The following is a 72,089-nucleotide window of genomic DNA, read 5'->3' as shown; positions in this document are numbered from 1 at the left end:
ATTTGTTTTAAGTATGTCATTAAAATGGGAGCCCTATGTGCATGAAGAACATAGGAAGACTATGTCCTGCATGCAGCTTTCCCTGATCCATGGATAGAGGTAAGTATATGAATCCAAAAATGCTTCATGAATAATTACATCCAATGTCTGATAGGGAAAATGGAAAAAAAAAAAAACTTTCAACATGATAACCTTGAAGATGATTTTGAACTCCTATTAGATCAGAGAAACACACAGAAATGTATATTGTTTCATTTTGCCATTTTTAGACTGATGTTTCTTTAATTGATGGCTGCTGGACTCTAGTGATTATTATCACAGCAAAATGGTTTTGTTGGATCTGGGGAAGCAGTATGTCATGTTTTATTAAATTTTTTTATTCCCCCAAATGTAAAATTTGCTTTCAAGAACCTTCCAGATCAATCAAAACATTCCATGAGCATCTTAAGTAGACATTGTTTGGAGAATCAGAAGAATCATAGAATGCTTCATGTTAGATATGACATCTGATGTCTCTTTGCACATGTATTGAAATCCAAGACTATTGAGAAGTCAAAAGACATAGACTCAACTCATTTTACAAATGTAATATAGGCTCTTATTTAGATTCAGACATCTTTTGCTTTTTATATCCTGCTACTATATCCAACTTCTAAACTTGGTTTAAAAACTTCTCAATTAGCCGCAAAGTGCTGAAATATTCTGTTTCAGATTTGTTGGCAGGAATTTGACATACCTGGGAATAGAAGCCAGCCCATAGCTCTGACTTGGAGATGAAGGATGAGTTCCATCTTCAACTCAAAAACATAGGAACATGAGGGCCCCATTCAAGGTTTTCTCAGACCCAGAAGATGAGTGACTCCACTGTTCCTTGGAAGCATTATTCATATCTGGCAAACTCATTCACTGGTTGAAGGTCAAGCTAGTATTTTCAGAGTGCTGCAGTCACGAGCTCTTCTCAGCATGGGATGACTTTACACACCATGCTACTAAGATCACCTGAAATTTTGAGCTAACCTCTAGAAAATTTGCCTGGTGGTTTGGTATTACAGGAAATTCAACTGTATTGTTTAGGTTTTTTTTTTTTTTTCCCTAGCCTCATCATTACCTACTATGTTTCAACTTCTCTTAAATTCATTTGTTAGTTACAAAAATTAAAATTACATTTCTCAAACAACATCTTTCCCTTTTGCTTCCATTCTGCAGAGTTCCATACAGCTGGCCCCTTCCACATTTGCAGTGATTTGTATGTTGTTCTGTGACTGTGATATGATGAGTCTCTCAGAACACAACAGATACCAACTGAGGATGGCTTGTTCATGTATGTAAATATTACAGATGATAGCATTCCTTTCGGAAATTTGGAAAAAGTTCAATTTTGAAGGCTTGGAATTTCCCAAAATCACTGAAAATACTAAATATAATTAAAGCAGGTTTGATCCTTGGGTTGTGAAGATCCCCTGGAGAAGGGAAAGGCTATGCACTCCAGTATTTTGGCCTGGAGAATTCCATGGGCTGTATAGTCCGTGGGGTCGCAAAGAGTCAGATATGACTGAGCGACTTTCACTTTCACTTTTCCAAGATATTTAGGACATGTTGGAAAGGAAAAACCAGGGAAAGGTATGCAGTATGTTCCCTCATGTTTTCCAAGGACCATCTGCAACAAAATTAACTGAGGAGCTGTTTATGAAATTGCAAATTCTTAAATGTACTAAATCAGGCTCAGTGGGGTGAGGCTTCAAAATATGTACTTTTTGTCTCATTCTCAAGGTGATTCTCACACATCGTTTGAGAACTGCTAGCATAAGACACTTCCAACTTTTCAATTTTTCAGTCAACCTGAAACAGAAGCAAAAGAAAGATGTTAGTTTCTAGATGGGTTTCCCCAGTGGCTCAGTAGTAAAGAATCCACCTGCAATGACTTGGCTTTAATCCCTGAGACAGGAAGATCCCCTGGAAAAGGAAATCGTAACCTACTCCAATATTTTTGCCTGGAAAATTCCATGGACAGAAGAATTTGGTGGGCTACAGTCCACAGGGTCACAAAAGCGTCACACATGACTTAATGACTAAACAACAACAAGTTTGTAGATACTGTGCTGGTCATGGCTATCATTTAAAGCATCCTTGGATAGTGGATTTTTTTTTTCATTTATTTTTATTAGTTGGAGGCTAATTACTTTACAATATTGTAGTGGTTTTTGTCATACATTGACATGAAACAGCCATGGATTTACATGTATTCCCAGACTGGGGAAGCCAATAATACACCTTTTCTCAGATTAACATTTTCCAAAGCATTAAAAAAAAACACATTTGATTATAAAGAAAATAATTATGTCAATGTATAACTTTGTCTATGGACCCCCTTGGGGATCTGTGAACCCCAGGTTAATAGTCCTTGAGTGAAGAGACAAAGTAACCCAATCAGAAACGGCTAAATGGGAATGACAGATCAGATTTGGTTAGATGCTATCTGAGGCTTGCAGTCTAATTTAGGGTTAGTTTCAGCAGAATGATCTAAAATTACTTCAGAGAGAAGAGGCGCTGAAAATGGTAATAAAAGTGTTTAGAGACGGAATCTATAGCAAAAGGATAAAATACATACCCTTTCTTTTCTGTCTCCTATTTCTCCCTTTATGTTGGATACTTCCTCTAAGTCTGTTCCAACAAAAAATACTCTTTCACTTAAAAGTCAGTTTTTTAAAATTTATTTTTAATTGGAGGATAATTTTTTTTACAGTGTTTTGTGTTGGTCTGCTATACAACAACCTGAATCAGCTATAAATATACATATATCCCCTCCCTCGAGAGTGTCTCTCCTACTCCCACATCCCAGCCTTCAAGGTGATCACAGAACACTGTGGTCCTACAGTTCCCTCTGTATATCAAGCTACTTCTCTCCTTTTTTCCCTTAGTGAATTATCTAGAAAAAGTCATCTGTACTTCACTCTCCTCTCGTCTATGATCTACCTTCTATCCCCCTTTACTACGTTGTTGTTTCAGCTGAGTCACCAACATCTGACACTACTGACTACACCCTCTGTTTACAGTCTATTAATTTAAATTCCTAATTCTTTCCACTGCAGATGTTCCTTTTCAATCTCTTCTCCAGGGGCTCCTATTTCTCCATTGTTCCTAAAATGCATCTCATGACCAGTCTGCCCTCAATCCTCTTTCCTTCAAACTTTGTCACCACCACCACACACTGCCTTGCTTAGGTCTCCAGCTCTATTACTGCTTTATTGTAAAGGTTACCTAACTCGCCTCCCTAGCTTTTTCCCTGATCTCAAGGTGGAGGTATTCCTCTTCTTTGGGAGCTGACCCTTCTCTCCTTTCATACCATTGTTTGCCTATCTTTTCCTCCCAAATATCCTCTTGGAAGTCATTCCTGTTTAAGTGAAGTATCTTTCTGTGTGTCCCCGGAGTTCCTTAAACCTAAGTGAAGCTCTCAAAATTTCCCCATCAATGACCTCCCTTTCTAGCCTATGAGCTTCTGGAGATTAGGGTACTTAGCCTGAGTCTTTTCTGTCCATCCTCCCATCAGCCATATAGTGGGGCTCAAATATTCTTCATCAAATTAGGAAAATAGCCTTAAGAAAAGCCAAAGGACTGATTTAAAAAATGAAAGCATTAATCAATCTCTCAGTCTAGGATAACCATAAACTACTATCACTCATTCTCTGCCTTTTTAAAAAATAGATTCTGTGAGAATGTTTATACTATAATATAGAACAGAGAGAAGGAGAGGAAAAGAAATGGTAGAGAGAAAGAGATGGTCAGTTAATCAAGTCTTCCATTTAGACTCTGAAATAAAAAATTCCTGAATCCCCTGCCAGCTGCTAACTGCCATTCTATAATAGATTCATCTCACTCATTCACCTTTTAATTCATTCAACCTTAATTTTGAGTGCTGACCACATGTCAGTATGCAAGGCACTGGGGATTCAGTGGTGAGCAAATATTCAGAGTTCTATCCTCAGGAAAATAAGACTGTAATGAGAAAGGTAGACAATAAATAAATATATGCTTATACACTGTGATAAATGCATGAAGAAAATTTTTCTTGAAAGATCAATGGGACAAAGGACAAATACACATTCTATTTCTGCAAGGTCTCTGGGTCTTGGAGATTTAACCTGCCCTTGTCTGAGTCTTAAAGATTTCATTTGTCCTCTTTACTAAAGGCTTTTCATGGCTCAACCTTATTTCCATTCCCTTTACTCATCACTCTGAAAATGTTATCACCTCTTCAGGCCAGGTGTTCTCACTGGCTAAGCCTATGTGCCTTGAGATCCATGGCAAGCTCTTTTTCTTTGAGGTGGGCATGACAGCATGGGAGAAAGATCTGTGTTCCTCTAGTCATTCTCTGGAACAAACAGACAAACATTCAAGGACATTGTTCTTGTTCTTTTTTCTCCTTTCCTTCTGTGCATCTTACTTTTACCCCAACCTCCTGGAGTTAATATATATCACATCAAGGAAAGGAAAGAGAGAAAGAAGCAGAAATAACAAGAAAGAAAAGAATAAAAATTAAAATGGCAGAAAAGTAAGTAGAAATGATGATTTTTCCTTGGACTTCTCATGGAAAAGAATAAATTGAATCATTGTCATTAAGATGAATGCTATCCCTGGCCCACCTCACCCCTACCTACTACTCGACTGAATAAATGTTTGTTGAGCACCTGCTGTGAACCAGGCATTGTGTACAAGTGTTAATGCAATAAGCCCTAAGAATTCTGAAATTGTTACATTCTTGAGATTGAGAAGAGGTTATTGGCATATAAGCCCCATAATTTCTACCATGGATCTAGGCCAGTGGCTCTCAACCTTGGCAGTGTATTAAGTCACCAGAGGAGATTTTTTTAAACAGAAATGCCCAGGTCCCACCTTCAGTGATGCTGATTTATTGATCTTGGGTGGGCCTAAAGCAATAATAGTAATTTTTCAAGAGTTGATTTTAATGTGTAGTCAGGGCTGAGAGCCATTGGCCTAGGCAGTAGGTCAGACCATTCTGAAAGGTAACCAGTCCAATCTTCCAAAGCACAAGGCAGAACTTCTTTTCTTATACTCAACTCACATTCAGGAGAACACTCTTTGATACTCTGGAGGAACTGCTCTCCCTCCCAGGTTCTCTCCTCAAGAACTAATCTCATGTTCCAGCACCTCCATACGTTTAAGCACTACTGCAGAGTCTATGCACGGACAATGTTCTCTGTTCAGCAGTGGACCTCTCCACTGGCTGCATCCCCAATCAATATCCCCCTCTCCAAGTCCCTCCCTTCACAAATGGTGTATATCTAGGACAGGTTGAAACCTCAGTTTCTGTTGGTAATCTATGTAATTACATTACTCAGCTACCAAACCTACTCTGGTAAAAAAGACGTAAGAGATATTTTTTTTCTGAAGCAAAGAGGTAGGACAGGGACACTCCCTTGGCTGCAACTGTTTTTGGAAGGAGCGCTTATTTGCATGACAATGTCTCTGAAAATAATAGTCCCACCTCCTTGCTGGGCCTTCCTTCTTGGCTGAGCAGGTGTCATCAGGAAATAAAATCTCATCCTGGATGATGGAATTGGCACTGCCTTCTAAGTAGACCAAAGAATTTGGAGCTTGTCTAACCAGAAATTCTTACCCACTCCCAAAAAATGCATATCCTGTTCATCCAAAGGATGTTAATTAGCACCTGCTTCCACTACTAAACTCATGGGATCTAGTGTGTTGCTCTTGCAGTTCCTCTGATCTGTGTTGGCAACTGCTCCCTAATGAACCGCATCAGTCACATGATGTACCACCTGATCTATCAGAGAGGGTGTTGCAGGACTCCTTGAACTTAGGTGTGACTACCTCAACAAAACCATTAGACAGTGTGTAAGAAAAGATGCAGCTGGAACTTGGCCAGAAGTTTAATCCAATTAACTTGACAACCATAGTTGCCTTCCCAGAAAAATTACAGCATCAGAGAACAGTGAAGCTAGAGGAGACCTTAGAAATTACCTAATCCAGATGTTGTTTACATTTGGGGACTCACTGTGTCTGCTTAGAATATGTTGAAAGCAACAGACCTTCTTCCCAAAAAAAATGTGTGTACATGGTTTTTCCCAAGACTTTAGGAAGTTGGGTCATAGACTCCATCAGCTAGGCCCATAACCCACTGTTGAAGAACCCTGAAGTAGTCTTACCCCTGCACCCCTAACACAAACACACACACACACACACACACACACATTTTACAGATGAGGACTCTGAAGTCTAGAGAGGCATGTGATTCTTCAAAGGAGTCACAATTTAGTGGCAGAGACACAAGCTCCAAGTCTGAATTCTAGTCTCTCAGGATTTTCCCAAGATGAGGGGAAAGAGTCTTAACCCTTCTTAGAAGATGTTTTGAGGCTTACTTTTTCTGGGATCATTGTCCTTTGTCTTAGGATTCCTGTTCATGGACTTTCCTATGTCTTCAGGCTGTGCCTTACCGGCAGGATGGGAAACCATATCTCTTTGCGTGGCAGCCTCTTTCTCAAGAATACCCTCTTAACCTGCTCAAAATTCTTTCAGGCTTGAAGTCTTGAGGTTGAAGAGCTTCAGTAGTCATGTCTTCACTGGAGTGCCACCTGGTGGAGCACTGCAATAAATCCTACCTAAGCAAGCAGATGTCCATCAGGTAGGGAGCAACCTTCACTGTCTCTTCCACACTGGATGCCAAGAGAATAACTTTATCCACTTTGTTTGTTTCTTTGTTTTCCTTAAGAATTCTTTTAAACATCCCTCAGTCTGGTGAGGTTTACTTGCATCACCATTATCTAAAGGCAACGGGATTCTGTTTCTATCTCTGCCATCTAGGAGCTTCATGATCTCAGATGTGCATGCTCAGTCTCTCTGACTCTTTGAGATCCCATGGACTGTATCCTCGCAGGCTCCTCTGTCCGTGGAATTTTCCAGGCAAGAATATTTCAGTGGGTTGCCGTTTCCTCCTCTAGGAGATCTTCCCAACCTAGGGATCGAACTCATATCTCCTGTGTCTCTTGCCTTGGCAGGTGGATTCTTTACCACTGAGCTGCCTGGAAAGCCCATGAACTCAGGTAAATCACTTAATTGCTTTCATCTGGGACATGATCTGAGGCAATGACTATGGCACTTGCTTGCTGTGTGACCGTGACACATCATCGCTTAAACTTCCTGTAGCTGTTTCCTCTTCTCTAAGAGGAAGAAGGCAATAATATCACTCATCTCTTAAGACTGTTGTAAAGGTTTAATTATATACTTTGTTCAGTTTTGTGACATTTTATCCATGACACAATATTGACTTTGGAAGAAGATCTTATCAGGACTTAGAGACATCAGATGTGATCAGTACAATTTCCCAAAGACATTGATTACTGAGGAATGTATGAGATTATACATATCAAGCACTCAGTGTAGTTCCAGGTTCATAATACATACTTAGTGTTTTTGTTTATTAAAATTCAGTGAAATGAACTTAGTGATTAAAACATAACCTCACAAATTGCAATACCACATGTGAAACTGGCATATTAGTAAGACCTAGAAAATTCAGATGTTAGTTGAGGGAAAGGAAACAAGACACTCAAGTTCAACTCACTTTATTGATGATGAAAGCGAGGTTCAGTAGTACCAAGGAGTCATTCAAGCACACACAGCTATGGTAAGTAGTTCAGAACAAAAGTCCAGTATCCAAGCTTTCAGTTCTGTCTTTTAGCAAGGCAATAGGACAAATGAATAAAGGAAAGGTTTTGAGGAGCTAAACACACAGTGCAAGCCTTTTTATTAGTCAGTTTAAATGGGTCTCATCTTTAAACAGTGGACTTCATGCCTCAGGCTTTATTATTGGGCTGAAAAAACCGAACTCCCCAAACCCCATCAGTAGCCATCAGTCAGACTTCTACTATCTGGAAAGTCCAGGACCAATTCCTATCTCTGCGAGTGATCTGACCTAGCTACCTGGGAGCATCGAGGCTCCAGGACACATGACACCATCCCACCTGAGAGCTGGAACCTTCTCAGGGACTGGAAGCTTCCTTCACACGCCTAAGTGTGGAGAGCAGCAGACAGAACACCAAACCTAGCACTGGTATCATGAATAGTGGAAGATTTGCTAGGAAGTTTATGTGTCAAGGCCGTCACACCCTTCCAAGCCCCAGGACAGATATCAAAAATGGTTCATGTGGTCCCTTGAATTCTTTCATTTTTCCTGAGAAAAATATATTAATTATAATCAATGAAGACTTCCATCTCTTTTTGCCTTGATTTCTGCTCCAACACACTCCCTTTATGTTAGGTGATGTTGAGCAGGTGTGGGGATTTGGGGATCTACCTAAGGGAAGGTTGAATTGAGGAGACACTTAGTTTTAATTTAATGAGAAATAGTTAAGTGGGTTTCCAGTCACTTTAATGACGCACATACATTTTTACTTTCCTCCCCAGTGTAGGAAAGGCCCCCTGAATCATTTGTCAAGTATCATGACAAAGTGTGGGACCCAGGTCATGTCACAACATAAATGAGTCTGGTGGTGTATGGTACCAGATACAGGAGCTTTATGGGTGATGCATGAAAAATGAGGCTTTATAGGGAGCTGGAAGCTACTCCTTGGACTAGTGAAATTATAAATGGAGGATTCCATTCTCATTGAGAACTCATCAAAATGCAAGTTCTCTTCTATCAGAATATGCTGTTTTCCAGCAATCAATGATATAACACCTATCACATTTTTTCTTCTCTTTTGATAGGAAACAACTGAAACTGAATGTATCAGAATTTCTCTTTGTAGGGCACAGCATTGTGGCATTTCTAAAAAGAATGAGTATACATATGGTTGAAGTGGCATGTTTTATGCATTTCATCAAAAATGAAATTTTGACTAAGCGTGTTAGCCTAAAGACTAGGTTATCCTTCTGTTCTCTAACAAAAAAAAAAAAAAATTACCAAATCCATTGCCACATGAAGAGGCAATAAAGGGAATGAATCTAAATGTGTATGGAAGAAAAGTGTAAAACAAGTAAAAGAAATTATGTTTCTTTTTGTGATTGTATGAGACATTTTCAGCTTTCTCAATTGAGTTCACTAGCTCAGTCTGACTCTTTGTGACCACGGACTGCAGCACACCAGGATTACCTATCCATCACCAACTCCCAGAGCTTGCTCAAACTCATGTCCATTGAGTCAGTGATGCCATCCAAGCATCTTATCCTCTGTTGTCCTCTTCTCCTGCCTTCAATCTTTCCCAGCATCAGGGTCTTCGCCAGTGAGTCAGTTCTTCACATCAGGCGGCTAAAGTAACTGGAGCTGAAGCTTCAGCATCAGTCCTTCCAATGAATATTCAGGGTTGATTTCCTTTAGGAAATTTAGCAATTTCTGATGCTTTAGTTTTAATTTTGCGTAATGTTTACTTTGTAACTATTTTATGATTTTTTCTTCCTCTCCCTTGTCCCCAGAAGAAAACATTGTCTAAGCTTCAGTTCTACAAAGCTTCTATGTTTATTCTGGGCAGGGGTAAAGATAAGGATAGATATGAGGAAGGGAAGGGAAAAAGGAACAGACAAGGCAGTTAGAGGGAAAGGGGGGAAAGTCCGACAGGGAAGAGAATCAATCCTGATGGGATCAAGCACTTTGAATGTACTTGGGCCTCTGAGGATGTCAAGAGACAACGGACATGATGAATACACTTTCCCAAAGGAAGGAAAGGCAGGGAATCCTGGCTGTGAGTTCATTTCACCAATTGGAATACTTGAAGACATGGAATAGCATCCATTTTATTTGACTCATGGGTTGGATATTTCACTATTACTCTCCTGCAGGCATTTTCTTTGGTTGACTTTCTCAGGGTGAACAACCTCAAATGTTCCATTAACTAAAGTTAGAAACTGTTCCTGTTGCTGGGCAAGAGTCAGTAGGGTTACAAGGCATCCCATGAGAAGAGCTGCCAAAGGAGATTATGCTGGAAAATTAACAAGCAAATCTTCAAAACTATGGCTCTACAGAATATTACGAAAAGCCTGTAGTGGCAATATCATGCCTCAGTTTCTACTGGTTTTTGGGAGAAACAACCCATCTCTCAGATTTATTCTGAAGAATGATTTACTGTCTTTTTTTTATTTTTGAAATTATGAAATGTTTCCTTCCTGAATTCCCTTGTACTCTTTGAGATGTTATTACCAATGGGGAAAACAGGATGTTAGTTACATAATGAAAGTATGCACCACCCACACTATTCTACTCTTACCAAGCAAAATTATACATCTGAAAGTCCATGCCAAATAGAAGGAATCTTGCCTAAATCATACTGGCTTCACCTGATCCCTTATCTCAGCTCAAAATTCTCAACTGTTTAGGAAAAAATGAGAAAAATCATCTTGATTTTACATGCCACAAGCCTGGAAACATTGGCAAAGATGCAATAAATAGTTTGTTCCTATTATGTGAAAATGTATAGTAAAATAATATTGTCTTTCTCCCGAATTTATGGCTTTAGAATACTCCAAGAAAACTATTTTGCAGCTCCACACTGCATCATACAAAGTGTTATAACACATGGCATTGGGCTGATAGAAGATTGCAAAGCGTTAAGATTTTCAGATATGAGCAATCATAGAGTAAAGAAGTATGAAAGGAGAGAAGAACTGTCATCCTTTGGTCTGGTGCCAGGATCCAAGACAATTGCCATATGGAGCTCTGAATCCACTTAGCAAAATTCAGTGTTGCCCTGAAATTCACTGGATATGAAAGGAATGCCCCAGCTTGATGAGAGAAGGACAGGGAAGGCTCCCTCAGGGACTTCTTAGTCCATGCCTATGGTTTCTCTGGGAAGGACAGTTTCATCCTTCATTATCTTGCTTGATTGCAAGAAATGGAAATTCACTCAAACAAGCCAAAGCAATGGAGTGATATTCAGCAAAGAAAATGAATGGACTGTCTGTACACAACTACATGATGAATTCTGCATGCAGAATGTTAAGTAAGATTCCAGAGACAAACATTTTTTGTACTCTAGTATTCTGTTTACATAAAAATGCAATCTATAGTGTAACCACTGAGGTGAGGCCTTTGTAAGTGTCTGAATGACTTGGACAAGAGTGGAAGCAATAGAGGTGGAAATGCATTGATGATTTTGACACCTCTTAAAAGAGAGGTCATGGGCCAGAAAGGCAATGTAATGCTGTCCCTGCACTTCAGGTTTCCTTCCAGAGCTAAAGTAGGAAGTAGGGATGGTGGTAGCTTCTGGTGGTCTGGGGTGGAAGTCTTTATTATCAGCACTGACTTCTGCTACTCTTGCCCTGTCCTCTCATTTGTCAATCAAGTCATGGTCTCTGAAACAGCTACTTTGTCTACAGCCCACCAAATGCCAAGGGAGTGGAAGACCCTTAGGGAAACTCACAATCTTATTAGAGGAAACAGAACAACAACAACAAAAAAGGCAAGAAACAAAAGCAAAACAAGCATAATTTAATAACCTCTCCTGATTAGGAAAAAAATCAATTGGGGAAAGTTACACCACATTGAAGGAGGAGAAGGATACACTCTTAGAGAGAAAGATACAGGTAAATATGTATTAAAGCTCTAGCAAAGATGTTAATAATTCATAAACATTTAATACATTTTCACAGTAACTGTAAATCACTTACATAGTCATCTCTTCATACATAACTTAGAACTGGTGGGGAAGTAAAAAGACCCCATGAAGGTGAATAATGGAAAAGATAAAGGGATCCTGGGGGAGAAAGATGGTAGGCAAGGGGGTTCTAAAGCTATGGAAGTATCCGGTGGACCAGTCAATGACTGAAGGTGAAAGTTATACCAGTAACTTACACAGCCTTTGCTAATCAAGCTGTTAAGAATGTTCTGTTAATGGTGCACCAATGCACCTTCCCACCTATTATGACCATAAGTACTTAGTTATATTTGGGTGGAGAGTGGCAGGCCAGGGGTAAGAGTTGGAAGGTAGCGTTTACAATGGATTGTTAAATAGTGACTTAACAGTGGAGAAATGCAAATCAAAACCACAATGAGGTACCATTACACGCCAGTCAGGATGGCTGCTATCCAAAAGTCTACAAGCAATAAATGCTGGAGAGGGTGTGGAGAAAAGGGAACCCTCTTACACTGTTGGTGGGAATGCAAACTAGTACAGCCGCTATGGAAAACAGTGTGGAGATTTCTTAAAAAACTGGAAATAGAACTGCCATATGACCCAGCAATCCCACTTCTGGGCATACACACTGAGGAAACCAGATCTGAAAGAGACACGTGCACCCCAATGTTCATCGCAGCACTGTTTATAATAGCCAGGACATGGAAGCAACCTAGATGCCCATCAGCAGATGAATGGATAAGGAAGCTGTGGTACATATACACCATGGAATATTACTCAGCCATTAAAAAGAATTCATTTGAACCAGTCCTAATGAGATGGATGAAACTGGAGCCCCTTATACAGAGTGAAGTAAGCCAGAAAGATAAAGAACATTACAGCATACTAACACATATATATGGAATTTAGAAAGATGGTAATGATAACCCTATATGCAAAACAGAAAAAGAGACACAGAAATACAGAACAGACTTTTGAACTCTGTGGGAGAAGGTGAGGGTGGGATGTTTCGAAAAAACAGCATGTATACTATCTATGGTGAAACAGATCACCAGCCCAGGTGGGATGCATGAGACAAGTGCTCGGGCCTGGTGCACTGGGAAGACCCAGAGGAATCGGGTGGAGAGGGAGGTGGGAGCGGGGATCGGGATGGGGAATACGTGTAAATCCATGGCTGATTCATATCAATGTATGACAAAACCCACTGAAAAAAAAAACAAACAAACAGTGGATAAAAAACCAGATCAATGCTCTAGACCCAGTCCTGTGACATTCTGCATCTGGGTGTCTTTTAAATCACTAGCTGGAAGAGGCAACTCTTCAGAAGCAATAACGGCTTGGGGGAAGATAGTAGAAAGTGAAAACTTAAGAATGAATAACTAGAAAACTGGGTCATTTGCTTGCTTTCTTTTAAATCCTCTCCCTGTCCATTCTCTGTAAACTTCATTTCCTGGACTCTCTTGCCAACTGGCTTCTGGCTTGGTTTAGTCAATAAAAGGCACTGGGGAGATTGAAGATCAAGGATTAAGGGGAGCCAGGGTGTTTCTTGCTTTTCTCTCAGCTTCAGCCAGGGTCTCTGGCACGGGCTATATCTCCTCCTTGATCCCTGCAGGAATTTCCATGAGGCCTGGTTTCCCACAAATCCATTTGTTACCTTCTCCTTGATTTGCTCTTCATCTTGGAAGGAAGGGGTTTATCCTATCAAGCTGATGTTCTGTATCCGCAGCAGTTGTCTTCTAGATGGATTGGGGCAATGAGAGCCATCACTGGGAGGTTAGAGAGAGAGAGAAAGAGAGAAACCAGCAGATTTCTCCCCTTCCTTCTCTGCCTTGGGCAGCATCCCTGCCAAGGGCTGCATTTTCCTGGGGTCCAAGTGTTTTCTAAGCAGCCTGCTATGGTTTGGTCTTCCACCATATAATCCCAGTTTTGGGGTGCCAGTAAAACTACCTTTTCCATCTATCCTTCCTACCTGGGGGTGGTAGAAGATTCCAAAGGTTGTTAATTTCTGGGCTGGTATCTTGTTTGGTTTTTCCAGAGTCCATCACCTGCTTTAACTGATTTCTTGCATTGTATTCTTTCTATTTTAAATACTCAAATGGTTTCTGATCCCCAGTTAGACCCTCCCTGATACACTAACTCTATAAAGATGCTACACAGGTCAGAGACAATTAGGATAAACAGACTCATACAGGCCAACTACAAGTCCTGGATTCCAGATCCAAAAAGCCAAATTTATACAGTTTCCTGAAATCAATTGTATGGCTAATTAATCTCCTTCAATCCTCCAAACCAAAGAGCATTAAGATAAGTTGTTAAAATGTTTCACATTTTAGTGATTTTTCTTCCTATATCTGAGAACCCCAAATTGTCATGTTGAAACAAATCTTTTATTACTTCTTTATTTTACAAGTAAAGTCATGGTGGAATTTCAAGGTGCAGAACACTGAGGCTGTTGTAGATCTGTCTGGCATAGCAGGTTAGATTTTAATGTTATTATGAATTGATTTTTATTTAATTAATTTTAATTTCTAAAATTTAAATTACTTTCTAAAATTTACATGTCATAAAATTGATTTCTTTTTCCTTTTTGTGTACAGTTCTATGAATGAATTGCAATACACATATAGATTAAGGTAACCACAACAATCAGGATTCAGAAAGTTTCCATCATCCCCTCAAAATTGTCATGCCACCCTTTGTAGTCATATTCTCCACCTACCCCTAATTTCTGGCAGTCACTGATCTTCCATCTCCAAAGTTTTCTCTTTGTTGATAATTTCATATAGATTGAACAAATATGTGATGTTTTGAGACTGGTTTCTTTCAATCAGCAGAAGCCTTTTTGTAACATATCCGTGTTGTTACACATATATACTAGCTTGCTCCTTTTTATTACTGAGCAGTAATCCATCACAGTAGCTCTCCTTGGTGGCTCAGATGGTAAAGGGTATGTCTGCAATGTGGGAAACCTGGGTTCTATCCCTGGGTTGGGAAGATCCCGTGGAGAAGGAAATGGCAACCCACTGCAGTACTCTTGCCTGGAAAATCCCAAGGGTGGAGGAGCCTGGTAGGCTACAGTCCATAGGGTTGCAAAGAGTTGGAACAACTGAGCCACTTCACTAATCCATTACAAGGATGTGCCACAATTTGTTTATCCATTCATTTGCTGAAGGCTATTTAAATTGATTACAGTTTGAGGCAATTATGAATGAAACATCTATGAATATTCACACACAGATTTTCATATGAATATAAGCTTTCACTTCTCTAGGGTAGATACTGGGGGGTAGGGTTGCTGAATCATGTGATAAATGTATGTTTAATTATATAAGAAAGTACCAAATTATTTTCTAGAGATGGTGTACCATTTTGCATTCCTGTCAACAATGTGTGAGATTTTCAGTTGCTCTGCATCTTTGTCAGCAACTGATGTTGTCAGTATTTTCAAAATTTTGGCTGTTCGGGTATGTACTGTACGGTATGCAGCGGTATCTCATTATAACTTTAACTTCATTTCCCTAATGGCTAATTATGTTGAACATCTTTTGTTCATGTGTTTATTTGTCATCTGTATATGGCTCAGATGGTAAAGAATCCGCCTGTAATGCAGGAGACCTGGGTTCAGTCCTTGGGTTGGGAAGATCCTCTGAAGAAGGGAATGGCAACCCACTCCAGCGTTCTTGTCTGGAGAATCCCTATGGACAGAGAAGCCTGGCAGACGACAGTCCAGGGTGTCACAAAAAGTTGGATACGAATGAGTGACTAAGCTCATACCCTCTTAGGTAAAGTGTCCACGTTTTTTGTCTGTTTTTAATGTAGTATTTGTTTTACTGCTGTTGTGTTATCACAGTTCTTTCTATTTTCTGGAATAAATGATTTGCACATATTTTCCCAGCCTATGGCTTATTTTTTCATTTTTGTAATGGTGTCTCTTGAAATATATTTCTTTTGTAAAGTCCAATTCATTTTTTTTACTTTAATAAATTGTGCTTTTGGTCTCATCCCTGGGTTGAGAAGATCCCCTGGAAAAGAGATTGGCTACCCACTCCAGTATTCTTGCCTGGGAAATCCCACAGAGGAGCCTGGCGGGATGCAGTCCATGGGGTCACAAAGAGTCGGATATGACTGAGTGACTAACACACTACAAATTCTTTGCCTAAGTGCCCACTTTGCTCCAGTTCACAAAGATTTTTCTCCTATGTTTTCCTCTGAAAGTTTATACTTAGCTAAGATATAAGAGTCTGACAATAATGAGTAAAATTATTCTCTGATGGTCAATTGGCTATATGGAATTTGTAATAAAGATTATTATATATTAATACTTTATTTTAACTTTTGTGCTACATATCCTCTATATCAGTAAAGTTTATAATAAATATGTGTGTGTATGTGTTTTTTTTCCTGAAGAACTGTTTGTTAAAAACTTATGAGCAATTTTCGGGAGAAATATCAATAACCTCAGATATGCAGATGACACCACCCTTATGGCAGAAAGCGAAGAGGAAAGTGAAAGAGGAGAGTGAAAAAGCTGGCTTAAAACCCAACATTCAGAAAACTAAGATCATGGCATCCAGTCCCATCACTTCATGGCAAATAGATGGGAAAACAATGGAAACAGTGATAGACTTTGTTTTCTTGGGCTACAAAATCACTGCAGATGGTGACTACAACCATGAAATTAAAAGATGATTGCTCTTGGAAGAAAAGCTATGACAAAAAACCTAGACAGCATATTAAAAAGCAGAGACATTACTTTGCCAACAAAGTTCCATCTAGTTGAAGCTATGGTTTTTCCAGTAGTCGTGTATGGATGTGAGAATTTTACTATAAAGAAAACTGAGTGCCAAAGAATTGATGCTTTTGAACTATGGTGTTGAAGTAGACTCTTGAGAGTCCCTTGGACTACAAAGAGATCAACACAGTCAAACCTAAAGGAAATCAACTCTGAATGTTCATTTGAAGGACTGATGATGAAGCTGTACTTTGGCTACCTGATGTGAAGAACTGACTCATTGGAAAAGACCCTGATGCTGGGAAAGATTGAAGGCAGGACGAGAAAGGGATGACAGAGGATGAGATGGTTGAATGGCATCACCGACTCAATGGACATGAGTTTGAGCAAGCTTTGGGAGTTGGTGATGGACAGGGAAGCCTAGTGTGCTGTCATCCATGGTGTTGCAGAGTTGGACACGACTGAGTGACTGAACTGAACTGAATGCCCTGAGAACACTGCTGTGAGCTACACACTGGTGGCTTTAATCATGGAATTTGCATTTTGGTACCCCTGGATTCTAGTTCTATGGATGGCATTAACTGTGATTAACTTCAAGTCACTTAAACTTTGTAGGTCTCAACTCATTATGTATGTGCTGTGCTTAGTTGTGTCCAACTCTTTGTGACCCCATTACTGTAGCCCACCAGGCTCCTCTGTCCAGGGGGATTCTCCAGACAAGAATACTGGAGTGGGTTGCCAGGCCGTCCTCTAGAGGATCTTCCCAACCCAGGGATCAAACCCAGGTCTCCTTCATTGCAGGCAGGTTCTTTACCAGTTGAGCTACCAGGGAAGCCCAGATTGCAGTGTAAATATATGTAAAATAAGTAAGTAGGCATAACACTGACTTTGCAAGATGTTTTATAGATTAAACTCTAATTTTGCATAGAGCTTAACAATGAACTTTCAACAAATGGTAATTATTGTACATTGGCCTATTTTTCAAAACCTAATGTGAGAGGTGGACTATAAAGAAAGCTGAGTGCTGAAGAATTGATGCTTTTGAACTGTGGTGTTGGAGAAGACTCTTGAGAGTCCCTTGGACTGCAAGGAGATCCAACCAGTCCATCCTAAAGAAAATCAGTCCTGAATATTCATTGGAAGGACTGATGCTGAAGCTAAAACTCCAATACTTTGGCCACCTGATGCGAAGATCAGACTCATTTGAAAAGACCCTGATGCTGGGAAAGACTGAAGGCAGGAGGAGAAGGGGACGACAGAGGATGAGATGGTTGGATGGCATAACTGACGCAATGGACATGAGTTTGAGTAAGCTCCAGGAGTTGGTGATGGACAGAGAAGCCCGGCATGCTATAGTGCATAGGTTCACAAAGAGTTGGACATGACTGAGCGACTGAACTGAATGTTCATAATGATTCTGTTTAAGAAAGATTCTGTTTCAATCAATATATTTTATTTAAAAAGACAAGAAAATAAGCAATATGTTTTAGATTGCTTTTCATCCAAAGTTGTTGAAATAAAAATTCATTTGCTTAGGCACTTTAAAAAAGGACATGGAGGGACTTCCCTGTTGGTCCTGTGGTTAAGAATCTGCCTTGCAGTGCAGGAGACCCCAGTTCAATTCCTTGGTCGGGAAGATCCACTGGAGAAAGAATAGGCTACCCACTCCAGTATTCCTGGGCTTCCCTTGTGGTTCAGTTGGTAAAGAATCTGCCACAATACTGGAGACCTGGGTTTGATCCCTGGGTTGGGAAGATCCTTTGGAGAAAGGAAAGGCTACCCACTCCAGTACTCTGGCCTGGAGATTTCCACAGACTGTATGGTCCATGGGGTCACAAAGAGTTGGACACCACTGAGAGACTTTCACTTTCACTTTCTTGCAATGCAGGGGATGCAGGTTTGATCCCTGGTCAGGGAACTAAGATCCCACATGCTGCAGTTACTGAGCCCAAGCACTCCAGAACCCATGGGCCACAACTAAAGAGCTTGTGTTAAATAACTAAATTAATTATAAATAAATAAATATAAAGGACATGGTAAATGAACATTGCCTAGATATTCCCTTGGCTAACAATCAGATTATTTCTGTAAAGCTTTATGGTTCCTGAGTGTGTTTCAACACACCAGCCTCATCAGTTCTCCATAACCAGAAGATCCCTGTTGACAATAAGCATTACTGCAGCTATTGCCTGAGCCAGCCAGGATCTCATTTTGTTTTCTGGCAAACCATAAACACTTTTCCTTCTCTTAAAAAATAACTTTAAGCTCCCCTAGGACTTTTTGATCTCAAGCAAAACTGACCAGCTCACCGACAGCCTGAGGAACTCCTCTGCTGTCCTTATTAACCTGTAACAAGCATGCTGGTTGCTTTTCCTGTTTGCCAGTTGTGTTTGTACCAAAACATACCCTTCCTTCAGACATCCTCTGAGCCTCACTCTCAAGTAGGAGCAAGGCAACAGGAAGTGAGCAAAACTGGTTTGTGCCGTGGTCAACAGTACAGAGGTTAATGTGTCACTAAAGGAAGTTTCGGAAAGAGAATATCTAAGATAACACAGTCCTTCCCATGGCTGACAACAGCCCCAGTGCCTGTGTGCTAGTTACCCTTATGCAGAAATACTTTCCTAACACTTCTGCTAAGCAAATGCATGTGTATGCATTTATTTGTATTTGTGCTTATATTTGATACATTCGTATATGTGTTCACAACCACACCCATTCACATATATACAACATGTGAGTTTGCATTTAAAAGACATTTAAGGACTGATTTCTTCTGCATCAAGGCCAAACGGATTCTATACTTGATGTGTGTGGTTTTTTTCCACTGATGCATGTGTTTTATAGCATATATATTTAAGACTTACTTTGCTCCTGGGTAATAAAGACTTAGCCAAGGTATACTTTGTGCTTTCCTATATCAAATGTCTGAGAAGAAACCAGATACACCATTGGACAATGTATATAACTTTCTAGATGTGATATGGTCAACTTGATATAATGTGTGGTAAACAAGATGTGAATTATGGAGAAAATGTTTCTACTTGACTTTGGAATAAATTATGTGAGCAATTTCCTTGACAATAATTTATCTGTCCTTCTGAGCATCTTCCTCCAGTTGTGTAGTTTGTCATTGTCAATGTCCAAATTCAATATAGACCCCATAAATGATAAGCTGTGCCTGATACAGTGGGATCAAAATCACTAGGATGGTATAGCTTTTATAAAGCAGCCTAGAATTGTATTAGATTTTTAGGTAACTGAATTAAGAAATAATTGAATATGTAGACAACTGAAATTTGCACTACTTATCAGTGAGACAAAGTACCCAATTGTTATTTATGTAACTGAGATTTGGGTACCAACATTGGATTTTCCATCTATTCTAATTATTTTAAATTTTCTTAGTTTAAGCCTACTCCACTAAGATATTGAAATCTTTGAAACTTGAACCTCCATCCTACTGATACTATTTCAGTTTTGTGTGTTAAAAGATGCTTCTGTTTTAAAAGGTCTTCATTATGCTTGTCTGCTCAGAATCACCCCTCTATTTTATAACAAAATCTCTAAACCTCTTTCATCATTTCTTCTTTCTTTCTTTTCTTTTCTTAACCACTCTTCTTCATTTTATCCAGGTAGTCTGAGAGGAGCTGAGCCAATGCCCTGTCTCCATAGGTGGATATGTTATTCTGACCTGACTCATCAGAATTCTCCATCCTGGCCACTGTTATTGATTCGAGATTAGATATATGATGAAGTCCAGCCATGAGTCATCTCAGGGTGGCTGCTGGGGATTAAGCATGTCTGAAGTTGCTTACCTGAGGAGCTGTGTTAATCATTCAGTTATGTCCAACTCTGTGCTACCCCATGGACACACCAAGAGCCCACCAAGCTCTTCTGTCCATGGAATTCTCCAGGCAAGAATACTGGAATGGGTTGCCATTCTCTTCTCCAGTGGATCTTCCCAATCCAGGGATCGAACATGGGTCTCCCACATTGCAGGCAGGTTCTTTACTGTCTGAGCAAATAGGTGGGGTCATGTGGGTCATCTTTAACATTATATTGAGAAGTTTATGTAACACAAACCCAATAGAGGAAACAGAGTCAAGAGATTGTGAGAAAAAGACAGCATTTTTATCACATCATTTAAGCTTCATAATCCATTTGTCCTTATAGCCTCACTCCTGAAATTTTCTGATTGAGTTTCTGTCACTTGCAAATAAAAGAGCCTTAACAATCCACCCCATCCCTCAACTCAAATGTCTCATTATCATGTTGAATTAGAAAAGAGGACAATACTCTCTGTCAAGAGCTCAGTCTGGGTTGAGGTTCAATTCAATGTTGATTTTCATATTATTCTACCAGCTCTGAACACATCAATCACCAGCTTCCATTATCTATCTTGTTCCAAGGATTCCATGACACTCTCATAAGGACCTTGATGAATAAGTCACCTACATAATATCTTCTTGTCTAAAACACTTTTAAAAAATGAAAGAGGCAAGCAAATCATGAATCCAATCTGTTTTTCAATTGTGGAGGACAATTGCCAATTTTTTGTAGTTTGGAATCCTGTTTTCTTTCCAAAAAGCACACTGATTTCCTTTTAGAGAATGAACTATAACCCTCTGTGTCTGTAGCCTTGGCAGACAGGCAAACCTAGCTTCCTGCCTCAGACCATGATCACCCAAGGGTCCGTATCCTTTCTGTATCTGCTTTTTTCAGGGGAAAGGGACAAGCATGTTACTAAGCTTGGCAAATTAGAGCTTCTCTCCTGAGATTTTGAATTCTGAGTAGTTTACACAAGGATGCAGTTGTTGATGCATGCTTTTTTAAATTGTGGACCACAGACCAGGCTAATTTATTTTTTTAATAAGGTGAGTTCCCAACTTTCTGTTGCCTACAAACTGATAGATGAAAAAGGTCATTATTTTTTTAAAGAACTTACCAAACTTCTGTTTAATGATCAAACCTATAAATTTTTCCAGGAATTTTTAAATTCTTCTAACCAGTCTTCTCTCTTTGAAAATGTATAGATATTTGATATTTCCTGCAGGAAATCTTTTTCATTCAGGAACTTGTTTCATCATCACTTGGCTTCCCCAAGGCAGATGAGAGAGATTCTGCATAGAACATGTTGCCTTAATACCCCTGAATAGATTTGACTTGAAGATTTGAGTTTGTGTTAAGAAATTTGGTAACTTCTTCCTAGGTTCTTCTCTAACTTGGCTTCAGTTTATTTAAGATAGCTTTCTAAGCCCTTTATGTTTTAGAGGTTATTATTTTTGTCAAGAAAATGAAGGAGGAAGAGGAGATAAAAGATCAGAAATGTTAGTTGTTCACAGTCATTGTCTCAGGCATACTGAGTTTTTTCACCACTTGTTCCTTAATCTTGAGCATGTTGGTTTAATCATGGTAACATTCAAGTTATTAATTTATGAATTGGAGATAGTGAGCTCTGCTTTTTATGATTTGTTAAAGGAACTGCAAATAGTAGAAATTCACTCAAGGTAAGTTTCTATCCTCCTGTTTTGCAAGCAGGACATTTGTAATTTCTGCCTTTTTGTCCTTGTTGCACACATAATTCTAAAGGCCTTCCTCTTGTATTTAGTATTTCCCTACCCTGGGCCAGAAATAGACAGTATTCCCTTGTTAGTTGCTCTAAGTTATGAGTTCTGATTTCAGTGAAGAGTTCCCTAAAAACTTGGACAGAAGAGGAATAAGCTTGCCATTGAGAGCTTACACTTTATAAATTTACTAATGATGGATCAAAGCAGAGATTAGCAAAGTCATCTTACAGTGTTATAATGTCACTTGGGTCTGTGGTTCCCACACACTGGGATTTTATAGACAAGTAAAATTTTAAAATGAAATAAAATACAAGGATTATCAAATTATAAATTTGCCAAGGAAGGACATTAGAACTACAGGTAATAAAATATTATGGAGGATAAAATCCCTCCCTCCAGAAATTGGGGAGTAAAATGGTTGATGCTAAGTATTTAATCAACTCCTAACAAGCTGTTATTGGAGAAGAAAATGGCAACCTTCTCCAGAATTCTTGCCTGGAGAATTTCATGGACAGAGGAGCCTGGTGGGCTACAGTCCATGTGGTCACAAAGAGTTAGACACGACTGAGTGATTAACTTTTTAACAAGCTGTTATATCAAGAGCTCAGTCAGTCTTTGTGTTTCTGGAGGTGCAATAATGGGATAAAGCTGAACATGGCCAGTTTCTTATTGAAGGAAGTACAAGCAGTCACAATTTGAAGATGAGTGTGAAGAAGTTTGAGGTGCTGATGATGAGAAGGAAGTGACCCTGTCCCACATAATAAAGGGAAGATCTAGTGACCAACCTTGTTTGTAGAGAAGCAGCCTTGCTCATCATGGGGTGGTGAAGGGATGGTTTCCTTTGTCCTTGTGAACTTAGTTCATATGTTGTAAACTGTTTGATGATAGGTCTAATCTTGGTATGAAAATGTACTTTGTTGGCCCACATTTTACTTTAAAAATAAAATGATTTCAGACAGGTATGTACTTTTCAGCCTGCCCCCCCTCCAAATTATATTGTTTTGTGTATCATAGCTGTGTCACTATCAACATTGCCTTTTGACCCTTCAGGCATATGACCCTTCTACCCTTAGTTTACACTAGGAATTGATAAAATAAATCTGCAAAGGGTCAGATAATAAATATATTAAATTTGTGGGCCATTTGTTGTGAATACTCAACTTTACCACTGTAGCTTGAAAGCAACCATAATAATAGATGAATAAATTAGTGTGATTGTGTTCAAGAAAACTTTATGCAAAAAATGGGCAGCAAGATGGGTTAGGCTCCAAGCCCATAGTATATCAGATCCCTGATTTGGATGATCACATTATTGATACTTAGTATTTGATCTTGGAATATGGTATATATCTATAAAGAAGTATGTGAATATATATGTAACCAGTCGGATTGGTCAATTAGGAAGGATGAATTGATATAGCTCTAAGTCATTTGACTAGACTTAGAGTGTCAAAGACAACCTTAAACCTTTACTATAGCCTTGATATCAGGGTGGTATTCTAAACTGAATAAATCAGACATATGAAAGTACAGTATTCTTGGTAGAGATTATATGAAGAAAAATCCATAAAAAATGGAATTAAAAAAATTAGTATTTTGAAGAAAGACCTCAACTTGAAATAAGGAGAGTAATATTAAGGACATACACATGTCATCAAAGAGACCACATAAAGAATTTAATTGACCAATAGCTTTTCTCTTTAGTTGGTAATTTTATGGACTTTTTTAAACTGTTAGTATTTTTAAAAATTTCTAATCCTTTCAAAAGTTAAATTGGAGTTCACCAATATTAATTGCTCTCCTCTTTTAGCACATAACTAAATTACAAACCCCTTATAGTAAAAGCCTCCTTGCCGTCAGGTAAAGGTCATATGATTGAGCTCATATCAGTTGAATGTGGGTGAAGTGAGGTACATTCTTTCTAGGATAGGCTAATAAAAACATCTGTTTTTTATGCTCCTTCTTTATTTTCCCCTTCTGCAACAACATCAGAGGTCATGTATTGAAGATGAAAGAAACCTGAGCCCCTTAGGCACCTCCTGAAGAAGATTCAATCAATAGAGCTTCCCAGGACTTTCCATGAGTGAGAAATAAAATTTTATTGTGTTAAGCTATGTGTTAAGTTTAGAGTTTGAGGTGGGTTGTTGGCAGCTGACCCACCAGGACTGATACGTGGCTAAGTAGCTACAACCTGATGTTTCCATAGCATGGAGAATAAGAGAACAGACTAAGGAGAGAACTGTGTTTTGTGAAGAGAGAGAGGCAGTCCAAGGAAATGCACTAGCTGTGATCTGCCCTGCCATGGTCCACATGGATGTGGGAACTGGGGAATGCACTAAGAAGCACACAGGTAGGAATCTCAGGAAAGATATTCTAAAAAGGTGACTCCTGAAAGGAAGAAGCTGATGTAAAATATGTCTATATATAAAATTTCAAAGTGAGGTATGTACTTTGGAGTTTTTGTGTATATGTTCTTATTTTTCTCATTTTTCTAGAAATCATTAAAAACTTTATCATGAATGAATTTCTGTTCAAAGAGCCATTTGAAAACCATCACCCCAGGATGACTGCATAGGTTTTTCAAAGTGGTATGGTCAGTCATGAAAACATGGATTAAAGGAGAAACAAGAAACCATCATCTGTTATGGCTACTATAATAGGATCTCGGAAAGAGTGGGTCATAGTCAGTCATCATTGACTGCATCCCATCCCACTAGCAAGAACAGTCTTAACATGAAAATGGATGCAGAAAGTGGCTAGCCAATTGATCCTGTTGACCAAAAACATTCTCACTGTAAAGTGGATGGATCAGGCTATCTTAGCTACCGTTAAATATTTAGTTCATCCAGTTCCTCTTGTTCTGATTCCAGAATGTGCAGGTCATGATGACCTCAATGTTTCTCACTTCTCCACATTTATAAGATTCATTATAAGTTGTGATTGGCCTTTTATTTTTGTGTCTTCTTATGAGTTTGGGTAGCCCATTAGGTAGCATTAAAGTTTTATACCTCCATCTTATGAACTTGGATAGCATAAGTTTGGTTCATAGAGATGGAATTGTTTTTAGTGAATTAGTAAGTTTAGATTTCTCAATTTGCAAAGATGGGTTCTAGACTCTAGACTGATACTTCTCAGCATGCTTCTTGTCAAGTTACACTGGTCAGAATTTTTTCATTTGTCTATGCCTAAATTTGCATTAAAAATAAGACCACCATATGTGGTTTAGAACAAGTGGGTCCACCTTCCCAGGTTTAAATGTAGAATAAGCCTCACGTGAAGATCTTGACCACAAGGTGAAGGGTAGAATTTAAGTAAAATTAGAGTTCTGCTATTAAGGAGAAAAGTGGATGGTGGGTAATGTGGTAGATGTCTACAAATATGGCCACAAACAATACTTTGTGTGTAATTATACCTCTCATCAGAAACAGCTCTATTTCCCCTCCCGTGGAATCAGGGCTGGCCTTGTGATATGCTTTGGCCAGCTGAAGGTGATGAGCTCACCGTCTATGACTTAAGAATCCTGGGAGCTTTTTTTTCACCCTTTGGCAACTTTATGTTATACCTGCCACGTCAATAGGCTTGGTGAGAATTTGTGAGGAAAGTTCGTTCCAAGCTTCACCCATCCCCTAGGTCTTCTGGCCACCCAAGCTGATTGAAGCCATTTCCAGTCATGTGAGTGAAGCCATCTTGGATGTTCTACTCTAAGGCAAGCTCATACTTGAATGTATTTGCATGAGTGAAACCAGGTGATGCCATATGGAGCAAAGGAATCACAAAAAAAATGAACCCAGCCAAAGTTTAGAATTGCAAGAAATAATAAGTGTTGATTTTTAAGCTACTAACTTTGGGAGTATTTTTTCCCCCACATATTGGGTTTCCCTGGTGGCTTGGATGGTAAAGAATCTGCCAGCAATGCAGGAGACCTGGGTTCAATCCCTGGGTAGACAAGATCCCCTGGAGGAGGAAATGGCAACCCACTCTAGTATTCTTGCCCAGATAATCTCATGGAAAACTTAGTCCATTTGAGTTGCTATAACAGAATATCTCAGACCGGGTGGCTTATGAAAAACAGAAATTTACTTCTCACAGTTTGGAAGCTGGAAGTCTGAGATCAAAGTACCAGTATAGTCAGATGAGGGCCATCTTCTAGTCTACAGTCATCTCATTATATTCTCAAATGGCAAAGGGAGCCAGGATGCTCTTTTTCATAAGGGCACTAATTCCACTCATGAGGACTCTGCCCTTATGACTGAATCACCCCTCAAATGCTCCACATACTAAAACCATCACCAGATTTCAACATATGAGTGGTTGAGGAGGGAGGGGAAAGACATTCAAATCATAGTAGTAACCTCGTAATTATCCCTCATATTTCTGTATTCTTAGAGAACTTATATATGCCATCACATTTTAATGTATGTAGTTGTCCAGTTGCTAAATTTAGGTCGGACTCTGAAACCCAAGGGACTGCAAAGCTGTCAGGCTTCTCTTTCCTTCACTCTTTCCTGGAGTTTGCTCAAGCTTATGCCAATTGAATCAGTGATGCCATCCAACAGTCTTATCCTCTGTCACTCCCTTTTCTTACTGCTCTCAATCTTTCTTAGCATCAGGGTCTTTTCCAATGAGTTGGCTCTTCGCATCAGGTGGCAAAAGTATTGGAGCTTCAGCTTCAGCAACTGTCCTTTCAAAGAATATTCAAGGTTGATTTCTTTTAGGATTGACTGGCTTGATCTCCTTGTAGTTCAAGGGACTCTCGAGTCTTCTCCAACATCACATTTTGAAAGAATCAATTTTTCAGTGTTCAGCCTTATTTATGGTCCAACTCTCACATCTGCACATGACATCTGAAAAAACCATAGTTATGACTATACAGACCTTTATCAGCAAAGTGATGTTTTGGCTTTTTAATATGCTGTCTAGGTTGGTCATAGCTTTTCCTCCAAGGAAAACATATCTTTTAATTTCATGCCTGGAGTAACCCTCTACAGTGACTTTGGAGACCAAGAAAATAAAATCTGCCACCATTTCCACTTTTTTTAAGATCACATCAATAAGAAATATAGATTTTTACTTTTCACAGCTATGTTCTTTTAGATTGGTGCCTATTTCTGACCCTAGAAAAGAAAGCAAAATTACATCTTTTTTGAGATATTCATCTCTGGGGACTCTTTGCATTTGAGAAGAGACCAGCTATGTTCATGTACTGTTGAAGCCTGGCTTGGAGAATTTTGAGCATTAATTTGCTAGCTTGTGAGATGAGTGCAATTGTGCAACAGTTTGAACATTCTTTGGCGTTGCCTTTCTTTGGGATTGGAATGAAAACTGACTTTTCCAGTCCTGTGGCCACTGCTGAGTTTTCCAAATTTGCTGGCATACTGAGTGCAGCACTTTCACAGCATCATCTTTTAGGGTTTGAAATACCTCAACTGGAATTCCATCACCTCCACTAGCTTTGTTCGTAGAGATGCTTCCTAAGGCCCACCCGGCTTTGCATTCCAGGATGTCTGGCTCTTGGTGAGTGATCACATCATCATGGTTATCTGGGTCATTCAGATCTTTTTTGTATAGTTCTTCTGTGTATTTTTGCCACCTCTTCTTAATATCTTCTGCTTCTGTTATGTCCATACCATTTCTGGCCTTTATTGTACCCAATTGCATGAAATTTTTCCTCGGTATCACTAATTCTCTTGAAGAGATCTCTAGTCTTTCCCATTCTATTGTTTTCCTCTATTTCTCTGCACTGATCACTGAGGAAGGTTTTCTTATTTCTCCATGCTCCTTTTTGGAACTCTGCATTCAAATGGGTATATCTTTCCTTTTCTCCTTGGCTTAGCAAAATAATGCTCGAAATTCTCCAAGCCAGGCTTCAACAGTATGTGAACCATGAATATCCAGATGTTCAAGCTGGATTTAGAAAAGGCAGAGGAACCAGAGATCAAATTGCCAACATCTGCTGAATCATCGAAAAAGCAAGAGAGTTCCAGAAAAACATCTACTTCTGCTTTATTGACTACTCCGAAGGCTTTGACTGTGTGAAACACAATAAACTGTGGAAAATTCTTAAAGATATGGGAATACCAGACAACCTTACCTGCCTCCTGAGAAATCTGTATGCAGATCAAGAAGTAACAGTTAGAACCAGACATGGAATATTGGGAAAGGTGTATGTCAAGGCTGTATATTGCCACCCTACTTATTTAACTTATATGCAGAGTACATCATGCATGCAAAATGTGGGGCTGGATGAAGCACAAGCTGGAATCATGATTGCCTGGAGAAATAAAAATAACTTCAGGAATGCAGATGATACTAACCTTATGGCAGAAAGCGAAGATGAACTAAAGAGCCTCTTGATGAAAGTGAAAGAGAAGAGTGAAAAAGCTGGCTTAAAGCTCAACATTCAGAAAACAAAGATCATGGCATCTGGTCCCATCACTTCATTGCAAATAGATGCGGAAAAAATGGGAACTGTGACAGAATTTATTTTGGGGGGCTCCAAAATCACTGCAGATGGTGACTGCAAGTCATGAAATTAAAAGATGCTTGCTCCTTGGAAGAAAAGTTATGACAAACATAGATAATACATTAAAAAGAAGAGACATTACTTTGCCAACAAAGGTCCATCTAGTCAAAGCTATGGTTTTTCCAGTAGTCATGTATGGATGTGAGAGTTGGACTATAAAGAAGGTTGAGTGCTGAAAAATTGATGGTTTTGAATTGTGGTGTTGGAGAAGACTCTTGAGAGTCCCTTGGACTGCAAGGAGATCCAACCAATCCATCCTAAAGGAAATCAGTCCTGAATATTCATTGGAAGGACTGATGCTGAAGCTGAAACTCCAATACTTTGGCCACCTGATGTGAAGAACTGACTCATTGGAAAACACTCTGATGCTGGGAAAGATTGAGGGCAGGAGGAGAAGGGGACGACAGAGGATGAGATGCTTGAGTCAGGATTGCATCACTGACTCAATGGATATGAGTTCAAGCAAGCTTCGGGAGTTGGTGATGGACAGTGAAGCGTGGCGTGCTGCAGTCTGTGGGGTCGCAAAGAGTCAGACACAACTGAGCAACTGAACTTAACTGACTGAACTGAACAACTATGTTCCTTGGAAAGGAATCTGAGTCAACCACAGCCCTGGACAAAGGCAAGCAGTAACATATCTACATGCAGAAGTCACATGTTCATGCCAAAAATACCAGTTGAATTGAAATCACTGTGATGCACTACCACCTCTCTGTGCCCCTATTTCACCTCTAGTGGGCATTGAGATGATAGATATTCTTATGTTGTCCTGGACAGTGCAATGGATATTCAAACTTTTAAAAAAGGATTTTCATGCTTGGGAAAGATACCTGATGAACTATCAGCAATGGCTTGTAAATTTAGGGTAAGCCTTGCTAAGATAGGACTTTGCTGGTGGCTCAGGTTGTAAAGAATCCGCCTGTAAGACAGAAGACCCATTCGATCCCTGGGTTGGGAAGATCCCCTGGAGAAGGGAATGGCTACCCAATCCAGTATTTTTGTCTGGAGAAATATGGACTCAGAGACCTGGCAGGGATGCAAAGGGTCAGATACCACTGAACAACTAACACTTCCACTTTTCACTTTGATATGATACGTTTACACAAATTTAGAGGCCATTTAGGTTTCTGACTCACTTTACAGAAAGTTTCAAAATGAATGACTGCTAGACAGACCTGATTTATGAATTCAGAAGACTAGAAAAATCCTAGGTATACCATCCTCCACAACAAAGAAACTCAAAATATACACCATGTGGACAAATAGCAAACTCTCCTTTGGAGAATTCCAAAGAAGAAGATAACCACCACTTCTCTAAAAATTGTGAAAGGAGATCTTATCCCACTCTATTCCCATTTATCCAAGCTGCCAGTATAAACCAGGCACACACAGTGTACATAAGTGGACACGTATATGCAGATTCAGACAAGTTTAACCTCACTTTTTAATGTCATAAATTAAACTCATGTTACCTTTCTCCAGACTTCATAAACAAATGAGCAGTCCTCTTTATCTTCTTGCACTACTTGTAAAGAGGTCGGGGACAACGGAATTCTACTGCAGTGAAAACAATTGCAGCCAAACACTGGATACTTAACATATCATTTTTTGTAAAATGCAAATTAAAACAGGTTACCCACAAACACAGTTCTTCTCTAAATCATTGCCTTTTTACTGATTTAGAATCTCTTGGATGTAGCAGTGAGTGACTTAAACGTAAAAATGTACAGTACAGTTCAGTTCAGTTCAGTCGCTCAGTTGTGTCTGACTCTTTGCAATCCCATGAACCGCAGCATGCCAGGCCCCACTGTCCATCACCAACTCCCGGAGTCCACCCAAACCCATGTCCATTGAGTTGGTGATACCATCCAACCATCTCAGCCTCTGTTGTCCCCTTCTCCTGCTGCCCTCAATCTTTCCCAGCATCAGAGTCTTTTCAAATGAGTCAGCTCTTCACATCAGGTGGCCAAAGCATTGGAGTTTCAGCTTCAATATCAGTACTTCCAAGGAACACCCAGGATTGACCTCCTTTAGGACGGACTGGTTGGATCTCCTTGCAGTCCAAGGGACTCTCAAGAGCCTTCTCCAACACCACAGTTCAAAAACATCAATTCTTCGGTGCTCAGCTTTCTTTATAGTTCAACTCTCACATCCATACATGACTACTGGAAAAACCATAGCCTTGACTAAACGGACTTTTGTTGGCAAAGTAATATCTCTGCGTTTTAATATGCTGTCTATGTTGGTCATAACTTTCCTTCCAAGGAGTAACTATCTTTTAATTTCATGGCAGCAATCACCATCTGCAGTGATTTTGGTGCCCCCAAAAATAAAGTCAGCCACTGTTTCCACTGTTTCCCCATCTATTTGCCATAAAGTGATGGGACCAGATGCCATGATCTTAGTTTTCTGAATGTTGAGCTTTAAGCCAACTTTTTCACTCTCCTCTTTCACTTTCATCAAGAGGCTCTTTAGTTCTTCACTTTCTGCCATCAGGGTGGTGTCATCTGCATATCTGAGGTTATTGATATTTCTCCCGGCAATCTTGATTCCAGCTTGTGCTTCTTCCAGCCCAGCATTTCTCATGAGGTACTCTGCATATGAGTTGAATAAGCAGGGTGACAATATACAGCCTTGATGTAGTCCTTTTCCTATTTGGAACTAGGTCTGTTGTTCTATGTCCAGTTCTAACTGTAGCTTCCTGACCTACATACAGTTTTCTCAAGATGCAGGTCAGGTGGTCTGGTATTTCCCATCTCTTTCAGAATTTTCCAGTTTATTTTAATCCACACAGTCAAAAGCTTTGGCATAGTCAATAAAGCAGAAATAGATGTTTTTCTGGAACTCTCTTGCTTTTTCAATGATCCAGTGGATGTTGGCAATTTGATCTCTGGTTCCTCTGTCTTTTCTAAAACCAGCTTGAACATCTGGAAGTTCACGGTTCATGTATTGCTGAAGCCTGGCTTGGAGAATTTTGAGCATTACTTTACCAGCGTGTGAGATGAGTGCAATTGTGCGGTAGTTTGAGCGTTCTTTGGCATTGCCTTTCTTTGTGTTTGGAATGAAAACTGACCTTTTCCAGTCCTGTGGCCGCTGCTGAGTTTTCCAAATTTGCTGGCATATTGAGTGCAGCACTTTCACAGCATCATCTTTCAGGATTTGAAATAGCTCAACTGGAATTCCAGCACATCCACTAGCTGATGCTTCCTAAGGCCCACTTGACTTCACATTCCAGGATGTCTGGCTCTAGGTGAGTGTGAGCGATCACACCATCATGATTATCTGGGTCATGAGGATCTTTTTTGTATAGTTCTTCTGTATATTCTTGCCACCTCTTCTTAATATCTTCTGCTTCCATTATGTCCATACCATTTTTGTCCTTTATTGAGCCCGTCTTTGCATGAAATGTTCCCTTGGTATCTCTAATTTCTTGAACAGAATAACAAATGGGAAATAAGGGAAATTATACAATGGTTTATTTCTTGTGCTATCGTAAGTCACAAAGAAAAGAACCATAGGCCTAAACAAATTTCGTTTACATAATTCATTGCATGAATTACCCTGGCAAGGGGTGGGGGGGGTTCCTTTGGATAATAGGTATTGATATATTCAGTTGAAATATTTAATTTGTCAGTTTTTCCTACTCCGGGGAAAAACAGGAATAAGGACACTGTAAACTATAACATTGGATTATGACTGTTGAACGGCTTATGTAATGTTGGTCAAGTGAATCCACGTGATTCAGGAAGGCGATTTCACTTATCTTGCTTTAAGATGTGAGCAGGAGACTCAGAAGAGAACGTGCCCCCAGGTCCATAGGGCAGTCACCCTCTGAAACCTGTATTTCTATACAACTGTGAATGCTGGTTACAAAAGATAAGTCTATCTGACAATTATATAATACAATATGAAGCAAAGTCATGCCTCTCAGACTTTAATGTGCATACAAATCTCCTGGAGATTTTGTCCAAAAGCAGGTTCTGAGTCAATAAGTCTGGGATAGAACCCATGAAGAATCTTGCTAATAAGCTCCCATGGAAACATGCTAGGCTACCTCTAGAAAACATCAACTGTTCTTTTGAAAAGTGTGATCTTTAGTAATAGGAAGAGCATATTTTTCACAGCTTCAAGTTTTACTGTTCCATTTACCTGGGCCTATAGAATTAATATCCATTTCTTCATTAATCTTTCATATTTCATCATGCCGTCAAAAGTAACAATGCCTAAGAATCTGGAACAGTAAGAAATAATTATAATGATGTAACAGAAAGTGATGAAGATCTCAGAAAAAAATACTATCTAAAGTACATAGGCAACATTTTTAGAACACACATTTACAAATAAAACTGGAGGGTGGTAGTACAGTGTGCACACATGCTTTTTAGTGTGTCAATCTTCATTTACTCATTTTCTTCTAAATTTATTGTATTTTCAAAAAATTTAAGCTATTTTCCGTAATACAGAAAGCTTATTTTTCTAGAAAGATGGATTAAACCAGGTTGATGACAGGAGCAGTGGTTTTCCTGACACTTTTGCAGAAATAGGTAAAGTTGTTTGGATACTTGTTGACAAAAACACTGCAGACCCAAGCCAAAAAAGAGGGAAAAAATAATTTTTCAATAAACTTCACTGGAACTTCCCTGGTAATCCACTGGTTGGGAGTCTGCCTTCCATTGTAGGGGACATGGGTTCAATCCCTGGTTGGGGAAGTAAGAGCCCACATGCCACGGGGCAGTTAAGCCCTTGCATGAGCATGCACACTACAATTCTGAGTCTTTGAGCCACAACTAGAAAGCAACCAGAGGGCCTGCCTACCACAACAAAAGATCTCACGTGCTGCAACTAACACTCTACACAGAAAAAAATAGATAAATAAATATTTTCAAAACTTCACAGAATTTTAAAAATTATTGGAGTCTTTATTTTTTTAAATCTGGAAAGCTTTACTTGAATGATCTGGGAAGAAAATACAGAGAAAAAGGAAAATTAACTGAATCTCCTTGTTTTTCATTAATCTCTTTGGAGGAAATCATTTTTCACCATGACCTTCAATATCAGTGCCAGAGCCCAGGCTGGTAGTGGGCGGGGCCATGGAGGCATACAGTCTTAGGAGTCTGATGGCCTCAGCTTATGCCCAGCTCTGCTACTTTCAAGACTGATTATGTTCAAGACACTTTATTTTCTCTGAGATGCAATTTTCTCATCTGTTAACTAGGATTTGCCCCAGAAAGTAATTGTGAGAACTGTCTATGTATGTAAAGAGCGCAGTTTCTGCTTCATAAATATTACTATAGAAACAAACCTTTATTTGAGCATGAAAAATGGAATGCTATTTGCAGTGGGTATATTACAGGAGGAATAAAAGAAAAGTTGTTGAAAAGCATAGTTCCCAGAGTTCTAAAACATTCAACTTTAACTTTTAATGTTTAATGCCATATCTAGCTTGTGAATTTCCTGGCAAATTTAAAATATAATAGACATGTCTTTTTTATTATCACTATTAGCACTTCAAAACATTTTTAGTTCCCTAGTAATAAGCACGATTTTGTGTTTCTTTTTGTTTTCCAAGCAGATTTTAAAGATCTTACTGATGCTCTGGTAAATATTTTATAACTGGCCCTTCAAGGGTAAATAAAGCCCTGATTTGAAGTGTTTGGCAAATTCTAAAGGATAAATATTCCAGTCATGGTCAATTTCCACCCACCCATGTGATGTCACTACGCTGAGAGTTGGGAATAAATGTGGAGTAGAACAGCATTGTATGGTGTTTCTATCTCACAGACACAATAGACTGAATTCATCTCAATAGTTTAGATTGTGGCAAAATGTAGTAACAGATTAAAATGAGATAGGTTTTTGAGAATTTATTACCTTAGTTTTTAATATAAGTAAACTAAGTATAAGCCTATATGATTCAGCTTTTAATAATGGCAGTGTTTAACAACAAACTCAAAATTCTTGAAAATCTAGCAATTGGCTGTCTTGAGCCACTATACACTGGCTGTAGCATCTTGTGCTAATAGGAAGATGAATGACTAAATCAAAAAACTTTCAAGCATTTACAAGTGCCCATTCTGTGGAAGTCATGTCCACAGACACTATTCCACTTGCATGCACATGTAAGGTTGAGGCAGGTCATTTTCCCATTTTATTGAGGAGGAAACTGAGGTCCAGAGATGTTAACAAACCAACCAGAGTTAGGTCATGAAGGGATGTGGAAGGAATCACTGTTTCCAAAAGGTAGCAAACAGGGAATTTAACAAGCAGAAGTGAACCAGATTGGCTGTAAGAAAAATCTGAACTTAAGCATCAAGAGCTGGGTGAGGTCTACAACAAGAAAAAGTAATAGCTGGCATTTTTAAACAACTTAGTAAGCTCCAAGCACTGAATCTTTTCATATACTGACTCATGTAATCTTCAAAACAACGATGAGGTGATTATCTTATTAAACCCACTGTCTAGATTAGGGAATGAAGACTCAGAAGGTGGTCTGAAGTCATGCAGTTAGTACTTGATAGAGCTGGAATCGATCTGCCCATCTGCCACTGGCACCCACATGCTAGTCCTCTGGGAAATCTTCATCTAAAGAGAGCAGCTGCTAGTCAGCTTGGTTAATTGTTATGTGAATAAGTGAGCTAATGTTACCAGATCTTCCAGTTTATTGGAAAAACAAGATGAAAATCTGGACTTTTACATGAAATAGACTAAATTTTTACTTAATTCTGGACAATTCTTGGTGGGCAGGTTTTGGATATCTTACTATATGGATGTTGAACCTTCTACTTCTCTCTATCATGACTATTAACACTTGACAGTGAAAGTGATAGTTGCTCAGTCGTGTTGAACTCTCTGTGACCCCAGCCAGGCTCCTCTGTCCATGGGATGCTCCAGGCAAGAATATTGGAGTGGGTAGCCATTCTCTTCTCCCTTCCCAACATACATATTTCTATATCCTTATTCATTCCTGATACCTTCTGATAGAATTTCTCTACTTCATCTCCTGGCCCAATTAATCATCTTTGGCTCACAATACAGTTGAACTGTTTGGTTCTCTACACCAAGTGGTTCTCACACTTGATTGCCTTGGAGTCACCCAGGGGTGTGTCTTAAAACACAGAAGCTTGGGCCCCACAACCAGAATTTCTAACCCAATAGATCTTAGGTGGATACAAGAATTTCTGTTTCTAACAACTGTCCAGCTGATGTTGATGCTACTGTTCTGAGATCTCACTTTAGGAACTACTGCTTTATTACAGTTATCTTTCATATCTCCCATTTACATTTCAGTTTTCCTTATAACTGTGTATTTCTCTTGCAAGTTATCAAACCTTTCTGCACTACTTTGAATGTATTCATTTTACTTATTTTAAAATTTTCTTTCCATTTTACTGAGATATAATTAGCATGCTGTTGTTGTTCGATCACTAAGTCACGTCCAGCTCTGCAATCCCATGGACTGTAGCACACTAGGCTCCTCTGTCCTCTGCTCTCTCCCAGAGTTTGTTCAAATTCATGTCCATCGAATCAGTGACACTATCTAATCATCTCATCCTCTGCTCCTTCTCCTTTTGCCTTCAATCTCAGCACTATATAATTTTTAAAGTGTACAGCATAATAATTTGACTTACATACAACATCACATCATAAAATGGTTTCTGCCATAAGTTTAGTGGACACCAATCATTCATACAGACATAAAATTAAAGAATAGAAAAAAATTTCCTTCTAATGAGGACTTAGGATTTACTATCTTAATAACGTCCATATATTACATACAGCAGTATTAACTATATGTATTATGTGGTACATTACATTCCTAGTATTTATTTATCCTAAAACTGGAATTTTGTTCCTTCTGATGGCCTACATTCAACTTCCCCTTTCTTTACCCTTTCATTTTACTTCTTTAAGATTTTTTCTGTTAAATACATTAATTCTATTTTCTTTGCTAAAAGCTGTTCAGTTTTACTTTTCTGTTTTTTCATACATATTGTGTCCCTATATACATACACATATATTTCAATATGTATATATCAACATGTTATGTGTATATATGTATGTGTATATATACATATATCCCCTCTTCTGGTCATTTCTCCGAGAAATATAAGTAGTATGTGACTAAGGGAGGGAAGAAGGGCATGCCCTAGCTTTTGCCTCTCCTGGCGATTTTAGAGCATGGATTGAGGGCTACATCTCAGAAAGTGGCCTGAAACCACAGATGTGCCACCCTTCATTTGCCGTCTCACCACCAGGTGATCTTGCCACTGAAACAAAGCAAGAATGGAGAAGAAGTGGGGAGGGAGGTTCTGGGATACTGAGAAGGCCTCTCCAAAGAGGAGACTCTAACCAATGAAACAATGACCATTCCAAACAGGATTAAGTATGAAAGCTCTGAAAAAGATAGAGGTGGGCATATTAAACTGGAATCTGTGCTCTCCTTTCCAAGGTGCTCATGAACACCTGTTACCCAGATGTGTCTTGGGGTATGAGGGACTGGAAGAGAGAATGTTCAGCAACTGTAGGTCTGATTGAGCCTGATATTAGTCATTTCTCATTTTAGCCCAATTGCAATCAATCTAGATTGTGATGATGAGTTGTTGGTTAATGTTTTTTTTTTCCTTTTTTGGTAAGTCAAGATTTTGGATTTTTTGGTGAGTTGGTAATATCTTAAAAATAAATTTGGAAAATTTAGAAGTCTAAATACTCAGAATTTTCAACTATTTTTAAATTTGGAAATTTATACCATAGTTTTGCATATCTAAGTTATTTAAATCAGATCTTTAGAATCCAGGAAAACTTTGACTATTCATTTTTTTTTCCATTAGAAAAAAATTATTGGGTTAAAACATTTTCAGGACCAGTAAATTAGTACTAATAGATATAAACTTCTCATACATGTCCAGAACAAGGAAATCAGTGAATGAGGAATTTCTGTTTGTAGAGGTGACAGGATGGAGTGGTGGTTATTGGAGCAAGGGAACAATACAGATATGTTGGCATTACTTCCAGCCCCATTCCATGAGTATGGGGTTAATCAGTTAATACTACTATCTCTAACAGTGAAGCAAGACAGTCATAATTACCACCTTCAGCTCATAGTGTTGTAGTAGTTTTGAAGGCTTCTGGGAAGGCACTGGGAACTGCTTAACCTTGTTAGTGAAAATACGATGCACATTTGATTCCCACATATACTTGGGACTTTCAAACCACAGAAATCCAAGTGGCACAATTTTCTAATGGAGAATTGTGAAATATTGCCTAGGCACAGACTGTGATAACCAATGCAAGGGTGAATTCTCTGGTACAACTGCTCATGGCACCACACACTCTCCATTTAACAGACTCCTGGTATAATTTTTTCTCTGTTATATCAGGTGTGCATTGTGTTTGTGGTAGACTGAAAAATCTTCTTTATTTTGTGATAGACTGCAAAACTAACCACAGTTTCCTCCCTGCTGCATATCCACATCTTTTGCAATGTGACTTTTGTATCTCCTGCTATCAATGATCAGAGTCTTCCATCAGTCCTGAAATTTGAGATGGCCTCATGATTTGTTCTGGCCAATAGAAGAATGGCAAACATGATGCAAGCAAGGGCTTGAAAAACACTTATGCATTGAAGATTTCTGTCTAGGTTGTCTTGGGAACTCTGCTATCATGGGAACAATACTCAGCTAGCCCACTGGAGAACAAGAGACACCAGGAGGAGAATCAAGGAACCCTAGCCCACAATCAACACAGAAGTTAATGTACAGATAAGCCCAGACAAGATCAGCCAAATCTCATCCAGGTCAATAAAACCACCCAACTGAGCCCATCACAAATTTAAGACCTGCAGAATCAGTTAAAAAAAAATAGCTTGAAACCAGCCACTGTGTTTAAAGTTATTTATTATGCAGCAACAACTAACTGGGGACAGAAATGCTAATGTAGAGACAGAAATTTGCCTGTGAGAAGTTTGAGATTTTCCTCCTTAGGTGACCTTTCTTAGGTCTTCTGAGGATATTATATGTAACATTTGCTGACGAAGGTCCATATAGTCAAAGCTATAGTTTTTCCAGTAGTGATGTACAGATGAGAGAGTTGGACCATAGAGAACGCTGAGCACCAAAGAATTAATGCTTTCAGGTTGGGGTGCTAGAGAAGACTCTTCAGAGTCCCTTTGACTGCAAGGAGATCAAACCAGTCAACCCTAAAGGAAAGCAACACTGAATATTCATTGGAAAGACTGATGCTAAAGCTGAAGCTCCGATACTTTGGCCACTTGATGCGAAGATCTGACTCAGTTGAAAAGACTCTGATAATGGGAAAGATCAAAGGCAGGAGGAGAAGAGGATGACAGAGGGTGAGATGGTTGGATGGTATCACCAACTCAGTGAGCAAACTCTGGGAGATAATGAAAGAGATGGAAACCTGGTGTGCTGCAGTCTGCGTGGTTGCAAACAGCTAGACATGACATGGCAACTGAACAACAACAACATTCAATAAATGTATCTCAACTAAAATGATATCTCCATGAGGATAAGGAATGCATGCTGCCTTAATGCATAGTGCAAGGTATGCATGGGTTCTCTATATGTATTTATTGAATGTGTATTAATGTGTAAATCTGTGTAGATACTGTCTCTTCCTCTACATTGTTTGGACATTTCTTTAGTTAACTTCACTACCAGCCATATCTCTTTGGAATTTAGTATTGGCTGGCACACCAACCTAATGTCCAACTGTTAGTACTTGCAACTTTTTGCCTTAAGCTCTCTTTTGTCTACAAACCTGTTCTGCCCTTGTACAGGGAAGGCTAGAATTGCTGGGTAATCAGTGTCCCCAGAAGCATTCCTGTATGAATGATTAAATAAGAGCTGGCAGAAAACTATTCCAGTTCCCTCACGAGATGACTCTGACTGCATGATTTAAAATGTCTTCCAGAGTTCCCTAGGATTTTAATCTCCAGTTGCTCAAGAGTATAACTTGCTTGATAATATTTCCTTTATTGTCTTTTCTTCTCCTATCAGTGTTTCCTTGCATCACCTTCCAAACAAATTATTTGCACTCCAAACTTTGCTTCTGAGGTCAAACTAGAAACATGGAGACCACTGGATCTCCAGGTTTGTTCTTTCCTATACTTAGGAGAAAAGAAGGCTAAAGACCCTTTTATGTTTTGGAGATAGAATGTACCTTATGAATCTGCTATACATGGAAAGGATACACACTACAAGTATAATGAAGATATGTGCAAATGCCCCCCCCATGACTCCAGAAAACCAATAATGCCAAGACTATTTTGTAATTATGAAAAGTGTAAAAGGAGTTTCAGGGGTTAAAAAAGAAAAATATATATTGGTTCTGCCTAAAGAAAAAGACTTTTGGAAAACATTGATGTTTTCCAAGAATATAGATCTCATTATGAGAAAACAAGAGAAAAAATATAACTTTGTTGTATGCTAAGCCCAATGCAATAAAAGGCAATTGATTTTTTTCCTCAAAAAATTGTTTATAAGGTTCTTTATTTCATAATATATAGGACATCAACTCTTTTATGTTTGGTGGTAGACATATCATAATAGATCTTTGAAGAAATACAGAGAGATGATTAGATATACCAACCACATGAAACAAGAACAAAAGACAATTATAAACTTCTATTTACTGCTAATGGATCTGATGTAAGAGCTACTTTTTCCTTATCTTTCTATAAGAGTAATCACCCACCATCCAATATCTTTAGTTTGTCCAATAAAATTAAAATCCTCAAATCTTTTAATTAACCAGCTTCTGAGACTGATTCAATATTTAAATAAAGTTTTAATTACTAAAGGAAAAAACAAATTAATTAACTTTACTCTGATTGTCAAATCTTAAGTTCCCTAAAATTCATGCAGAAATAGGAAATTCAAGCTGAAATTCCTTATGGATCTACCCATATGCTTTGGATGAATAGGACTGCAATCGCTTTGAAAGGCCTTAATTTCAAGGCCTCTATTCTCAAACAGAATTATTTCTCACCAAATTAGCTAGAATTACTACTAACATGTGGGGTGAACACATTTTTCTTACAAGGTATAATCTCTTTATAAATATAACCATTCTTTGTATTCTATAACCTCCCCATCCTTATGCCCCATGTGATGTGTAAACTAGGGCAATTTTAAAACTCTGAAATTCACTCATCTTGCTTCTATAATTTGAGAGTGGGATGAACTAAACTTCAGGGCCCATCTAGAATTAGCATAAGACAAAACTCTATGTATACTGTCTGTGCAGATTGGGAGTGTGATCATCTACACTAGCAGGAGTCACACGGAGCCTTTGAATCCCTGAATAGACTGGCCTGTCCAACATGGCTGCCACAAGTGACATGTGCTATGGAGCACTTGAAATGTGACTAGTCTGATTGAGATGTGCTGTAAGTGTAAACTATACACAAGATTTCAAAGATATGTTACTAAAAAATATAATCTCTCACTAATATTTTTTATTTATTTCGTGTTGAAATAATAACTTGGGAAAATTGAGCTCTATAATATATATATAAAATTAACATCACTTTTTATTTCTTTATTTTTAAATTACTAGAAAATTTAAAATTGTGCATGTGGCCTACATTATCTTTCTTTTTGGCAGTAGTGGCTTAGATGGTTAAGTGATCTGATGTGTGCTCACACCAAGTCCAGATTTTACTTGTGCTAATTAAGTTCAAGGTAAAATAAAAGGATTTTTTGGACTAAGAAATTCTGAGCATTTTCTTTAACAAAAGAAAAAAAAAGGACTTTTTTTGATAATAAACTGAACTTTAGGGGGGAAAAAAAAAGGCAAAAACAAGACCAGGAGCTGACTGTGGCTCAAATCATGAATCCCTGGCAAAATTCAGATTTAAATTGATGAAAGTAGAGAAAACCACTAGACCATTCAAGTATGATCTAATTCGTATCCCTTACAATTATACAGTAGAAGTGACAAACAGATTCAAGGGTTAGATCTGATAGAGAAAGTGCCTGAAAAACTATGGATGGAGGTTTGTGATGTTGTACAGGGGACAGTGATCAAGACCATTCCGAAGAAAAAGAAATGCAAAAGGCAAAATGGTTGTCTGAGGAGGCTTTACAAACAGCTAAAGAAAGAAGAGAAGCAAAAGGCAAGGAGGAAAACAAAAAAAAGATACACCCATCTGAATGCAGAGTTCCAACAAATAGCAAGAAAAGAAGAGAGTTTTCCTCAGTGATCAATGCAAAGAAATACAGGAAAACAATAGAACAGCAAAGAATAGAGATCTTGTCAAGAAGATGTTCAAGCTAGATTTAGAAAAGGCAGAGGAACCAGATATCAAATTGCCAGCATTCATTGGATCACTGGAAAAGCAATAGAATACCAGAAAAACATCTATTTCTGCTTTATTGACTAAGCCAAAGCCTTTGATTGTGTGGATTTCAACAAACTGTGGAAAATTCTTAAAGAGATGGGAATATCAGACCACCTTGCCTGCCTCCTGAGAAACCTGTATGCAGGTCAAGAAGCAAGTTAGAACTGGACATTGAACAACAGACTGTTTCCAAGTTGGGAAAGGAGTAGATCAAGGCTGTATATTGTCACCTTGTTTATTTAACTTATATTCAGAGCACATCATGCAAAATGCTGGGCTGGATGAGGCACAAGCTGGAATCAAGATTGCTGGGAGAAATATCACTAACCTCAGATATGCAGATGACACCACCCTGATGGCAGAAAGTGAAGAACTAAAGAGTCTCTTGATGAAAGTGAAAGAGGAGAGTGAAAATGCTGGCTTAAAACTCAACATTCAGAAACTAAGATCATGGCATCTAGTCCCATCACTTCATGGTACATAGATGGGAAAACAATGGAAACAGTGACAGACTTTATTTTCTTGGGCTCCCAGATTACTGCAGATGGTGATTGCGGCCATGAAATTAAAAGATGCTTGCTCCTTGGAAGAAAAGCTATGACAAACATAGACAGCATATTAAAAAGAAGAGACATTACTTTGCCAACAAAGGTCCATCTAGTCAAAGCTATGGTTTTTCCAGTAGTCATGTATGGTTGTGAGAATTGGACCATAAAGAAAGCTGAGCACTAAAGTACTGATGCTTTTGAACTGTGGTGTTGGAGAAGACTCTTGAGAGTCCCTTGGACTGAAAGGAGATCCAACCAGTCCGTCCTAAAGGAGATCAGTCCTGAGTGTTCATTGGTAGGACTGATGTTGAAGCTGAAATTCCAATACTTTGGCCACCTGATGTGAAGAATTGACTCATTTGAAAAGACCCTGATGCTGGGAAAGACGGAAGGCAGGAGAAGAAGGGGATGACAGAGGATGAAATGGTTGGATGGCATCACCAACTCAATGGACATGAGTTTGAGCAAGCTGCAGGTGTTGATGAAGAACAGGGAAGCCTGGCATGCAGCAGCCCATGGCGTGGCAAAGAGTCAGACATGACTGAGTGCCTGAACTGAACTGACCTTTAGGAAATTGGCAGACTGTATGAATCAGGCTTTTTCCCAGATCCAAATGTTAAGTATTTATTAGAACATTTACAAGGAAGAAAGAAAAAGTGAGCAGAGGAGAAAGATAAGTGGCTGTTATGTTATTGTCTTACTAATAAAAATATTGAGGAAATACAATAATCTCTCCCCTCCCCTTCCTCCTCCTCCTTCATCTTTTCTCCCTCTCTCTCTACCCTCACTTATTTTTCTCCTCTATCCTGTGTTTTTCTTTCTTCCATGTAAACATGCTAATAGATATTTAATGCCTGAATTTGAAAAAAACTCTGATTTATATAGTCTGCCAATTTCCATGGTGTAAATACTCCCACCATGACAGAATTCAAATTGCCAATGCAATGTTGCCAAATGTGCACTTGGGAAGACATGTGCAATCAGTTCTGTTTAGTCACTCAGTCGTGTCCGACTCTTTGTGACCCCATGAACCACAGCATGACAGGCCTCCCTATCCATCACCAATTCCCGGAGTCTACCCAAACCCATGTCCATTGAGTCAGTGATGCCATCCAACCATCTCATCCTCTGTCATCCCCTTCTCCTCCTGCCCTCAATCTTTCCCATCATCAGGGGCTTTTCAAATGAATCAGCTCTTCGCATCAGGTGGCCAAAGTATTGGAATTTCAGCTTCAACATCAGTCCTTCCAATGAACACCCAGGACTGATCTCCTTTAGGATGGACTGGTTTGATCTTCTTGCAGTCAAAGGGACCATCGCCTTTTCCAACACCACAGTTCAAAAGCATCAATTCTTTGGTGCTCAGCCTTCTTGATAGTCCAACTCTCACATCCATACATGACCACTAGAAAAACCATAGCCTTGACTAGACAGACCTTTGTTGACAAAGTAATGTCTCTGCTTTTTAATATGCTGTCCAGGTTGGTCATAACTTTCCTACCATTTCTACCATAGAGATGCAGTAGACACACATAATATCAAGAATATGTATACAATTTAAATGTAGTAAAATAATTAAGAAGTGGTGAGTTTTATGTATTTTGTACCTTGTTTTCAATACAACATATTTAATTGTATGCTTACCTAATTTAATTTTTAAGAACAACTGTTTAAAAATGACTTGCTAAAAACAAAAAGAAATCTTAAACATTTAACAACTGAATGCCTTGGGAGCCAGCCAATATAGGACTCCAGCCTATCACCGCTGTGTCATTTACTTGAAAATCAGATGTAAAAGAATAGCACTTTTTCTAAGACTCAAACAAATACCCCCCAATTTTCTTACTCCTAGTCACTCATTTATCCACAAAGGCCCAGCCTCGTTAATGATTATATATCTCATTTATACTTCAAAATATCGATACAGTACTAGAAGGAACAGAAGCAAGTTGTTCAGCTGGTTCTAATCCTGTTAATCTTGGTCTCATGTGATCTATCCCCAAGAGAAACAACAGAATGCTATTTAAGAGCCCCCAGACCAGGGAGTCCCAGCCCTTGAGAGTAACTCTCTAAGGAAGTTCCTTCTTACAACTAACCCAAATCCCTTCTGCTGCAGTAGAGGTTCACTCCCTCTTTAGTGAAGGTGGAAACAGCTGGTTACCGTCCCCTGTGTTATAACTCTTCATACAAGGAAATGAAACACCCCAAACCAGCTTCCAAATCTGGTCAGCTGTAAAAACAGCCTCTTCTTGAGCAAAAACAAACAATAAATTAAATGGAATTGGGAGTTGAGAAGTGCTGCATATTTCACTCCAGGGAAACACCTCGGGCCAGGTTATACCCTCGTCAGCACCTAGTGATCAAAGGCGCATTTTCCCTGGAAACAAATTCAAGGAGTGAAACAGATGGGGTTATTAATCACATTGCCGCTAGCCTTTTGGGCCATCTTAAAGAACCTCCTTAAGCAGGAGGTGTCCTGGGCTTTATCTTGTAATAAGATTGTAAGATTGTAAGATCTTGGCAAGATGCATGTTTCTTTGTATGCTGATGCCGTGCTTGCTATGTCCAAGACATTTTTTACCAAAGAGAATGCAATAAATCAGAGTAGCAGCAGAAGCTACATCTTTGGCGGTACAAGTAGACTGTAGACACTAAAATTCCAACTAATATTCAAAGCTATGATACCTACATTTTAATGCTAGGGTTCTTATCTATCTGGAAGGAGAGGTTGAAGAATTGACTTCACAGCATAGATCTGGCCTAGCAGGAAGAGGGGCACCTGAAAAAGAAAAGGAAGAAACAGCAGCCATCGTTCATGTCCATTCATGGGAGAGCCATTGCATCTGGGATAGAAGAGAGCCATGAGCTGGGAAATCAAGGACATTCAGGAGATGAGCTTGCTATTGCATTCTGACTGCTTGCCCTGCATTCTGATTGCTGACTTTGATTTCGCTGCAGTTTAAGGCTATGGTATTAGTGCCTGATTTACCTGCATGTTCTCAAGCAGACATGGGCCTCTTTATTTTGTGCAGCTCAAAGCCTTTTCCATCTCCACCTCATCATTCCTTTTCTGCTTTGAGTCTAAAAGCCCAGATTTCAAAGCCAGACTCAGTCCAGTCCAGCCACTTTTGTCCTTGGGCTGTGTAACATCCCCAGGAAGCAAGAATGAACTGAGTTTCTTTTGCTTAGATCCCCAAAATGGACATTTTTGGGAGTTGTTGACTGCAACTGAAGCTCTGCCCCACTTCTATCCAAGGAGGCTGAGAAATTCTGTAATCCTGACCCACAGGTGACAGTGTCAACTCCTCTGTATACGTTAATTTGCCCTCCATTTCTTGAAGGTTTCTATTGTGCTAGGAAGAGGAAAAAGGTGGAAACAGCTTTTTCTAGGGCTGTATGACTTAATGTCTACTGAGCCACAAGTCACATCTATTTACAGTGAGCCAAGGTACCTAGCAACAATTCACTGAAGGGAAAAATCCAGCTCAAATGTTGTAATCAAGCATACACTTCTATAGCAGAAGTAGAAATGATAACCCATAGTCCAAGCCTGTGTGAATATGTTGGGTGGCCTTCACAGTATCTTTTTTTTTTTTTTATTTGAATTCATTTAGATTTTAAAACTGGAAAATCCCATTTATAAATCTGCAATCTCCATTTCTAGCTTCCCCAGAGGATCTTGTCACACCGTGCCACATTCCAACATAGTGACAAGTGGTCACAGCGGAGGATGTGCTGTCGATCCATTGCAGTCACTGCTGCTCCCTACTATCAAAGTGTCTACTGCTATTTACCATTGCATTTGTTCTGCAAGTTTCCTGTTTCCAGACTTTCTTTAGATTATTTCCTACATGTGACTGGCCTGAACTATTTTAAGAAATGAGAGGCAAAGCCATGTCTTGCATGAGGAGATATGACAAGCAAGAATCTGATTTTGAGACTGAAGAGATTTAGTAAGGCAAACAAAGGAAGGGGATGTCCTGGAATAGTTCCATTGCTCGATCATTGGCTTTCTTGTTATCTCTGGAGTAGGGGTTGGCAGAATCTACTGATTATGAAGGTTTGAGGACTCTGCAAGGAAATGAACTAACCAAATTCTCAATAGTTTGCCAATGCCAGTCCCACTATAGCCTTCAGCCACTTGTTCTTTTTATTTTTTCTTTTGGTATTTCTTTTCCATCATTATTACAATACAAGTATGTTACAGAGTTTGGGGGAAAGAAAAGAAAGAAATCTCCCTCTCATTATAGTCCCATTGTCCTGTCCCTTCTTCATATGCAACCACCATTATCTGTTAATTATGAATCCTTCTAGAAAATGTCTAGTCATCTATATACATTTTATCCATTGTTTTACACAAATGGAGTCGTATTGTGCTCATTTTTATTTAACAGTGTTAGCACATATATTCTTCATCATTCTCCTTGAAAGTGCTATTCATTGTTTTTATAAAAAATGGTGCACATTTGTGGCAATTCATTCAAGTAATTTTAAAAGGATAACAAATTTTTAAATTATTTAACATTACTTCACCCAAAAACAATGTTTATTAACATTTGTAGACCTTCATTATAGGTGTCTTTCTATATACGTATATAGGCTGATGGATAGATGGATGGATAGATGGATAGAAAAAAGGAAGGGAGAGAAGAAAGAAGGGAGGGAGGAAGGAAGGACAGCAGATTGGTAAGACAATCAATGGATAGGAAAATGGTATAACACTATGATGATATATTGTAATAAAATCTTTAATTGTAATTTTTGTTGAATTTAGGAATGAAGAAAGAGAAAGCTAAGGAAAAGAATGCTTCTTTACAAAATGGATCAGTTCATAAAGTACTTCTTTAAAAGAAACAACAGGAAAAACACTGTGTTAGATAGTATCTATTGGCTCTCCTTTGTGAAAAAATGTGGAAATTAGCATTCCTAATGTTATTATGTACCTTATTTTTTATATTTGAGTTTTATGACACACAGTCTGTTCTGTAATAGTAATTTCAGCAGTTGTTTACTTTTATTTTTACATTTAAATTGCACCAGTGCTTATCACTACCAGTCTTCAATTGTGACTGCTCCATTTCTGACTTTTAAAATTTTGATTCTTTGATTTACTGACTGAATTAAATAATCAAACATTTGGTCTTTTTTTCAAGAAGGAATTTGGGGTGTTCTATTATATGAATTATGGCGTGTTTGAAAATGTTCCTATGTTGACTTTATACTTGAAGGACAGCTTGCTGGACCTGTAATTGACAGCTCAATTTTTTTTTTTTTTTTTTTCAGAATCCTGTGGACTTTGTTCTACTGTCTCCTGGCATTGATCACAAAATCTGTGTAGATTTTTTAAAGTGATCTGTCATCTCCCCAATTAATGCTTGTTTTTTCTGTCTAGATACCCATGAAGGTCTTTCCTCACATTTGTGTTTTAATAACTTCTCAATGATTTATCTTATTGTTGATTATTGTATCATTTTTGTTTGGGTCAATATGTACCCATTACATCTGAAGATTCAAGTCTCATGGGAAACTGTCAGGAAACTAAAGACACACAGAGGTTAATTACCTTGCTCAGGATCACATAGATCATAATAAATGGTAGGGTCTAGGTCTAAATTCATCTGTCTGATTCCAGGATCCAATCCCCCAGCCACTACCATACAGTTCATCCTAATGAGGAACTGTGCTAGATATGTCCTCTCAAAGCCAGTTAGTCAGAAATTTACCCCAAGGATGTCTGCATTTAAACTGCCCAGTTACTGGGCAGTTCAGACAGTGCTCCACAATTTGGAAGTCACTGTCTAGAGAAAGAATGGCACAGTAGGTTTTAGTCATTGTGATACTGCCCCTCCCCACCATTCCTTCCACCCCCAGGCTTGGGTAATGACTATTCTACTATTTCTATGAGTTTGGCTTATTTAAGAAATTTTAACCTTTCATGCCAGTAATTCATTAATTTTTCAACTAGAGGTTTGTACCACTTAATCTCCTTCACTTAATTCTTTCCTCCTCCCATCCACCTCCCTCCTGGCAACCACCTGTTTGTTCTCTGTATCTATAACTCTGTTTCTGTTTTGTTGTGTTTGCTCATTTGTTTTTTTTTTTTTTTTTTCTTTCTTTTGGAAGAAGAGAAAGGAAGTAAAGGGGAGAAATGGAAAGACAAAGGTAACAAATCCAAAGGAAGCAGAGAGAAATAAGCAGAAAGTTCTGATGCAGACTGATGAAAGCAGATAGGATTCCTACAACTATACATGGCAAGGTTGGCAGAACAGAACTTGCTTCATCATCTGACATCTCCTCCCCTAATCACAACGTTCCCTAACAGTACCAGGTTTTCTTATTTTCCTTAATAGACAGTACAGCAGCACTAAGAAGATAGCAGATGGTTCATAGGTAGCTGACAAGGTCAGCCCTCTAGAAGATCAGCCTAGAAGGCAATTCACATGTTGTGACCAGCAGCCCTGGCCAAATTCTCTACCCTTATCCTCCCCTGACCTGTTCAGATGCCCTGAAACCTCCACCTTGAGAATCACTCATTTGGGCTTAAACATTCTCTCTACAAAATGTCATTTGTTATCAGGAAAGGATAAACTTTTGCCAGCCCTTGACCTACTAAGAAAACACATAGATCACAAAGTTGGAAGAAACTATAGAAAACAGCAAGTCTCACCTCTCACTTTAGGGCAGGCAGTTGATGATTGATTTCTAGATTAGTGAACTGTGCAATTAGAAAGCAAGAGACATAGAGGGATTGGACACAGGATTCTGAAAAATTCTGAGCTTAAACAGAAGAGCTGGTGCAGAGTGATGGGTACTGTGGGTGCCCTACCCAGGTCTCATTTACTGGGCAGGCACACTAACCCCTCAGCTGCACTGAGAATTGGTTGATGATGGTTCACTCTCCATGCTTCATTCCATATGACATATTCCATATGACATTGGAATGACATCCATATGAATGTTATTCCATATGACATTCCATAGACATATTCTCTAGAGAGTTGCCATGAACCGTAAGAAGCCACCTTGCCTAAGACACTACATGCCCTTCCCAGGACAGGGCTTACTGAGACAGGAATACAAAAGGTCAACTTCTTTACATCAGGGTGGGAATATTTCTGCTGTGTGATTTGTGGTCCTGTGCTCCCCAAGGATCAGGCTGGATCAAAGCAGGTTCATGTCTCTGCTCTTCTCCTACCACTGCCCATCCTGCTTCCCTTACTTGCTTTCTCTTCAGAGCACTCACTCAGTAAATCATATGTCTCTGAATTTTTGTCTTGGACTCTGCTTCTAGGGATGCCAATCTAAGACAAATAGGATATTGACTGGGGAGGGAAGCAACTAAATGACTGGCCTACTGAGCAATTTTCTTAAAGAGACATACGGCTCCATTCAGTTCAGAATAAAATAATCCATTCATCTTCTGCTTTATCATCAACATCACTATCATTAATTTAATTCAATTAATGGCAGATGTTCCAACTCCAGATATCGCTACCAAAGATCACCACTGATTTAAGAGATGAGCAAAATACTGATCCTCTTTTTATTTTTCCGTATTTTGACTACCAAGAATAACCATTTGTAAAATATAAGGCTTATGAAGCTAGAGCCACATCCCAAAAGCCAATCTATAGTGAAAGAGCCATGCTCTTTCAGTCAGCAGGAGCCAGCACACTTGGCCAGTTAGGGGCAAGTCAATCGCATGTCTTGCTGCCGTAACAAAGAATCCCAAAACCCAGTGGCTGAAATCAACAAAGGGTTACTTAGGTTACAGGTCAATTGTAGGTCATTTGGGGGGCCCAAGCTAACAGGAGAAATCTCTCTGTGGAAGATAATCATCATAATGGATCACTCTGGAAATTAATTACTCAGCTCAGAAGTGGCACATGTCACATTTACTCACAACTCATTGGCCAGAACACATCCAATGACAGCGAGATATATTCAGTCAGGCCATGTAGTGGCTACAACAAACTTGCATTCTGACCTTTAGACCAGCCCCTGAAGAAATCTATCCATCTAGAAAATTCTCTGTCATTGAGTTATACTCCACTAACAAACACTGGTTGAATCCCTGTCATGTGTCCAGGGTTGTGCTAGCCATAATAGAGGTCATAGAAATGTTTAAAACATTTTGTCTTCTAGAAGGCCCCAGGATAACTGGAAGATGACTCAAGAAACAATAAAAGTATATAATAATACATAATAGGGAAAAATTATATGCTAAAATCATGCAATGCCCAAATCAAACCTATCACTTTGGCCTTTTTCTTCACCTGTATGTGGAAAACTTGATCTTCTAGACCAGCTCTGCCCAACAGAAATATATGGTGAGCCATATTTGTAATTTTATTTTGTATTTTGTTTTTAATCCTTTTTATTGAAGTATAGGTGATTAACAATATTTCAGGTGTATAGCAAAGTGATTCAGAATATATGTATATATATATATATATATATATATATATATACACACACACACATACTTTTTTCAGATTCTTTTCCATTATAGCTTATTACAAGATATTGAATATAATTCCCCAAAGAGTAGGTCCTTGTTGTTTACCTGTTTTACATATATTGTAGTGTATATCTATTAATCCCAAATTCCCAATTTATCCACCCTTACCCCTTTCTGATTTGGTGACCAAGTTTGTTTTCTATGTTTTATGTTTGAGTCTGTTTCTACTTTGTAAGTAAGTTAATTTGTATCATTTTTTATAGATTCCGCATGTAAGTGATATTATATGATATTTGTTTTTCTCTGTCTGATTCATTTCACTTAGTATGATAATCTCTAGTTTCATCCATGTTGCTGCAGTTGGCATTATTTCATTCCTTTTTATGGCAGGGACGCCTGGCATGCTGCAGTCCATGGGGTCGCAAAGAATTGGACACAACTGAGCAACTGAACTGAATTGAACTGAATATTCCATTATATATAAATTACATCTTCATCTATTGATGGACATTTAGGTTGATTCCATATCTTGGGGTAATTGTCCGAGTCAGGGGAGAAACATTTAAGGCTGAGAGTGAAACAGCTAATCTGTGGCAGCCTAAATGGAATGAGAATCAGACAGTTCTTGCAACAGCCATACATACCACAGACAAGAACACTGGTCCCCTGGAAGGTGCAGTGGCTGGGAGCTGGGGTTTAGGGATTGTGGAGCAATCCCAAAGCGAGGGCTGCTGTTGACTGCAGACAGACAGATCAGATCGAGGGGCTGTGAGGGAGGAGATTGTGGGGGGAAATGCCTGTGGAGGAAAGCTGGGCAGCCATGGAAGCAAGGCGATACTGATGAATCACACACAGGAGGTGGAGCCATCATCATAACCTCTCTCTCTCCACATGCTAGCATCAGCAGCTGAACGATCTAGAGGCTGGCCCATCAAATGCCAGATGCACTGAACTACAGGGAAGGACCCCACCCAGGGCGCCCCTTCAAGTGACTGATGCACCAAACTACAGAGTAGGACCCCAGTGAGGGGGGCCCCCTCTATATGCCCAGCACACCGAACAACAAAGAAAGATACCAGGCAAGGGAACCCTCCAAGTGCCTGAATGGGTGGAGCTATGGAGACAGACTAGCCTAAGAGGACTTCTGGTCTCCAGCTACAAGAGGCCCGAAAAAAGACTCAAAAGGCCATAACTCCTGCGGCGGAGGCAGACTGTGTCGCTGCTCATTTGGTGCCGTCAGGGTCCCTGCAAACCAAGCAGCTGCACCACCATCATGGCTGAACTCTCACTGGAGCAGAGCTGGCACAGTCAGAAAAAGTCTTGTGTCTAAGCGCGCAGGGTTACTTCAGTAATGTCCGACTCTGCCAGCCGGTAGACTGTGGCCTGCCAGGCTTCTCTGTCAGGGAGGGGGCTTCTCCAGGCAAGAATACTGGAGCATATGGGCCAATACCTTCTAGAGCACTATATTTCCTGCTGCTCTAGCCGCCAACCCCCCTGAGTACCTGCTGCTGCCAGAACCCCTGAGACCCAAGCAGCTGCACCACCTCCACACCTGGCCCTCACAGGGGCAAACCCAAGTCCTTCAGGGCAGCCTCAGGAGCAAACCCCAGTGCTCAGAAACAAACCCACATGTAGAGGTGGAAATAAAACCACTGAAACCCAGGGGCAGTGTGACTAAGGGAGAAGACTCAAAACCTTCCCACCAGTTGTACAAGCTGCAGATTAAATCCACACGATCAACAAGGCAGACTCTGTGTCTATATAAAAGGTCATCGAGAGCTCCCACAAAAGAAAAGGCGCTAGCTCTATTAGCTGTGGGTATTGGAGGCAAGGACACACAGAAGTAGGACCAGATTAGAATCCGAGCTGCTCTCACAGCAGGTCCAGAGATCAGTACAGTGTTGGAGGGCATCCTAGGGAGGTAAGGTGGGCTGTGACTCCCAGCAGTGACTCAAGAAAAACATTTATTATTCTTATTTTTTTTACTTGTTCTGCAGAATGTTTTTGATATTTTTTTCTTCCCCGCCCGCCCCTGTTGTAGCTGTCGATTTTATTGGCACTATGAAATCCAATTAAGCCTTTGAGCTTTTTTTCCTCAGTCACATTTTTTATTGTTGTTATAAAGCTCTGCCTCTACATTGGGCTTTTGCAGTTCTGTGGTGCTTTCCATTTGTTTGTTTGTTTTTCTTTTCTCTTTTTTAAATTTAAATTTTTAACTTTTTAAACCTATTATTATTTTCTCTACATTTATTTCTTAGTTTGTTTTTCCTATTGTTCTTTTCCCCTTGCAATTACTCTTTAATGTATATAAATCTTCTTTATCTTCCTCTGTTTAATTTTGCATATATATTCTTTATTTTCTTTCTTTCCTTTCCTATCAACATACTTGTTAAGTTTTATTTTTATTGCTTTATGCCTCAATTGGCACCTTGCTTTATTTTTGCTTTCCAGTTTGTGCTTTAGTTAGTTTTGTTCTGATAGATAAAATTTTTGATTTCCTTTGTTAACTGGGTCAATCTATTGTGCTATATTTTTGGTGGACTGTTTTGATTTTGCTTATGGGTGTATATGTATATGTGTACATTCAGTCACACTTTTAATTGTTGTTAGAAACTCTGCCTCTACATTAGGCTTTTGCAATTCTGTGTTTTCCTTTTCTTTTTTCCTTTTTTCTTCCTTCTGTGTTTTTTTTTTCTATTTTTTATAATTTTAATTTTTAATTTTTTAAGGCTATTATATTTTTCTACATTTATTCCTTTGTTTGCCTTTCCTACTGTACTTTTACCCTTGCAGTTAATCTTTAATATATATAAATCTTTCTCATCTACCTCTATTTATCTTTGCATATATATTTTTTCCTTCTTTTCTTTCTTTCCTTTCCTCTCAAAATATTTGTTAGTTTTGTTTTCATTGCTTTATTCCCTACTAGACAACTTGCTTTAGTTTTATTTTCCAGTTTGTGCTTTAGTTTTGTTCTTAACTGGTAAATGTAATTTTTGATTTCTTTGTTTTCCAGGTCAATCTACTGTACTTTATTTTTGTTGGACTGTTTTGACTTTGCTCATGGGTGTATATGTATATGTGTATATTCATGATTTGAATTATTATTTGCCTGATTTTGTAACTGCCATTTGTCTGGGGTTCGTTTTTGGTTTCTCATTTGTGGATATTTGTTTTAATCTCACTTAATGTCATAACAAACCACTGTGGAATCTTCATTCCTGACCAGAGATCAAGCCCTGAACCTTTAGACTCCAAGACCCTAGACTACCAGAGAACTAACCCTAGGGAGTATCAGATTGTGAGAACTCATGCAAACAAAGCCACTTGAGTCCAAGACCCAGCATCAACCAAGCATTAATAGCACCCTGTGAAGGATGCTTCATCTAAACAACAAATAAAACAAAAATGCAAACCCAACCATCAGCAGACAGGATTACCACCTCACTCAGCCTTTCCCATCAGAGGAAAAACAAATAAACAAAAACTCACCCTATACAAAGCTTACACAAACCACTGGACCAACCAACCAGTGGTTGGTCAGAAAACCAAAGGAAGGCAGAAACCAAAAGGAAGAAACAATTCAACCTTCTTCAAGGAAAGAATTCAACTTTCCTTGAAGCCTGGGAAAATGAGACCTCAAACACAGTAAGTTAAAAAAAAAATAATTAAAAAGCAGAGAAATACTACACAAATGAAGAAACAAACTAGAAAGAAAGAAGTCCAAATAAATGAAGAGGAAAGAGACAAACTACCTGAAAAAGAATTCAGAATAACTATAGTAAAGATGATCAAAAACCTTGAAAACAAAATGGAGAAAATACAAGAATCAACTCACAAAGACCTAGAAGAATTAAAGAATAAATATACAGAGACAAACAACACAATTACTGAAATTAAAAATGCTCTAGAAGGAATCAATTGCAGAATATCTGGGGCAGAAGAAGGAATCAGTGAGCAGGAAGATAAAATGTTAGAAATAACATCTGAAGAGCAGAATAAAGTAAAAAGAATGAAAAGAACTGAGGATAGTCTCAAAGACCTCTGGGACAATATCAAACATACCAACATTTGAATTATAGGGATCTCAGAAGAAGCTGATGCTGAAACTGAAACTCCAGTACTTTGCCCACCTCATGTGAAGAGTTGACTCATTGGAAAAGACCCTGATGCTTGGAGAGATTGGGGGCAGGAGGAGAAGGGGACAACAGAGGATGAGATGGCTGGATGGCATCACCGACTCGATGGGCATGAGTTTGAGTAAACTCTGGGAGTTGGTGATGGACAGGGAGGCCTGGAGTGCTGCGATTCATGGGCTCGCAAATAGTCAGACATGACTGAGCGACTGAACTGAACTGAACTGAACTGAACAAAAGAAGAAGAGAAAAAGAAAGGGTATGAGAAAATTTTTGAAGAGATTATAGTTGAAAATTTTCCCAACATGGAAAAGGAAATAGTCAATCAAGTCCAAGAGGCACAAAGAGCCCCATACAGGATAAACCCAAGGAGAAACATGCCAAGACACATACTAATCAAACTAACAAAGACTTAACACAAAGAAAGAATATTAAAAGCATCAAGGGAGAAGCAACAAGTAACATACAAGGGAAACCCCATATGCTTAACAACTGATGTTTCAGCAGAAACTGCAGGCCAGAAGGGACTGGCAGGATATATTTAAAGTACTGAAAGGGGAAAATCTAAAACCAAAATTACTGTAACTGGCAAGGATCTCATTCAAACTTGATGGAGAAATAAAAAGCTTTTCAGACAAGCAAACGTTAGGAGAATTCAGTACCTCCAAACCAGCTTTACAAAAAAATGTTAAAGGAACTTACATAGTCAAGAAATACAACAGAAGAAAAAAGATCTACAAAATCAACCCCAAACAATTAAAAAAATGGCAATAGGGACATATATATCAATAATTGCTTTAAATGTAAATGGATTAAATGCTTGAACCAAAAGACACAGACTAGATGAACAGATATGAAAACAAGACCCATATATCTACAATCTACAAGAAACCCACTTCAGGTCTAAAGACACATATATACTGAAAGTGAGAGGATGGAAAAATATATTTCATGAAATCAAAGCAAAAGAAAGCTGGAGTAACAATCCTCATATCAGACAAAATAGACCTTAAAATAAAGAAGATTACAAGAGATAAGGAAGGACACTACATAATGATCAAAGGATCAATCCAAGAGGAAGATGTAACAGTTATAAATATCTATGCACCTAACATAGGAGCACCTCAATAAATAAGACAAACACTAACAGACATAAAAGGAGAAATTGACAGTAACACAATAACAGTAGGAGACTTTAACACCCTACTCATACCAATGGACAGGTCATCAAAACAGAAAATTAATAAGGAAACATAAGTCTTAAATGATACATTAGATGAGATGGATCTCATTGAAATCTTTAGGACATTCCATCCAAATGCAGAAGAATACACCTTCTTCTCAAGTGCACATGGAACATTCTTCAGTATAGACCACATCTGAGGTCACAAATCAAACCTTAGTAAATTTAAGAAAACTGAAGTTGTATCAAGGGTCTTCTCTGACCACAAATGCTATGAGACTAGATATCAATTACAAGAAAAAAAAAAAAACTGTAAGAAACACAAACACATGGAGATTAAACAACACATTCCTAAATAACCAACAGGTTACTGAGGAAATCAAAATGTAAATTAAAAAAATGTTTAGAAATAAATGACAATGTAAACACAACAACTCAAAACCTAGAACTGCATCAAAAGCAGTTCTAAGAGGGGACTGTGTAGTAATATAATCCTACCTTAAGAAACAAGAAGAACATTGAATAGACAACCTAACTTTACACCTAAAACAACTGGAAAAAGAAGAAGAAAAACAAATCCCAAAATTAGTAGAAGGGAAGAAATAAAGATCTTGGCAGAAGTAAATGAAAAAGAAATGAAAGAAACAATAGTAAAGATTAATAAAACTAAAAGCTGGTTCTTCGAGAAGATAAGCAAAATTAACAAACCTTTAGCCAAACACATCAAGAAAAAAGAGAGAAAAATCAAATCAACAAAATTAGAAATGAAAAAGGAGAGGTTACAATAGATAATGCAGAAATACAAAGGAATATAAGAGAGTATTATGAACAACTATATGGTAATAAAATAGATAACCTGAAAGAAATGGACAGATTCTTGGAAAATTTCAATCTTCCAAGACTGAACCAGGAAGAAATAGAAATTATTAGCAACCCAATTACAAGCACTGAAATTGAAGCTGTGATAAAAAAAAAAAATCTCCCAAAAAACAAAAGTCCAGGACCAGATGGCTTCACAGAACTCTATCAAACATTTAGAGAAGAGATAATGCCTATCCTTCTAAAACTCTTTCAAACAATTGCAGAGGAAGGAGCACTTCCAAACTCATTCTATGAGGCCACCATCACCCTGATACCAGAACAGACAAAGACAACACAAAAAACAGAACTACAGGCCAGTATCACTGATAAACATAGATGCAAAAATTCTCAACAAAATTTTAGCAAAGAGAATTCAGCAGCATATCAAAAAGTTCAATACCATGATCAAGTTGGGTTTATTCCAGGGATACAAGGATATATATGGAAATCATCATCAATATATGGAAATTATCAATTATCTTCAATATATAGAAATCAATCAATGTGATACACCATACTAACAAATTGAAAGATAAAAACCATATGAAAAATCTCAATAGATGCAGAAAAAGCCTTTGACAAAATTTGCCACCCATTTATGATTAAAACTCTTCAAAAAATGGGCATAGAAGGAACCTACCTCAACATAGTAAAGGACATATACAGTAAACCTACAGCAAATATTATTCTCAATGGTGAAAAACTGAAAGCATTCCTCCTAAGAGCAGGAACAAGGCAAGGGTGTCCACTTTTGCCACTGTTATTCAACATAGTTCCAGAAGTCCTAGTTACAGAAATCAAAGAAGAAAAAGAAATAAAAGGAATCCAGATTGGAAAAGAAGAAGTAAATCTCTGACTGTTTGCAGATGACAGGATACTGTACATACAAAAACCTAAAGATAGCATCAGAAAATTACTAGAACTAATCAGTGAATTTAGCAAGTTGCAGGATACAAAATCAACACATAGAAATCACTTGCATTTCTACTTACTAACAATGAAAAATCAGAAAGAGAAATTAAGGAATCAATCCCATTCACCATTGCAACAAAATGAATTAAATATCTAGGAAAAGACCTACCTAAGGAGACAAAAAAAAAAAAAACAACAACTGTACACAGAAAATTATAAGACACTAATGAAAGAAATCAAAGATGACATAAACAGATGGAGAGATATTCCATGTCCCTGGTAGGAAGAATCAATATTGTAAAAATGCCTATACGACCTAATGCAATCTAAGATTCATTGTGATCCCTATCAAATCACCAATGGCATTTTTCACCAAACAAGAGCAAAAAATTTCACAATTCATATGGAAACACAAAAGACCATGAAAAGACAAAGTAGTCTTGAGAAAGAAGAATGGAGCTGGAGGGATCATCCTTCCTGACTTCAGATTATACTACAAAGCTACAGTAATCAAGACAGTATAGTGCTGGCACAAAAACAGAAATATAGACCAATGGAACAAGGTAGAGAACCCAGAAATAAACCCATGCACCTATGGGTAACTTAGTTTTGGCAAAGGAGGAAAGAATATACAAAGGGGCAAAGACAGCCTCTTCAATAAATGGTGCTGGGAAAACTGGATAGCTACATGTAAATGAATGAAATTAGAACACTTTGCAACATCATACACAAAGATAAACTCAAAATGGATTAAAGACTTAAATGTATAACCAGAAACTATAAAACTCTTAGAGGAAAACATAGGCAGAACACTCTCTGACATAAATCAAAAGAAGATACTCTATGACCCACCTCCTGGAGTAATGGAAATAAAAACAAAAGTAAACAAGTGGGACCTGATTAAACTTAAAAACTTTTGCACAGCAAAGGAAACTATAAGCAAGGTGAAAAGACAAGCCTCAGAATGGGAGAAAATAATAGCAAATGAAACAACTGACAAAGGATTAACTTCCAAAATATACAAGCAGCTCATACAACTCAATACAAGAAAAACAAACAACCCAATCAAAAAGTGGGAAAAAGACCTAAACAGACATTTCTCCAAAGAAGACAGGCTAACAAGCACATGAAAAGATGTTCAACATTGCTCATTATTAAAGAAATGCAAATCAAAAGTACAATGAGATATCGCCTCACACCAGTCAGAATGGTCTTCATCAAAATGTCTACAAATAACAAACGCTGGTGAGGGTATGGAGAAAAGGGAACACTCTTGCACTGTTAGTGGGAATGTAAATTGATACAGCCACTATGGAAGACAGTATGGAGATTCCTTAAAAAAATAGGAATAAAACCACCATATGAAACAGCAATCCCACTCCTAGGCATATATCCTGAAGAAATCAAAATTGAAAAATACACATGTATCCCATTGTTCTTTGCAGTGCTATTTACAATAGCTAGAACATGGAAGCAATCTAGATGTCCATTGACAGATGAATGGATAAAAAAGTAGTGGTACGTATACACAATGGAGTATTACTCAGCCATAAGAAAGTAATACATTTTAGTCACTTCTGATGAGGTGGATGAACCTAGAACCTATTATACAGAATGAAGTAAGGCAGAAAGAGAAGGATAAATACCACATTCTAACACATATATATGAAATCTAGAAAAATGGTACTGAAGAATTTATTTGCAGGGCAACAATGGAGACATACACATCGAGAATAGACTTATGGACATGGGGAGAAGGGAGGAGAGGGTGAGATGAATGAAAAGAGTAACATGAAAACTTACATTACCATATATAAAATAGATAGACAATGGGAATTTGCTGTCTGGCTCAGGAAACTTAAACAAGGGCTCTGTTTCAACCTAGAGGGGTGGGATGGGGAGGGAGATGGGAGGGAGTTTCAAAAGGGAGGAGATATGTATAACTATGGCTGATTCATGTTGACGTTTGACAGAAAACAACAAAATCTTGTAAATCAATTATCCTTCAATAAAAAATAAATAAATTTTAAAAAAAGAACAAATGCAATCAAATGTAATCACACTTTTTATTTAACTGAATATATAAAAATATTATTATAATTTCAACATGTAATGAATATAAAGATTACTAATGAAATATTTTACATCTTTTCTTTTCTTTCCTTCATAGTAAATCTTCAAAATCCAGACAGCATGCCACAGTTCAAACTAGCCCTCAACTGCTTACACAACTAATGGCTACTGTTTTGGACAAAGTAGTTCTCCACAATAACCAAAATTAAAATAATTATTGCTAACCTTCTTGGCCAAGATTTTTTTTCACTGCTAGTACACGCTTGAAAATATTTCTAGATGGATAAAATGATGTGTTTTTTTTTTTTTTAATGATGTATATTTAGCTCACTTTTACTCTGCAAAGTGTTCCAGTTGCATGAACTTAAAGCAGTTAAGACCGCTTAGAATGAACTGGGATGGGAACACTAATCCACCAAAAGTTAAGGAATTCAAACAAGCCAAAAACATGTTCTACCAGGGCTGCAGGTGGGGGACAGGTTTAAGAAGAGGGGCAGGCATGTCAAGGATGTGTTAATAAAAGGCTGCTTGTTGAGATCTGTGGGAGCAGAGCCCTTTTCTTAAAAGGTTAAACAAAAAGCACAACCGCTGTATTTCAGCAGGCTAATTACCGAGGGTGACTTTGACCTTTTCCATTTCTGGAGATTTATGATAGAACATTTTCCTTTGACATGGCCCAAGCTCTTTGAATCCAGGTTGAATGTGATCAGGTGTGTTCCTGGTGGAACACTTCCTTTGCATAAAGGCATGTCTGTTTTCCCAAGCATACTCAGAGCATCTGCTATGGAGGACCTGACACCAGGGTGCTGGCCGTCTACTCCTTTGCAACAGCCTCACCCTTCTGAGAACCACGTTTACCTTGGGAGTTGAAGAAACATAGAAACAGACCATTTTCACAACAGAAACTTTTGTTGACAATGAGGGCTATGGAACCTGAGCCTTGAAAATTCCACCAGAGGCCAGTTAATCTAATAAAGCTCTTGACATTAATGGGTTTAGCTAGTGGGTAAGTCTGAAATTCCTTCTTAGAGCCAACAGGATCCCTTGGTGAGCAAAAGCCTTTCTGGTGGTTTTTTGCTTTGGACCCCAACAAGCCAATTTCACACTAGATGTTCCATTGCTTTGGGACAGTGATTTATACTTGAATTTTGGTTAATTCTGATCAGCTCACCCTTCCAAGCCAGGTGTCCAAACTCACGGATCTTAGCTGTTACTGGCTCAGTTTCTTAGTGCTAATAGAGTAAAAGGTATCTTTATAATTCCCAACCAGGTGTGTTAATTGACTAACTCCAGTCACCTTGTAATGCTTGTGAAACTAATAAAGCAGAGGAACCTGGGGGAGAGGTCAACTGACTCAAATGCTTTTCCATTCCCAAATATAACTTGAACAGTAAATGCTATGCTGTGAACGGGCTATTGATACATCTGCTTGTATCTGCTACTACAGATCCCAAATCTTTTCTCTGAAAATTGCCCCTTTCAGATGGAGCCAGTCATTTATTTTACTGAAATTCTGGAGTAAACATAAAACATGAAACACAGTGACTTTTTTTGTTCATTATTAATTGATAAAGGGCCATCAAACCTGGTGACAGGAAAGTAGCAGAAAACTTCCTTCTCTGATTTTAACTTTCAACATATCCAAGCTCTTGGAAAGATAAATGGAGGCAAATGTTACTTTGCTACTAGTTCCATTTCTCAGATCCAGTTTCAGAAAACTATTGAAATGGAACTCAATCCAAATAAGAACTGAACAAAGATGCTCGTCTCCCCCCAGGGACAGGCACAGCATACGGCTATTTATAATAATGACAACTGACAGCAAGGGCTTTAAAAAAAAAAAAAAAAAAGGTTTTCTCTTCTGTTGTCAGTTTTGGAATGAAGTTGGAGGCAAACAAAGTCCTGATAACATTGGTGTATTGTTCCTATAGGTCCTAACCTCAGCAGGCTACATCAGTATCTCTGTCTGAAGAAGTCACTTTCTTTTCATCAAACACATTCCAGAAGTCAGTGGTAAAAGCACCGACGGGGGAGAGCAGATTGATCCATTAACTCTCACCCAGATCCTTGGCTGAACCCTCACTTTGCATTCCAGTTATAAAGACTTGGTAACTTATCAAACAGGAAACAAGCTCTGAAAGGAGTTGCGTCTTTGGAGCTTCTTGCCAAGGCTCCTTCTTCTTGTCTGTGCATTCTGGAGAGAAAGAGAAACCTGCTGCCCAACAGTTCTCTGGTCATCTGAAATTTTGTGTGCCTAAATTATGTTGTGCTCGGTCACTAAGTTATGTTCAACTCTTTGTGACCCCATGGACTGTTGCCCACCAGGCTCCTCTGTCCATGGGATTTCCCAGGCCAGAATATTAGAGTAGGTTTCCACTTCCTTCTCCAAAGGATATTCTCAACCCAGGAATAGAACCTGCATCTCCTGCATTGGCAGGCAGGTTCTTTACCACTGAGCCACCTTGGAAGCCCCTGTGCCTAAATTAAGAGGGACCCTGTTAAAATGCACATACTGATTATGTTGTATGACACATTCTGAGTAGAAAGGAGCTAAAAAACACTATTGGGAATCAGAAGTGTAAGAAGTCAAGATGGCTGAATTTCTACTCATTTATTGAGCTCTGGATTCAAAATTTATCCAACAGTATGTGTGCTTGCTCAACAACATCAGGTTGGATGCAATGGGAATAAACACATAAGCAAGTAGAAAGTGGATGGTTATTCAAACACCTACTATTCAAGTATTATGGCAAACTACAGCTTTATGAGACAAATGAGAAGGTGGAATCCAAGCAAGGAAGGTGTGGGTCTCCAAGCCAAAAAGGTCACTTTCATATGATCTGTACTCAAATTCAAAGCTTAGAGAGGAATAATAATTATTTTTTCTTTGGTAAACTCTGCTTCAGGGTGACTGGAAAGCTCAGGAGGCATTCCAAGTCCATTTAAGGGGACACTTCCACCTGGGGTGTAGCCTTTTACTTGCCATTCCATGTGGCAAAAATGAAGATCAAGGATGGGATTTAAAGCACCACAAAGTTCTGCCTTCACAGATCCGAATTTGTGAGGAGTTGTAACTTCTCCCCACAGTCCAGGGTATACTTATCTCTCGACTAAAGGGCTGGGATGACTGCTGAACTGAGGTTTTGTTTTCCCCAAGTTGAGTAACATCCTTCAATTCCATACTTTGGCCAAATAATGCAAAGAGCCAACTCATTGGAAAAGCTCTGATGCTGGGAAAAGATTGAGGGCAAGAGGAAAAGGGGGAGGAAGAGGGGGTGGCAGAGGATGAGATGGTTAGATGGCATCACTGATTCAGTGGACATGAGTTTGAGCAAACTCTGAGAGATATTGAAGGATACGGAAGCCTGGTGTGCTGCAATTCATAGGGCTGCAAAGAGTTGGACACGACTTAGCAACTGAACAACAAGAAGCTTTGATATCAGACAGTTCTAGCTCCAGTACCTGGCATACCAGCCATGTCATCTTGGACATCATACTTGCTTCCTTCAGATGTCCTTTTCTCTTCTGTAAAATTGAAATGATGGAAACCTACCCCATAACGTAGCTGTGAATCCTAAATAAACTAATGTACAGATCAAGTATGTCTAGCATAAATAAATTAGTAAACCAAATAAATGCACCTGTCCTCCAGTTGTTGAAAAAGTGGAAAAATCTTTGTCTCCAGAGTGGCTTGAAATTCTATTTGTAGCCCATTGCTCCTAGGAGTAGAGCAAGCATTTGAAATGCTGAAGGATTTCCTTCAGTGGCTAATTTGATGGCTGGGAAATATTTTTGGAGAGAAAAGACCATGATTTAAAGTATCCTGACATCAATAAATATTTCCTTAGCATTTAGCTGTAAGAGCTCTGAATCCTCCATCTGTTCAGAAATTTTAATTTCAAAATAATATGGTGCTTTGGGAGTTTGTGAATCCACACAAATGTCATAAAGGCTAGGTGCCGTTGTAGTTTTCCACAGTTCAGGAGAAGTGTACACTATTTGTTTCATTGTGAAATGAGAAAGACAAGTTGATCTCCATTACCCCTTCAGCCCTGTATCCCTCTGATTATATGTGGAAGCGGCTTTGGAAGGACATTAGTTCTGTCCAAAAGGTGAAATTGGCATTAGAATGGCCCACTGCCCACCTAACCCAGATGACACCTTCCCTATTCACATGGCTGCATTCTAACTGGCTATAATACATATACTCCTTGACCAACTGTTTTCAAGTTCAGATGATTCTGAGACTACAGAACTGGGCAAAGAGCTTATTGCTAAATATTTGTTGAAGTAGCTAACAACTCCTCAAAATAATTTCTAGGTAAATATACTACATTGAAAGTAAAGTTTCTTTTCTGCTCATGTCTGACTCTGACACAAAACACAGATCTCATGTGTACATGCCCCCCCCCCACCCTTTTTCATCCCCCATTATAGAAAGAGCCACTGGGTTCACTCTGCTTTCCTATGCCCCCTCCAGATTTCACACACTGAGATGACCAGGGGGACATCTGATTGTTTAGATAAAAGGCCACTAAGATGATTTGCAAGTAAACATATTAAAATGACAGAAGCCTCGATTTTCTTCCACCTAAGCAGTCTCCCTATCTCCATTCCATTCCAGACTCTATTCAGTAGCCAGAATACTATTTTCAGGAAATGATTCAGATCATGACACTTTCTACTTAAAAAATCCTTCACTGACTCTGGAATAAACTTTGAATGGCGCACAAAGTTCTGTGTGAGCTGGCTTCTGTCTAATTTCTGAAACACTTCCTGCCCTTCCCCCTCCCCTGCCCAGCACTTGCTTCTCCACCACTAAACCAGAGGCACTCTGGATTGCCCTCAACACACACCATCTTCTGCCTGACATAATCTTTTCTGTCCTGCCCTCTCTCCAACATAGACTTTCCCTGTGGTTAGTTCTGATGCATCTTTAACATTTCCCCCTTGGACATCATTTCCTGGGATCAGCGTCACTCTGATGCATTTTTGAATGAGTCCAGTGCTACCTGATTACTAGCTGTATACTCCCTTCCTAAGGTACTAAGGATCATGTCTTAGGCACCATTATATTCCCAGCATCTAGAAAGTTGTATTCCATATAGAAAGAGCTCTGTGAATGTTTGCCAAATTACTGAATGAATGCATGACTGAGTGGAGTACTTTCTATCCACTAGAGCAGTGATTATCAAAGTATGGGCATCAATTTCACCTGCATACTTAGAAATGCAAATTCTCAGGCCTCTCTGCTGATCTGGTGAGTCAGAAATTTTGGGGGTGAGATCCAGTCATCTTTATTTTAACAAGCCCTGTAGGTGATGCTAAGGTTTGCTAAAGTGGGAGAACCACTCTTTGAGAGTAGTGGTACTCATGTTGAGCTGCATATTACAATCACCTGGAGTGTTTTTAAAAATGTTTGCACTATTCTCCTTTGTGTTTTGTATTCAGCTAGGTTAGTGAGGATTCCATTATATCTTTTGTAATACTCTTCAAGTGATTCCGACGTGCAACTGGAATTGAGATGGTCACTGTCCTAGATTTTTCCAGTTCCTCTTCTTTACACAAACATAAAATTACCTGTAAAAAGGCACTGGTCTGGTGCCACTCACCAGTGTCTTTGACGCCCCCTACCAAAACAGTAGTGACTTTCTGCTCAGATGCAGCCCAGCAGCCCAAATCTCAGGATTCAAAGTGTGGTCCATGGAAAAACGCTTGCATCCCCAGTTCAGTTCAGTTCAGTTGCTCAGTCGTGTCCAATTCTTTGCAACCCCATGAATTGCAGCACTCCAGGCCTCCCTGTCCATCACCAACTCTCGGAGTTTACTCAAACCCATGTCCATTGACTTGGTGATGCCATCCAGCCATCTCATCCTCTATCGTCCCCTTCTCCTCCTGTCCCCAGTCTCTCCCAGCACCAGGGTCTTTTCCAATGAGTCAACTCTTCGCATGAGGTGGCCAAAGTATTGGAGTTTTAGCTTCAGCATCAGTCCTTCCAATGAACACCCAGGACTGATCTCCTTTAGGATGGACTGGTTGGATCTCCTTGCAGTCCAAGGGACTCTCAAGAGTCTTCTCCAACACCACAGTTCAAAAGCATCAATGCTTTGGCACTCAGCTTTCTTTAGAGTCCAACTCTCACATCCATGCATGACCACTGGAAAAACCATAGCCTTGACTAGACAGACCTTTGTTGCATCCCCAGTAGCTTGTTAAAAACACAGAATCTCAAGCTCCACCCAGAACCTATTGCATCAGAATCTGCATTTTAACAAGATCCTAGGTGATTTGTGTCTACATTGAAGTTTGAGAGGCACCTGCCTGAGATTATGGAGCATTGATTCAGGAGCACAGAATTAAAATCCCTCTCTGCAGCTCTTTGTATTAATAGTTCAGCACACAGGGACACATAGTCAAACATATTTTCTGATAGATTTTCTATAAAGCTTCTGCTCAGTGCCAGAAATGGAACTCTCAAGGCCAAATGGCTTCACCAGTTAACAGCACAGAATGGACTTTGTGAATCATAGGTTTGTTGGGTAGAAAAGATCATTTTTACATAAGAGTGTTTGAAAAACAGGGCCATTCAGGAAGATCCACAAATACACAACTCAAAATAATGAATTATAGTTGCTTCTAAACCAGTCATATTTATTGAGTGCTTACTATGTATCAGGCATTCTACTAAGTACTCAACACATAGTAACTTTTTGAATCTTCTCTAAAACCCCATGCAACAGGCACTGTTAATTATCCCAGTTATGGAAATGAAGGAAGCAGAGGCATGGACAAGTCAGGCACAGTATAGGAGTATAACCGAGAACTGAAATCCAAACCCATCTTTCTCTGGAATCTTCATTATTAACCACAACACTATGTTCAGCAATTACTCTAAAGGAGAAGGAACAATGACCCCAAACAACTGTTTTTTTTAAACATTAGTATAAAAGCCCCTGACTGTTCCTCTGACAATTAGAAGAGCCAGAATTAAATAGAATGGTTGCTGTGCCAACCCACAGAAGTCAAATATAACCAGGCAGCAAATTAGAGTAAACATTTAGGAATCCCTTGCATGTGGCACACGACTCCACCCACCCTTCTTGGCACAAGCAGGATGTTTATTATATGGATCCCGCTGGCATTTCATGTCCTCATGCGAGTCATACAGAGTATCCTCCTTACTGCTGAATGTGAACATGACCAGACTTATTTGAGTAATTTGGCGCGTTATGCTGATGACTCAATAGTGCAGACCAGGGCAAGAGATCCTGAGTATGCTTTCATCCCTCCATCCCCCGTCCCCTTTTCATTCAATCACCTGGTATAAAAGGACGGAGACAAGGTGTTTGGCATGACAGAGCTGAAGGGAATTTTCTAAGACCTGGGATTTCTTGAGGCTAGAAATATCCAATTGGCCTGGAGCCATTAACTGCAACTGGTGAATAGATTCTGGGAATACACCTTACCTAAACAGTTTTTGCTGCTGAAGATAAGACAGAGAAGGGAGGAGAAGGCACTGGGGTGACTAAATTTGGAGCAGAATTTACACCCCACATACACTAGTCAATCAGTTTGGCTCATCTCTCCTACATTCCGTTCTCCTGACTGTCCCCTACTGATACAGTGGAGTTTTTACACGTAAACTCAATTTGCAAGCATGGGAGTTTCCCATGAAAACTCCCTGAGCACAGGTCAGAGGTGGGAGCCCTGAACATTTATATGGTCTTTCTTTGTATGAATCTTTCTTTGTAATAGGTCAGAAACACTAAAGTTGCCAGGCAACCTCTGGTGAGAGAACTGGGCTGTGGTCAAAAGACCCCGACTGATATATGTGGATGGAGCCAGAGTTGTGACTCTGGGAGCATATTCTTAACTGAGATTATTAGTTTATAATTCATGTCACAGTTGTCTTTAGAATAACTGAAAGGATCACTCATAGAATCATAAACATTATTACTAAAAGACACTTAGATATAATCTTGTCTAAGTCCTTTGTTTTGTAGATGAGGAAGTAGGGGCCCAAATTACTTGGTTATCTTTCAATGTTATGTCATAAATGGCAGAGTAGAGGGTAGAATTTGAAGTTTCTGATTTCCATGCCAAGTATCAATTCTTCCTCTGGGTTAGACCAAGTCTGGTTGTTCAGAATCATCTAGAGATCATTTCAAGATACAGACCTCCTGGCCACACTTTCAGATGTGATGATTTAGAGGAAAATTAGAAAAGGGCCTAGGAATCTGTATCTTAAGTAGCTTCCTGAATATTTTTTTGCACAGTCAACAATGAGGTAGGCTGTGCAGAAACAAATTCAGAATCAGACTTTTCCTAAATATAGAAATAAAAATCAAGATATATTTTTAGACCTTCAGGTTAGCAGCAGCTCTTTTGATTGGATCTCCAAAGAAAACGTCATAGAAGTTGACTTTCCCAACAGGGATTCTTGTTTTTGTTTTATAAGAACGTCTATGTGATCAAAATAGGGCCATTTCTGTGCTCATAAACTCAGAAAAGTAAAAAGATGATCTAAAATTTCATAGTTAATCAGCAATAAACCTAGAACTGAACACAAATCTTCTATGTGTGCTTTTTCCCTCCTCTAAGCTAATTTAGAGGAGCCATCCTGTAGTATATGATGCAAACACAAAATGAATGATAGAAGAAATCTCTCTAAGCCCCAGTAAACGAATACTCTCTAGTGTTAGGGGCTTTCCTCCATCTCCCTTTCCCTCACAGGATGTTAGGACTATAGAAGGCACGCATAATGATTTTATTTATATATTGGGAGGCCACAACTCTGCCTTTAAATCAACAGGTAGGTGGGTTAGGTAAAGTAGACCACCACCACTCATTGCCAGAAAGATAAAATTTCAGTCAGTTTTCAAAGTCCAGAGACAATACTCCTAATATCATTAAGAAGTGTAATATCTTTAGTCATTTATTTCTATATTTGCTTTATGTGATAAACTTTGCTGAGTTGGATTCTTAATAATGAAAGCATCACACTTAAAAACAGAAGATCACACAGTTAGTGCAGCAGTGTTTGTTATAGGAAAATATCTTAGAAGGAACTGTAGGGTATACAGAACCTGTCTTTGGGGGCAGGTGCCCAAATTCCCATTTCTGTACAGGGAACTTCCTCAGCTGCATCTCCTTAGCCTTTAAGAACTTTTCCAAGAAAATCAGAAACTCATTATTGCCAAGGTATCAGGGACTGACAATAGACTGGAAGCCAATAGCACTTAAAGTAGCCTTGACTTACGGTTTATGAATATTTCAAGCCCCATTATTTTCTGAATTTGCTTTCTTTACATCCACTTTGGGACCCTATTGCCATTACCAGTATCTTCAGATCAGTTCAGTTCAGTCTCTCAGTCGTGTCCGACTCTTTGCGACCCCATGGACCACAACACACCAGGCCTCCCTGTCCATCTCCCAGAGTCCAACCAAACCCATGTCCATTGAGTTGGTGATGCCATCCAACCATCTCATCCTCTGTTGTCCCCTTCTCCTCCTGTCCTCAATCTTTCCCAGCATCAGAGTCTTTTACAATGAGTCAGCTCTTCACATCAGGTGGCCAAACTACTGGAGTTTCAGCTTCAACATCAGTCCTTCCAATGAACACCCAGGACTGATCTCCTTTAGGATGGACAGGTTGGATCTCCTTGCAGTCCAAGGGACTCTCAAGACTCTTCTCCAACACCACAGTTCAAAAGCATCAATTCTTCAGAGCTCAGCTTTCTTTATAGTCCAACTCTCACATCCATACATGACCACTGAAAAAACCATAGCCTTGACTACAGACCTTTGTTGACAAAGTGATGTCTCTGCTTTTAATATGCTATCTAGGTTGGTCATAACTTTCTTTCCAAGGAGTAAGTGTCTTTTAATTTCATGGCTGATATTACCATCTACAGTGATTTTGGAGCCCAGAAAAATAAAGTCAGCCACTGTTTCCACTGTTTCCCCATCTATTTGCCATGAAGTGATGGGACTGGATACCATGATCTCAGTTTTCTGAATGAGTTTTAATGTTTTCACTCTACTCTTTCACTTTCATCAAGAGGCCCTTTAGTTGTTCTTCACTTTCTGCCATAAGGGTGGTGTCATCTGCATATCTGAGGTTATTGATATTTCTCCTGGCAATATTGATTCCAGCTTGTGCTTCCTCCAGCCCAGCGTTTCTCATGATGTACTCTGCATATAAGTTAAATAAGCAGGGTGACAACATACAGCCTTGATTCACTCCTTTCCCTATTTGGAACCAGTCTGTTGTTCCATGTCCAGTTCTAACTGTTGCTTCCTGACCTGCATACAGAGTTAAAGCCCAACCTAACTCACTCATTTTTTTCCCTTTTTTGTTTGGGAATTCAGGGGGCTCTGCAGACCCCAAATATCCATGCAGAGCTCCAGAATCCAGAGTACCTGACTGAAGCTGGTCCAATCAGTTAATTCTTTTCCCTTGTCACAGTGATTGGTTCAGAGGTAATCTTGCAACTAGAATAGGCCAATCAGAGTGAATCACAGAACTTTTTCAGAGGGGAGAGAGATGTGGAATTCTGGAGCAATACATTTTCTCTTTTCTGTGGGACACGAATGATGAGACACATAGAGCTGCAAAAGCTGTTAGAATCCACAGTGGAACATGCAGAGGAGCAGAACACATGGAATACAGATTGGTAGGAATATTAATTTTAAGACTTTTTAGCCTATTTGCATTATCATTTTTATTCTCTGTCTCTCTTTTTCCATCTCTCTGTTTCTCTTTCTCTCATTTATCTATCTAAACTGAATGTGGTTTATTGTCATGATACCTCTTTACCTTAAAATACTTCATCAGATATCTCCTTAAAAAAAAGGACATTGTCTTATTCATTTATACAACAACAGAGCAATTAATAAAATCAAGAATTTTAACATTAATACAATACTAATATCTAAACCACAGTTCATAATCAAATTTTGCCAACTGTCCAAATAATATCTTTCATAGATATTTTTCCTATTCTAGTACCCAATCTAGAGTTATTGTACTTAATTGTCATCTGCTTTTACATTTCTTTAATTTGAAACAGTTCCTTATCGTTGTTGTCTTTTATGACATTTACTTTTCTAAAAAAGATTCTAGGTCAGTTTTTATGAGAATATCATCCATTTGGCATTTGATATAGGGGTTATTTTAAATATGCATATGTTTAATGGAACTCAGTGCATTTGTACATACTGCATGCAAGTTATGTATATAGGTGTATTCTTCATGCACATTTTGATTATCAGAAGGGTATAGAGTTTGTATAAGTAGATATACATTTGTGAAATATATGAAGAAGAGAGAGAGTAAGAAATTTGCAATTTTGAAAAAAATGCAATTTGACAGTCTATTCCCTACATTTTCCACTAAATACCGATAAACTTGGGGAAGACCAGGAATAATTTAACTGCTATTTTAAGATGAGTTTGAGACACATTTTCTGCAAATAATCAAGAAGCAGCTATATTTCACTGTACTCTCCAATGAAAGGGACAGGATCAAAATATTAGAAAAAGGGGTTTTACAGCCAAGAGTAGAGATCAATCAGCAAGAAACACAGGCAACAACATAGAATCTGAGTGGCCAAGTGGGAAGAGTTGTAGACTATGCATCAAGAAGTTAGGATGCTGGTTCTAGCCTGGCCGCTCACTCTTAGTGATCTTTGGCGGAGTGCCCTCTATCTCCTGGAGTAGAGTTTCTTTATCTATAAAACAAGGGGGTGAGACTAGATGCTTTATTATGCTCCTTCCAACTCAGTAGTTCTCTGAAATATTCATATCTGCATTATTCAAACTCTGATCCAATGCCAGACTGGGCAGCAGTTCAGAGAAAGACTATCAATATGAGGGGCAGGAATGGGAGGTTCCCGCGAGAACTAGGAATTGGCCGGGAGTTAGGGCAGGAAGGGGCTCTGGAGTAACATGAGGGCATTTGCGGAGTAAAGGGAGAGAGTATGTGCTAAAAAGGAAAGCAGGCCAAGTGAATGCACAGACTCAAAAATGAGCATGAAATGTTCTTGAAAGAGACCTCCCTGATTAGAGAAGAGGTATGAACTCAGGACCTGAATGGACAGCCAGCTCACATGCAACCAGCAGCCTCTCCGTT

Source organism: Dama dama, chromosome 23, assembly GCF_033118175.1.
Source record: "Dama dama isolate Ldn47 chromosome 23, ASM3311817v1, whole genome shotgun sequence".
Classification (NCBI taxonomy): domain Eukaryota; kingdom Metazoa; phylum Chordata; class Mammalia; order Artiodactyla; family Cervidae; genus Dama; species Dama dama.
The sequence above is the reverse complement of the archived record's forward strand: the minus strand, read 5'-3'. Positions refer to the sequence as shown.